Below are 72,089 nucleotides of genomic sequence, written 5' to 3'. Positions count from 1 at the left end.
TTTGTCTTAAACTTTTCAAATGATTAGAGGTCATCAAAGTGCAATTCTATATCATACATATGCTATACAAATTTAAGAGGTGATCTGGGTTTATGTGGTTTGCAAAGAGAAAAGAAATACTACTTATTAACCTTTTAATACCTCAACCAAAATGCAATTCATATCTAGTCTAAATTTTATCATGTAATTGTCATATCATTTTCTTTATTGTCCAAGAAGGGCAATGAGTATTTGAACAAGCTTTCTCTATTTGCTAGCCTCTGAGTTCAACCAGGTAAATCAGATAGAAATAACTGACTATCCACAAGAGCAGGATATATCACAAAAGCCAGAACAATACTCTCACCGAGGATGAGTGGTGGATTTTAAGGTGTATTAATTGTGTGTTGAGTCGTGGTCTCGTGGTGGTCTTGGCCTCCATCAAACAATGAAAAATCACTGACCCATTGAAGAGAGTAAAAATAGTCCAATGAATTTTAAGGCTGTCTTATATATACATTTTCACAACATGTAGTGCAAAATTTCAATGTAAGAAATGAAAACATGCCTCAAATTACACTAAAAAAACTACTTGCTTGATATAGCTCCTCTGAAAGAAAAGATATAATGCTCTGAACATATAAAATCAACAGATATGTAATACTTTTTTGAATAGATCTAAAAATTAATACTCAATGTGGGTAATATCTCTTTATCTTCAAACATTAATCTCAGAACCTTAATTCTTAGGCTATGCTAGTGTTCACAGTGCTAGGGCTGTGGCAGCGCCAATGGGCTACAGGGGGCACCCCTAACTGTACCTCAACTTTATTTTTAACAAACTTAGAAAAATAATTATTTAAAAGTTTTTTCCCCAAAAATGTGTATCAAATGTACCAAATCAATTCAGTTTTTCAGAGATTTTCTTGAAAGAACCCTCTCCGATGCTCCAGGAGAAGCTTGCAACTATGGCAACCTCCACAGAGTTTAAACATTTTGAATTCAGCCTCAACAGTTGTCTCCCCATTTTGTCACTCTACTCCCTATTGAGATGAGAGGCTGGCTCCACCACTGTGCTAGAGCATACCTTTTTCCTATTCCAAGTTTGTCAACAAGACCAATGAGATAAAAAAAATAATATTCAAGTTTGAGGCACAGAAGAAGAAATTATGTGATTTTTAACAGTTCAAATACTTCTGAAACTCTCCAAAATGCTGATTATTGCCGTTTTAGCTTTATATTTTTCGAGAGTTTGTATCAAAATTTTCATGTTGATTTCAATTTGACACTTAATGTACACTGACTGTTAATGGGTGTTTTTAGTCATAAAGGTTATTGATATATAGGAATTTCGAACACTCGTATCTTCTATATAATAACACTAAGTACTATGATAATAATACAGTCGAGTAACCTAATTTCGTGGAAACCTATTTTTCGTGGATTTTCGGAAATGATTAATAATTTACATGAGCGACCTCGCGTGACCTCCGCATTAGTTTGTTTTAATAAACATGGGTTTTCTCTACAATATCAGTTAATAGAATGAATTCAGTAATTTCAAGCAAGGTAAAATGTATTAATGTATACTTTGACAAATACAAAATGGCGGATTTCACTTATTACCAAACGTCACCATTTTTTATCGGCCGAATTTCATTATAATCCCAAGCGGTAATCGGAATTCCAAGTGTCGTCTGCTAGAATATAATCCAACGAATGAAGTCACGTGATCAACTAGCGGATTCCGTGTCAGCAGAAAATTTCTATGGAACACAAAGTGGACCATATTCTTATGTTGTTTCAATGACTTTTAGCAATAAATCACGCTACGTGTCTTATTTTGTCAGTCACTATTTTATTTTAAATCGTGGTTCTTTCAAGGAATTGTCACTAATTATAATGAATTGATATTAAAGATAAATACTGAGAGAAGTTAATTATACCACCCGGTATCCATATAACGTGTTTTTCTGGACTCATTTATAGATCAAATATTGTACACGAAAATAGGTGACGCATTCTGCCGCCATTCCCGAGTTGGTTGCTCATGAAATATGGGTCAAAGTGAAGGATTCATTAAGAAAATCGAAATAAACCAATTTCTATTATTTTGTAGAATATCTGAGGACACATCTAAGACATAAAATAATTTCTTTTTTTTTAACTTTGACGAAATTCGGTGTTAAATCCTTATATCCAGGTTACACCACTGTACTGGTAAATCAAGATATACATAATTGCATATACACTCAAAAAAAAAACATCGGAACTGTCACTGTCATCTTCTGAAAACCAATATACCTACTGTCCTCATTGACAATATATAATATCCATGAGAACATACAACTCTTTTTAATTATAATAACCAAAATAAAAATTCATGCTACGAAGATTTTATAAATTTTTATTTTTATATGAGTACATCACCAGAGTGACATTATTGAGAGAATTGCCGGCAAAATAAAAATGTGAAATCAAGAAAAATGCGTAGATGATGCAATTGTAAAGAATAAGATTTATTTTTGAATTTAACTCTCCCTATCACCATTTTTTTCACTGCAGTTTATGATAATTGAGGTTTAATAAGCCACATTCCTTTGTCGTGTTTGAAGGATGTGATGCGTTCCATTTTGGGCAGACCACACACATTTCCCATTGAAATAACTTGATTCTAGGTCACCTTTCAAAATGGCGGACAACTTTACCACTTCAAACGAACAAGAGCTTTTCGGAACACGAATAATTTGGTTTTTAAACTCCAAGGGAATAAATCATTATGAAAAAGGAGTATTCTTACCTTGTACCCATAATTCCTCTACATTTGTTTCGATAGTTCCTGTTTTTAATCCAACACAACACAAAGATAACAACAAAATTCCAACGAATACAACTTTACCACAATGTAATTGAATAAAACAGCCAGTACTATATAAGTATTTTTGTAAATGTAATCTTAACCACAATGCACACGTGTTTCCTTGGGCTTTACCCTGAAAGGTAGAATGATAAAATATATTCATAAGATATTATTAATTGAAAAGTTGCAACCAGTTTACATTTGATGAATGAAATAAAATTGCCTCAGGTTATGGCGTCACGCACGCTGATCCACGTTCTAAACAAAAGCACGTGTCTTCATTAAATTTGATCAAAAGTTGTAAATATGTTACATGAATGTGATTGTTCATTGATTAATTTGTCTTTATATTGATTAAGTCAAGTCCTACTCAAAAGTTTCTTCAAAGGGTAAGAGTTTACGGCCAATGGTAGCCTTGTGTGTTCGGATATGTAGGACTATTATTGTCACTGAAAAGATGAAGGGATTTGAAATACTAAAGGACAATTGGGTAGAGAATGTTATAGTATTATTCCCTTGTGATAAATAATTTGAACAGTATATCCATAGTTCCAAAATTGAAAAGATTTAGGATGGGAACTGTTCTATCAAGCATTGATAAGTCTCACTGTTTCAATATGTTTATCTCTTTCTAGATGATCTACTCTTTTCACTTCCAAGAGATCCTTACTAAGTCTACATTTATCTAGTAGACTAAACTAAATGGCAGAGAACTTTCATTTATGAAATGTAAACATCAGAAAGCATGGTATATCAACTGTATACCATGCGTTAAATGATAGAGTTCGGCGTGTAATGTTTTGTCAGAGTTCATATAAGTAATATAATATTTTCCTACCTTCTTGATTTGACTGTAGGCTAGTTCAGCATTGACCCAGCTTGTCCTTGTGTACAGTTCGGGTTCCCCCGTTTGATCATCGGTGCCCTGTCCCGGTACCGTGTTCATGGCCAGACCCTACAAGAGTAGTACGATAAAACACATCATTTAAAGTTAACATTGAGAAAATCCATAGTGTGCCCCAGATACAGAATCTTCGTTAAAAGTCACTTTCATTGAATACTAAGTTCCAAAAAGTTCAGATTCTCACCTCCGAAGGCCTATGTGCTGGATGAGACCAGCGTTCCATTGCCTAGTCCACATAAAACTTGTAGTTTGTAAGGAAAATCCACGACAATACTCAGTTATTACATTCATCTAACAGTATAATTCGGAAACTGTTCTCATTTACATTCAAGCTCCACCCTAATGCGCGCCGTATGGTGATTGATGTGAAGCAGCTAAAGATGTTGATTGGTTAGTTTCTGTGGGATTGCTCTTATTACGCCGGCCCCACATTAGTTGCCTAGCAACAGGTCACCCAGGTAGTAGACCACCCAGGATTGAGAGAACCCACGTTCGAACAAACAATAATGTTCAAAAGACTCGATGCTAAAAGAAACCTTCAACCAGATGTGAATCAGAAAGGCCGAAACGTAATACCACATAGCTCTGAAATATATTCTGCTCTATATATATTATACTTAGCTATAAATTCAGTTTTCTGATTGAAATTTGATTTGAATGATTTTGTCACTGTTTCATTTATTTTGAGAAGTGAGGATGGTCACATGGCAAGCTTAAAGATTCAACGAAGTAAATAAAACTTAAAGTAGTCAAAACTCAATAGAAAAAGGTAATAATCAGTCTCGAGTAGCCCTATATTATGTAGCCTATATACTGTCATCGCCAAGAAGCATTATCACGTGGAAAATAAAAAGACAAATTTTGTTCTGAAAGCATATGCTTACTAGGTGAACGGACTTCTTGGGGGGTAAACAAGGACAGAACATTGAGTTTATTTAATTAAACGTGTACTTTCGAACACGGGTAAGCCTATACATGTATAACAGTTAAAATCATTTTATTTACGATTGGTTGTTTCGTTTATCGATATATTCGGACAGTTAGGCCTACAATTATAGCTATATCTCTTAAAGTATCTGCATTTAATCTGCAATAAGGTTTTGAAACGAATAAATTGTGATGGTGTAGTATAAAAATAGAAAAGAACCATCGTTTGTCCCATCTTTTCATTTCAATAGCCTGTTTCTTCACACTCATTACAGCATTGGCAGCTTTTGATTTGAGTCTTAGGCTAAACTAGGCTACGACGGCTTGAGAAATATTTTTGGCCTTGGATATTCCGCTCCATAACGTGGTGCCTCCATAATCTTTCCCTCTGAACAACGGAGGTTTTTTTATAAACCTTTCATATCACTTAAAAGGGGAAACTGATGTAAACGATTGGGAGAGACTACTCAGATCTTACATTCATCGTTTAAAATAACCGAAGGGCTACCCTTGTGCAACATAGCAACGTGTAGCCTACGTGGCTTGATGTACTGTAGGCTTCTTTTTATCGACCTTTTAACCCGTTTTCTTATTAGGCTACGCAGTTCAGAGTGTGAAAACGTACCATGTTCCAGATTCTGTTTTGAAACTCCTTTACATTTCTGATAGTGTTGGGTGTTATAGAAGATACTCTCCTATAGATCGAAGCACTGGTCAAGGTCACAAGAAGAGAACATACATCAATTATTTATCAATTTGGGTAAAGATTTAATTGAAATGGTAGGCTACTATAAAATTTAATGTTCTGCGCTGTGTGCAAAGAGAAATTACAACAATGTAAAGACTGAAATAATACCATGCTTACAAATAATCCAAAAAGTGTATAAAACACATAATGCAATTGTTTCAATGAGTCAATGGAATGGGGTCCAATTCGCCATGGACAAGTATTAGATTTTTTTTCTCTTAATAAAGCAGCTGCAGTAGACTAACCAAGCGTTTAGTGAAAATATTCGGAAATTGATATTGAAGTAACTTATAATATTTTTTTTTCAGTGTACTTATAGGTTATAGGGTATGATTTGATTGTCATGGTGGATATTTAACCACTTAATACAGGTTTGCAATTGATCGATTCAGAAACTCTCTCCCTGTAGGCCTAATCGCTTAGTCTTGGGTTTAGCCTAACAGTAGGCAATAAGGGAACTTTTTCATTGGGTATTACTATAATATCTTCAATGTGATGACTTCGCGATTGGTCTTATGAAGTATATCGAAACGATGGCCGCTAAAGCATGTTTTTTAAAGGACGTCAGAAAAGGTTACTAGTAAATCGGGAGTTATGTCCCTTATAATTCGGCAAGAACCATAGATATCCTATCTCAGTGGGCAAGAACACCCTGGAATGTTAGTGAGATGGTGCAAAACACTAGATTCTAGTATACAGTTCTATGGTTCTACCAGGCTTTTTTCTTCGATTACGATCTATACAGTGGATAGTTTTTAGTGTAATTATTTGTGTGGATAGTTTTTTAGTTTTCAGTTGTAAGAGTGCTGTAAGCTGATTTTGTGTTGATGAAGCATCATCATCAAGTTGAGTTCATTCAAGAATTCATGCGACAGTGACGACAGCAATGTGCGGTCTCAGAAAAAGAGACTTGATAAGACTCACACTTGTACAATGTACTATGTGCGGCTGCAGTTGTGCGAAGTTAGTTTGTCTTCGTTCTTGTCATTACAATCCTTGTTAGGGTTCAAATATTTGTTTACTTTATTTGGAATTAGCTGACATGTGGTATGTAAATCCACTTTAGACCATAACAAAGTGAACACTACTTACTTGATTTGTATATTCAATTATATTAAAATCTGGTATTTATTACACGTTGTTTATTTTTAGTGAAAATTATATCATCTTTAAAAATATTATATGTTATATTAAAATGTGATCATAATTTTTTTGATCATTACAATTATTCATAAAAAATCAACTTCTATTTGTCTGTTATAGAATTTGATAAAATGAAATCCGATTTATTTCTGATTACCTCCCATTAAGGAACATATTTATTTTTATGTACATATGAGGCAGAGCACATGCAAGCACTCATAAACAATAACAAACGATTATCTAAGCATTTTAATTTCATTTATTGGTTTATTGATGATGTCCACTCCTATCCTTAAATAATCCTAAATTTAGTGAACAGTATATCCCGATGAATTAGAAATTAAAAACACAACCGGTGACAATAAGTACGCACACTATGTCTACGGGGAAAAACAGTGTAAAATGACAAGCGTGATGATTTTAAATTTTATATGTCAATTCCCCTTTTTGGTGTAACTATATTCCGCACTTACCATCGTCGGCCGACATTTCAAAGCACGCTTGAGCGTAATATGTATCAGCGATGTATTGAATTAATTATTACTCCATATAGGAGTTCAAATATTCTTTCATTTCTGAACTGCTGCGTGGGCGTATATCCACAGTAAATGGAAGTATATTGCCGTAACTCAGCGTTGAATTATATTTATATATAAATTTATATTATATTATCAATAAATGGTTTCGAACAAAACTATTTATTTTTCTGGTCAAAATAGAATGTCCATTAACCCCTTGCATACTAGTAAAATATAACCGTGTTAATATATACGAACAATAACAGAAATAATTTGAAATTCTGATAATTAATTTATTTCGATCAGAATGAAATATATAATAATAGTATTTGCTACTGATTACCTCCCTTAAATAGCTTACTCTTGTTTAATATGACTGCATCTGCTTGAGTAGATCAATATATTCTTATATAGTATTGCTTTAACCCTGTGCCAGTGCATTCTGTTGGATAGTAACTTGTAATCTCTTATATAACTGAATAGGTTCACTGTCATTAAAGATGGGTTCCCTTATTTTCATTTATAAAAATGAAAATGCTTATACTTATATGCATAGAAAGTATAGGTGTTCTAATGACTAAGAACAAAATAAATCCATAATTAGCTAAATTAGAGGAGAATTCCAATAAGTGGCCGATCAAAAAAGGTCAAATAGTCTTTTTTTGTTTATCCAGACTGTACTTCCATGAACATTTATGATTGATTAAATACTATATGCAATAAGAACATAATGACATGATGAAGAATACATGATAATTCATCAGAAACGCCAATAAATCAAATAGTTTGCTTAATTTGACATTAAAAATTTCCAAAACTAGGTCAAACTGCTTAATTACTCCCCGTTTTTAATGAACCCTTTTAAAACAAATTCAGTTTGATCAAGAAGATACATAGACATAAATAATAAATAGAAATATTTTAAGGTTTAATTTACGATATTTTTGAAAATGGAAACTTTTTACAAAAAACGTAATACCCCTTTAACTGTTGAAGTCTGTGTTTTTTGACACAAATCTTTTTTATGTCGGACTTTGAAGAATTAAAGTGATACTACGTCTTAGAATGAACATAAAATTTTATTCTCAAGAATTGTCAATATGAGTATATATTCACCAGTGAACTTACCTGGTGTCATAAAGTTACAACAGAATCCCTGTAAAATCTAGAAAATTGAAAAATTCATAAAACTAAGTAATTATTGAAAAAAGCTTAATTATAATATTAAGCGTTTTTCAATAGTTAATTGCATTTTTATTAAGTTTTTTTAAGGATTATAGCCTATGAGGATCCTGTTATGTTATTTATAACACAAGGTATATTTACTGATTAATATATGCTCTTATTGGCTAAGTTTAAAATTTTTTAATTTTATGTTTATTCTAAGACGTATAGAATCCCTTTAAAAGGGAGGTTTTGCGTATATCGAATGTTCAGATGATCTTGAAGAGTCAGTATTAACGGATAATTATCATTACTTTATTCTTTATATGCCTATCTAACTGAGCTAATTCTTACAGAACATAAAATTTATAGTTTAACTACGGTCCATTACGTTTCTCATCCGCATCGTGGCTGCCGTGGCAAATTACGGTCTGTCACGTTTGTCTACCCCGCCCCGCGTTGTCTCACGTTCATCCGGCCCTGAAGCGTGATTGCCTTGGCATGAGCGTTTATTCTTATGATTGCCATTGCTTGAGGAGTTTTCTTTTATATACCGTGGTGACAGACGTGCTCCAAGCCACTCGGCTTCCGTATGATCCGTAGGAGGCCTCGACAGACGCACCAAACCTGGAAGAAGATGTGAACAAAGCGAGGGTCGCTTCGAACCCGGAAACAACATACAAACATCCCTGGTAGACCGAGCCCCGAACCTTTGAGCATCTTGGAGGAGCCGCTTCATCGCCCAACGGCCTGTCACAGATAATTGGATAAACCGTTAGGAAACATAGGCACAACCTATCAAAACTTGCATATAGATCGACAAAAACGGCAAAAATCCCATGGTGCAATACGTTTCGGGCAAACAGTGCTGCCGTTGTCACCAGGAACGTAGTGTAAACCTATCATTAAAGGGATTGTAAAGAGGTTTTTCTGAAATTTTTAGAAATTGGTTGTCCAAGTAGTACTCAACACAATGCAGTCGTCTGTATCTATTATTCTTCCTAAAATTCCTATTATTTATATTTACAATTTTCTTTGAAAAGTGATGTTGTGTAAAGCATAAATGAGTTTGACCATCCTCGCCATCAATGATTTGCATATTTATTTTTTAGAAAAAGGATACGTTTATTTCCCCTTTTTTCCTGTTTTTTACGATTTGTCAGAGGCGGATTAACCTATAGGCAAACTAGGCAGCTGCCTTTCGGCCCATGGAAAATTCGGCTCATGAAAGATTTTGTAGCTGTAAAAATTATCAAACAGTTCACAAATTTCCACGGGACCATCGAAAATTCGGCCCAGCCGATGAGAAATATGTGCCATTTCTTGTCAGCATAGTGCTTTATCGCCCGGTTTTGTTTTTTTTTTCGCTTGATAAAGGGATTAGTCCCGAAACGTAGGTCTTTCGACTTTTTACCTACCAACCTACCGTTTTCACGTTATCGTATGATTTATTTTTTATTGTTTGCTAGTCGACTTTTTATTAAAATACCGTTCGATATTCATATTCCCTAGATTAAAACTCCCTAGAATGAGAAATTAGGCTCTCTACAGCTCGTTTGCCAACGGTCCAACAAGTCCAAAATTCGCCACTGTGATTTGTGTAGTTGCATCAAATGATTTCACCTCTATCTAAATACTCTTAAATTAACTGCTTTTCATAGATATAAAATTAAGTCTCGAACTTGGTCAACAAGTGTATAATATTAGTTGAACATACCAGGTGCTATGACTAAAGAATCTATATATGATTATATATCTATTAAACTTAGTAATTATTGAGCATGTTTTAAAAGTACTATAGTTAATGAATTATTACTCAGTTTCATGGATTTATTTGATGATAGAGGGGTTCTTGTGTATCAGGTAAATCCACTGATGAACTCATTTTAACCAAGTTTAAAAATTTCTAATTGTTTGGTCACCCTGAGAGGTAGTATCCCTTTAAAGGCCCAAACAATCGATTGGTTTCTAATTCAAAAGGGAGATAATCGATAAGATGAAACAAATCTGTATTTTCTCCAATCTAGCCATACATGAAAAGTTAAGAAGTAAAAAAATATAACATTATTATTCATAACTTAATTTTTGTTAAAAAATAACCTTAAGTTTACTCAAGTAAATCTCACTATCAATACTGGAGAAAATACTATTTTACAAATACCATATATTTAAACTACCATATTATCCTATGAACAAATTACACCATCTCATCCATTACGACAATACACTTCATTAATGTAAAAGGCTATATGCCCGCAGCAGCAAATTTCAAAAATTTGAATATTTGGACTCTTAACGGAGCATTTATCCATACGTCAATAGGTTCATTATGGTATTAATGGATAATTTGTGGTTTCGTTTTGCCGCATCGTGCCCAACTGCACAAAGACATGTAAAATGAAACTAGGTTTCTGATAAACTCCGGAATGGCCATTTGGTTCACATGAAACGAACTATTTCGATCTGTTGTCCCGCATCGATTTTCTTTTTAATTATTTTATTCCAGATTTTACAATTTTTCAACTATAGTTTCGATTTCCCTAACAGGTCCAAATTATAAATAAAACAGATTAAAATATTCCGTTTCATGTGAAACAACTGGTCATTCCGGATTTTATCAGAAACCTTTAGTTTCATTTTACAAGTCGTTTTTGTGCAGTTGGGCACGATGCGGCATGTTGGGCAATGCGGCAAAACGAACCCACCGGGCCCTGTACATAAATGAATAGTCTTCAGTGCTATACGAAAAACGCATGATTTCAACTGATAAACCTCAAACAAAGAGTTTCACAATTTATTTATTTCGTTCACATGCTTACCTTATATTGTACTGTGCATAGAACTGTTTCGTTACTTTCCATGAGTTGAACATTGACTCGACCATAAAAGGCTGGCATATGCCTATTGCCAAGTAAATTGGTAAGAATTCTTTCTGAAGATTGATTTTGATAGGCTAGAATTCATTATATAATTGAAAATTCGCAAAACGAAATAGTTTTCAGTTTAGAAATATTATTCTCCTCAAATAACAACTTTTCATGAGTATTAATAAGTTATTTTGTTTTGGTATAATTATGTAAAATATAAATTATATAATAACGATTTAATAAATATAGATTTACAAACATTCACATAGACATTGCCATTCGGCAATTCATGGCAGTTTCCGTTAGCTGAATCTGACTCACTAGTGAATGGTGTCTTCTTGGACGAGACTTTTTACTTCCAGTATAGCAGTGCTTTGTATATTAATAGTAATATTGCGACCTACATATAATCCTTAAATTCAGATACTTGGGGAATAATTCTGACACACACACATTTAATGCTATATTGTGACTATTGGTCATCCAATGATACATTTAATTATCAGTTTGAATACACGTTTTGTTTTCATTGACTTTGATTACAAACGCTTGTAGTCGCGAACAAGAAACGCGTGATCATGTGACAATATTGACATAGTTCCGGTGAAAAAAATGGCCATTCATTACCATGATACGTTGCGGAGCGCAGGAGTAACTTGTTTCACAGAGGCCGTTTGAGACATTGCGTCATGTGAACGGAAACAACCGAACTATTTTATTTTCAATTCGATACTACTAACCGAAATGAAGTCTTTGAAAAAACGAGCAGGCCTGTACGTGGAGGCAAGTGGGGTTGAAAAACGGATAGCCTGTCCAAAAAATTCTGACAGCCCACCAATTATATACTTACTCTAGTCCTCGATGTCCACATTTTCAGTCACGTTTGGTGTTGGCTTCTCCATCATGTTTGGTGTGGCTTTGTGGTTGACTAGTATCTTTTGGTGATTCAAGTTTTTGCACAGCCGGTTTTTGATGAATATAGCGATGGAGCTTCAACCACAGTGTCCGGAAGACTGTTCAATCGGTTGACAATGTGGCAAGGGAATGCAAACTGGTGCATTCTTTTTCCCGTAGTAACTTAGTACAGTTTGTATTTATGGCCTTTTCTTGACCTCGAGCCACTTTGTGAGGCGGGGATTTGGGTGCCACTTGTTGTCATATATTATGGACGATCTTATGTCTCTTATCATGTCACAGTGTCGGGAGGTTGGGTTTCCTCAATCTATCTTCATAATTCAGATCTTTGAAGACGACAGGTATTTTGTTGCCCTTCTTTGGACTTCTAAATTGCTACAATCTCTTTCGCTCTGTATTGATTCCAGATACTAGCAGCGTAGTTGACATCTGGCGAGGGTTATGAATTCTGAACGAATTCAGATTGTGAAATACCAACCAAAATCCGAAAAATTGAGCAACAGAAGTGAATCCAAAGGACTCAAGGTACAAAATCAGAAAAGCAGAATATGCACTCCAGGGGTAAACATGCACCACAATTAAGAACCAAGACAATACAGGAAAAAGAATTCCAGTATACAGATCAAAGCACTGGAAAGAGAAGAGCAGGAAACCGAAATCACCTGGCGTTCCAGAAACATCAAATCCAGACACACACTCTTAGTGGAATGTGTGTTCAGGACTGACAATAAAGAAACACAGAAAAGCTTTGCAAAATTCTACTGAATATGAACGAGAAGAAGTATACACACTACTAATGAGACTTAAACTATACCAACATTAACGGGGACACATGGATGAACAAAATATGGGAAACCCGTTCCTTGAGTGTATCAACTCATGAAAAACTACCATGGGTCGGGGATCCGATAACCCACATACCCTGGATCTCTTCCTTTCGCTTTCCAATTCTCTCTTTCAGTGTTCCGTCCACTGCTATGGTATCTGGTGTACTTTTGCTTGTCGGAACTTTTGCTTGTGTTTTCAATGTTGAGTTTTTTTTTCGTTTCTTCGTTGTTGTAACTGGCGAGTCGTGAATTTTTGTTTTTTATTCTCCCTTCGAAGGCATAATCTATATTTTTGATGCAGGTAGAGACTGCCTCTATCAATAGCCTCTTAAACATGACTGATTACACTAATTAATTATAGCAAAATAACTAATTACATTATAAACTTACGTACGCCTAAGCATTTGCAGGTTTTCAAAAACATAGGTTATCTCTACAATGTCAACATGCAGAAATTTTACTATCGTTTCAAAGCAATGTTAAATATATTATATTTCTATACAAAATGGTGGATTTCAGTTGTTACTAAATTTCACAATTTTTTATCGGCCAAATTTCCTAATAATCCCAAGCTGTAATCGGAATTTAAAGCGTTGACTGCTAGAATTTTCCAGTGAAGTGAGTCGTGAGAAATTAGCGGATTCCATGTCAGCAAAAAATTCTATGGACCACAATGTAGTAGGCCATATTCTTATATGTTGATTCAATGAATTTTAGCATTAAGTCACTCCTACGTTTTACTTATTTTATTTTGTCAGTCACTATTCTTTTTATTTAACAATCAGCTCAATTTCATCTGGGGGTCTCTGGCAGCCCTTCAAGGGGCGAAAACTCCCATATTTGGCTCGATCCTCAGGCATTTTCCATATAGGCCACTGTTCACATTTCTAGTACAAAAGTAAGAAAGAAACGGAAACTTGTGCCAAGTTATCAAAGAGTGTTTATATTTTTCATTTGATGAAATGTCGACTTGGTTTACAAGAATATGTTGTTTGTTCTCTGAACACCCTTAGATGATAATCTCTTGTATAAAGAGAAAGGTAGACCTGGGTGTGTGGTCCATTTGATTTAAAGGTTCCATTCAAATATTCTTTGTTTTAACTATAAATAAATGGTGCCTTTAATTATTCCTACAAGACCCAACAAAAAGGTATATGAAATTCCTACCAAGCACTGCTATTGTCACAACACGTTCGATTCTCAGAGATACCACTTTCTAGTTCTTAAATGCAACATTTGTACCATTTCTGTCAAAGTGAATGGATTGGCTTAAAGTTGAAGTCCGACCTGGACTTTGAGTCTGGGGATCAATCACAGTTAAAGGGCAGGTCAAGCAAATTGACACGGACATAAGGAGGCCACTTACTACAGACTAAAAACCTTGAATCAAAACCTTATAATATTTTGCATTACCATAGGGCTTGGATCATACAATTTTCAATACAGTACATCAGTAATTTGGAATAAATTACCGAAATCAATTCGTCAATGTCAATCTGTGTCTGCATTTAAATCAAAAGTGAAAACTTGGTTGTTTGGTTACTATCATTAACTCACCAATTGAGATCACTGGAGTGCGCCTTGAGAAATTCCACGAGGATTTAATTGTTGCGCAATATAAATATCATTATTATTATTATTATACAGCAAATTAAAGAATGAATGTGGATCTTGGGGAAATAAAAGCTGCTTTATCCAGCTTTCAGACAGACCCAGACAAAATAGCCGCGAACTGCAGTTTTTATCTCTTCCATCAGCTAGCTTAGTTTGTGATAAATTGTAGACATGATTATTGTCATTCTGGATAATGCTACACGAAGCAGTTGCTATATTCTAGCAATTTATAAAGCAAATATTACAACTTTATCTTTCAAAGAATTTGTAAAATCAATCATTAAAATAGGACATCCTGTCAATCATCAAATAGTATCAAAAAAATTCATGTATATATATTTTAATTGTTCAAAGAATACAAGTATATGTTTCACCGATTCCTTTACAAGAGGTTTAACCAAACATAAAAGACTAAAAATATTCAATTTTAGAATAAGACACATGTCTCTAATTCTATTGATAAACCTTTTTAATGAAAAATGTGAAAGTCATTCAGACAAGTTTACATCACAAATAATTAATGCAAGTTTTAAAATTATATTTATTCAGCAACACAAAAGCTGACAGCTGGAGGGAGACACATCAGTTAGTGAATTATAAATATTTCAAATTTAGATTTTTACTGAAATATGTAGAATAAAAATTTACAACTTAATGACGATTACAAACTAAGACAAATTGGTAGGTGTCTATTGTACACAAAAAACAAAAAAAAGGACTTCTCTTGTACTTGTTAAATAATAAATAAATATAACAATGTTGAATGATAACATTTTCTAACAATTTTGAAATTTGAAATTCAAGAGAATATTTGTCCACACAAAGGTTCTACCAAATTTATTTTTGAAATGAATGATTTTAAAATGAATTATAGAATTAATTATTTGTTTTCAGATTGAATTTTTTCAAAAGTCCAGATACATTTAACTGTACAAATCATCATCACCATCATTATCAAAATTTCCTGCATCTGCCCCACCTTGACTTGGTGCCTGACTTGGACCACCTTGTCCTGGGAATCTGAAATTAGAAAACAATGTATTGTATAATATCTGTTTTAAATCTCATGAATATAAAATAAATTAATACCAGGAAACAAAGATACACCCAAATTATCATTCAGTTGGCAAACTTTTATTCAATGATAGTACAATATTATGTAAATGCAATGAGTAACTGAATTGGATACTTTTGAATGCAATTGTTACATTGTTAAAACAAGAATAATGGAAATATAACTGTTACTAATATTAATTAACAGGAAATAAAGGTCCTATAAGGTCTATGTTTCAAATGATTATCATTACAACTTCTGATTTGTTATGTAACATATCTAATTTCTTTCCACAAAGATGTGCATGAGAATAGCTATACAAAGTCAAAATATTCCAGGAATACATAATAATTAAATACATTATTATAAACAATTGACCATTTCATAAACAAAAGCTCTTGTAAAAGAGAGGGAGGAAACTGATCACAATATCAATAATTGTTATATTATGATGTTGCAAACACCAGAATCCATGTAATTAAGATAGCTTGCCAGGCAAGGTAACATACGCCCACTGGCAGCTGTCAGAAATGATTAAACAGTTTTTAGTGACTACAGGGTTGCACAATATAGCTAATAGAGTGAAACGTCAAGTCAGACACGATATTTCGGTGAAATATTATCCGATCATTGCGAAAATCAATAGGGATCATCTTCATAATGACATTGACATACAAAATAAAAATCAAAAGAATCTGTAAACAATTGTAGCCTGTAAAGTGAGCACGAATTGCACAATATAGCTATTAGAGTAAAACGTCAGGGCAGACACGATATTTCGGTGAAAAATTATCCGATCATCACGAAAATCAATAGGGATCATCTTCATAATGACATTGACACACAAAATAAAAATCAAAAGAATCTGTAAAGAATTGTAGCCTGAAGAGTGAGCACGAGTTGCACAATATAGCTAATAGAGTAAAACGTCAAGTCAGACACGATATTTCGGTGAAATATTATCCGATCATCGCGAAAATCGATAGGGATCATCTTCATAATGACATTGACATACAAAATAAAAATCAAAAGAATCTGTAAACAATTGTAGCCTGTAGAGTGAGCACGAGTTGCACAATATAGCTAATAGAGTAAAACGTCAGGTCAGACACGATATTTCAGTGAAAAATTATCCGATCATCACGAAAATCAATAGGGATCATCTTCATAATGACATTGACATACAAAATAAAAATCAAAAGAATCTGTAAAAAATTTGTAGCCTGTAGAGTGAGCACGAGTTGCACAATATAGCTAATAGAGAAAAACGTCAAGTCAGACACAATATTTCGGTGAAAAATTATCCGATCATCATGAAAATCAATAGGGATCATCTTCATAACAACATTGACATACAAAATAAAAATCAGAAGAATCCATAAAGAACTGTAGCCTGTAGAGTGAGCACGAGCCAAATGTGAGCCAAATGTGAGCCAAATGTGAACGGACGGACGGACCGACGGGGTGATTACAATATACGCCCATCTTAAATGTGGGCGTATAAAAAAAGTGGCATCAAGTGATCAGAGGAGTAATCCTAGCCTTCAACAAAGAATTAAAGAACCCCTTGAATATTTTTTGTACAAAATACTTACAAAATACATTAAAGTCTAATGAGTTAATATAACTCCCGAAATGATCTTAATAACATAACAACATGGCATAGAAGGAAGACAAACTGGCGGATCCTCAACATCGAATCGTGGTATTTGCGAAGGGGAGAAAAACTCAAAATTTATTTCACTGTGTATAGTGCGCACCCCTTCTGTAAGGGGCCTATTTTTGGGTAAAAAACGGTGCATTATATTCAGAAATATACAGTATTCTATTCTTTGTAGAAAATCTCTATAAAACCATTCTTCCTGGTTTCACAATTTTTATACAAAAGACATTTCAAGACTTTCCTTCATTTCAGAAAAAATCTTATAATCAAATGAGTTTTTCAATTGTCAATGTACAATTTTATTAAGATTCAAACCGGGCTCAAATATATCCTCAATGGAACTAGAGAGTTTCAAGTTGCAATAGTTTCAAATTATTGGCTTACAGATGACACTTTGATCATAAAAAGACCTTTAGTACCATAAATAAGGGTGTTATGTATGGAAAAAATAAAGTAAAAATTAAGAAATCTTCAGTATCAAGAGGAACCAATCGAATTTTTCAGTCAGACGTATAAGTATTTGATGACGTCACTAATTGCAAAATATGCTTTATTACAAAAGGCCTGTCGTAATTTGTGATCAGACACCTAGTTTTAGTGGAATTGATTGAAAATTTAAATGGTCCAAATTGATACTATCGGGGTCCCCAATACTTTTGATAATAAAAATAATAAAAATTTGAAATGGGAGAATTACTACCCCTATAACAAGTTTATTGAATTAATTATCTGCAGTATAACTTTATAAATGAAAAATAAAAAAATAGAGAGAAAGCCTAAAGCAAAGGTTCTGTATAGATATCAATGCCAAAGTTTTAGCCTATTCTCCACATTTTATGTCACTAGATGTAACATGTTACAAACAGTTCTGTTTATACTGTATAATTAAATAATACCCTATTGTACATGTTAAATGCTATGTTACAGCTGGGCTAAGTGCTTATCAAAGAGGGGTTGATAGCGTACAGATAACATCCAAATGTGCGGTAATGTAAACAATATCAGGTGTGTCTATTAAAAGACAATGCCACTTAGGAAAACGATTTATCTGTTCCTTAGATAACTCCTGAGAAAAAAAAATGTGTAAACTATTGTACGAATGTGATAGGGTATCAATAGGAATTATTAATACAGGCTCCACATGAATATTGTTAAATATAGAAATAGTAAAAAAAATAGAAGTGCACATTATATTGATTTGATATATCTGTATCTTTTATAACTAAAAGCTGGTGTGAGAATATAAATAGGTAGAAACACATTAAATGACCTTCTTCCTTTAACTTATTCTGTCTGTACAACACTTGAAAACTGGCAAAGAATCTATATACAATCTGTGGTAGGTTTGGCCACAAGATATACTATAGGACTTAAAAAACGAATTCCATTCACGCTGATTTATTTACCTTACAAAGTTTTTTCTCTTCATTATTGTCCACAGAGACTTTCTTTCATTTGATATATTGACTGATTCAAATAGTGATTAAAGGAATAGGTTCCATTTTTTTTTATCTAAGTCTCAGAAATGGGTATTTTTTTTTTAGTTAAGGTAATAGTGTACCCAGCTCAACATCAAAATTTGAGCCTTAAAATCAATGTGTGTCTAGAATTATCTGCCTTTGAAAGTTGAAATAAAATTTAAAAAGATGAGTCGACTTTTCTTGAGACTTAGCCATATAGGAAAGATATATTTAGAAATAGAAAGTGAAAATCCTAGTTATTAGGTATTATTGAAACTCTACCTTCAAGTGATTTAAACAGTGATTAATATGGAAACTGAGGGCGAAATGTAAAAATAAAACACATTCATCAATCATATTCACGGCTAAACATTGAGTCAATTAAAATGAAATATATTTTGTACTGGTAGGAAAAAGTCAAGACCAAAAGGGCTTAATTAAATGACTGTTAAGAGTCCCTTATTTCACAGGGTCAAAACTGCGTTCATTTCAAGGTGGTAAGATATTTTGTTTGGCAAAGTTCTTCAATTCTGTTAACATGATGTCAAAATATGATAGTCTCTCTAATACTGTAGCTGTTGGAATTAATATACAACATCATATTCATATAAAATTTACTTCTTGGATTTCTGAGGTGTTAAATTGTAAGTTCATCATCATGTGAGATCAAAATGTATCGGGTATTCAAAATTTAACAGAAGTCAATGCCATTGGCCCATATTAATTATTCAGTATATTACAGAACTAACTTGTTATATTCAATTTTTGCCGATAAATCTTATCACAAAGACAATCCAGATAGAAAAGTTTTAGATGCGCCACAATGTGTAATCAAAACTGACAAAATTTTTATTTTAGTCGTGACTTCGGTTCAAATAAATTGTTCGTTTCTCTGTTTGAAGCAGACTTGAACATAACATTATAGATGATTTGGGTACATTCTTACTCAGAAAAGGTATACAATAATATATTGGTCACACCTATTTGACCAGTAGAACAGAATGCTGGTGCTATTTTAATTACTTTTTAATATTCTTATAAGATCCAAATTTAAGTACATATATGAATTATTTTAAAGTTTATCATAATATCAACTTGAATTTTAAGACATTTACATTCTATTTCTAAACAATAATCTAGTGTCAAGAAAATATTTTAAGTAATAATGAGTAAGGTCTGCAAGTCATCAGCTATAACTTGACTAAAATATAATACTTTTTTTATTACAATTTTTACTATTTTAGAGTAAGGGACACAATCCAATTTATAGTACAATCAACAGATCACTGTTAAAACATCTCCTGTAGCACAATATTGCCCTTCCAGGTGCAGGGTTCAATCCCGGCATAGGTTGAGATAATACCTTTGGATTTTTCAACCCGGTTTCCCCCTGTCAGCAATGTAGGTAAGAGGGAATGACATGGAAAAAGTTGTCTAGTCGTTTGAATGGGACAGTCCACCGAGACCCCGTGTGCTACAGGCAGTGCACATTAAAGATAACTCAACAGTTAGAAATCAAAAAGAGCCGGCTAATGCAGCTGTCCTGGCAAAATTTCCCTCATGCTTTCACGCATAAAAGGATATCACTGGAAATGTGTCAACACACTAAAGAAGGAGAAAAGATTGTATACACTGTAATGATACCATAAAGGGACTTCTCCAGCTGTCCACACATGCAATAAAGCACACACTTATCCACCTATTACGCCTCAGTACGTGTGTTTAAGGACATATTTAAGCAGAATATTGGATTTAAATAGGAGTTTAATATATTCTTTATTCAGATTTAGTTGTCCTTTTTGTATTCAAAAAATATAAATCTTTAAAGAATACATGTTTTATGAAATAGTTATATGACATTAACTTGATTCAGCTGATTACATTTTATGACTATTTCAATATTATGTTACATTTATATATTGATGATATCTCTAGGTTTGATATTTGAACGATTTGAGTTTGGTCTTTATCTTGGCCAAAAGTTGAATGTGATGTTTTTTCACCCTGACTGGCTAACTATCTTAATATAACTAATTAAATCTATTAAATTTTTACCTGAAATTTCCACCAAAACCTCTGCTCTGTTGTAAAGTCTGGGCAAACATCTCATATTTTCTGATATCATTATCACTAACTGATCTTCTAGCAAACTTCATAGATTCCTCAAAATGAGCTCTAGAGATTTCTGGGACTGGGTCACTCTCTTCATAATCCTAAATAAAGATTTCAATAAGTAAGAACAATTCCGACATTTTGTACTCAGTATCATCTTTGCCAGTCACTATTTAAAGGGACATTCCGCATTAAGTTTTCAAAATCGTAGTAAATTACACCTGAAAATATTTCTAAAGTATGCTACAGTATGCTATATCTATGTATCTTCTGGATCAAACTGAATTTGTTTTTTTTAAAATTAAATTAAAAACAGACAGCACTAATTGCCAATTAAGGAGTTCGACCTAGTTTTGGTTATTAGTTGAAACCTTTCGAATACGTCAGACGTATGTCTCTACAATTAGGTGCTTATTTTACAGTAGTTTTCTTTAGAGCTTACAAAAAGTATAACAAACTTTCAATGTTCGCGTAATCTTACTTAAACTTTTTAAGCAGTTTTGGTGTTAAATTAATGGCTGGAATTTTTTTCTAAAAGTTAAAACTTTCAGTTACATTGAAGGACACATATCTCTAGATTTTGGTATAGTTTTCACAAATTTGAATAAAATAAAGTTTTGACCTACAAAAAAAGCGGAATGCCCCTGTTGAATTGCTAGACAAAAACAGGAAAAAAGAAAATTATAAGGAAATTAGACACAATTTCAGATGACAAACGCGTATATTTATATAAAACATACAGACCAGGTTATCTTTATGTTCAATATATGGAAGTAATGAAAGGAAATCTACATCTTAAGATCTAATGACAATGAAATTCTCATCTATAACTACTAACCATGTTAGAATCGGGATCTTGAGCTCTTTGTTTCTCAAAACGAATTTCAGCTTCAATAGACTGTCTGATAGCTAGTTTACAGGCTCGTTGACAGATTTCAGTTAAATCAGCTCCACTGAAACCATGAGTTACTTTGGCTAAGTAATCCACATCAACATCTTTAGCTACTGGTGATTTACGAAGATTAGCTTTCAAAATAGCAATACGTGATTTATCATCTGGTAGAGGAATGTAGATCAATTGATCCAGACGCCCAGGTCTCAAAATAGCAGGATCAATAATGTCAGGTCTGAAATATATCAAAATAGAATCTTATTAGTATGTAAATACATATTATAAGATATACGATTTATGCAAAAGAGGTGCATTCGATTAGAGAGTTCTGAATAGGTTATGTCCGTTTTAAGTCTGCCCTCAATAGTAAGGAAGGGGAATATGTCACTTGCAAAATTTTTCCATCTATTTCCTCCCCGCCATTTTGAATTCTGTCTACACCTGCTTTTTTTTCAGCACACGTGAAATGCGTTCTGAACTCTAATGCAATTCCGACATGTTTTATTGAATGAATTGAATTGAATCTTAAACATGCAGATCTCGCCAATCACACCACCCCAAGATGACTTAAATGATTTATTCCAATTCAAAGCTGATAATGATCTGAAAACCTGTCAATTGATATTAGGTTCTATATGCCTCTTCAACCAACCTGTGACACTTCAGATTCATATTGTCATCACTTAATTGATCTAAAAGGACTTGTAAATATACCACAAGCAATGTTTGAATAAACTGTTGTACACAAACCTGTTAGTTGCACCAATAATAAAAACATTTTTCTTAGCACTCATACCATCCATCTCTGTTAATAACTGATTAATAACTCGATCAGCTGCTCCTCCTGATAAAATACAATATCAATTTAATAAGTTACTTTAATTTATTCTCTCTCAAAACAAAACAATTTTTTTTTTATGATTTTGAAAACTATGTTAAAATCTAAAAAAGTGTCTGATAATTGTTGAATTTAAACTTCTCATAGTGGTCGTTGATCACCTATGACCTGTTCAGCTTGTGTAAAGCTGCACAAGAAAGAGGTATGGAGTAAGTAGGGAAGACATGGGAGATGATGTTTATCACAACAGTCAACCAATGCCACTATCTCTGCATAAACTGCAGCCAGCTTTTGAGTAAAAACAGAGACTGTGTTTGTTGTTAAATCCAGTCTATGCCAAGACAAGTCTGTGCTATGTTACAGGCTATTGGTTGGACTAAGTTACAAAAGGTAGAATATTCAACAGAGTGCAAGTTTTTTTAGAATGGGAATATCTACTGGTAGTCAGGGTTTAACAAGGAATCATCAATTCCACTGATGTTTTTATTAATACAAATCTACATACCTCCATCTCCAGCATTGCCACCTCTAGATTTAGCTATAGAATCTAATTCATCAAAAAATAACACACAGGGTGCTGCTGATCTTGCCTAAATAATAACAAAAAAATGTTATACAAAAAGATTTAATAGATTACATCTAGTTACCTTCTATATTGCCATATATACTAATTATAGCTTATTTGTAAATCTTACTATTTGAAATGAACCTTCAAATAAATTCATTTTTTATTGACACACTTCTCAGTTTCAAAATAACTGGATACTACTAATTATTTGAAAATATAAGCAGAGATAAATTCAGAATTGATGAAAATCAAAACAAACCTTATCAAAGATTTCTCTGACATTAGCTTCAGATTCTCCAAACCACATAGTGAGCAACTCAGGACCTTTTATGGAGATAAAGTTAGCTTGACATTCATTAGCTATAGCTTTAGCTAGTAAAGTTTTACCACATCCAGGTGGACCATAGAATAAAACACCTTTTGATGGTGTCATACCAAACTTCAAGAATTTCTCAGGATGTTCAACAGGGTACTGAAATAGAAATACAAAAATTCATTCAACTTTTTTCTGTATTTTTCTTGGGTGATGACGATGAGCAGTATCATGTAGTGTGGAATTAGAGAATCTTGCCGAAATGGAAGTACGCTTTTTAAATTTACATTTTCATCACAATAGAGCAATTGGTGCTAAAAATTTTATTGATATTTGACTTTGGGTTACTATAATGGTGAGAATATTTAAGTCATTTCAAAATATGAAATTCTGTAAAAAGAAATTAAGTTAAATATATCCATTTATATGCAAAGGAATACATACCTGGACTAATTCTTGTAGTTCTTTCTTGACATTTTCTAAACCACCAATATCTTCCCAGGATACATTAGGTACTTCAACTGATGTTTCACGTAAAGCACTAGGATTACTCTTACTCAAAGCCCACTGAAATGAATAAATGTGATTTTTAATTATCAAAAACTTTGTTAATAATACCTTAAAATATTTTTTAAATATGCTATTAACATCCATATAGCTACTGGATCAAACTGAATTTGATTTAAAAGGGTTAATTAGGAATGGAATGCACTAATTGTTAAGTATGCAGCTTAAACACATTTTGCCTCATAAGACTTGATATTCTTAAATGAAACCTTTAGAATACAACAAACGGAATAGAATAAAAGTGAACATTTCTCTAAATTTTGGTGCATAGTTTCCATTCATTTCAGCAAAATATTTTTTTTGACCTACGAAGAAAACAGAATAGTCCTTTAATAGACATCTATTAAGAATATTCTAATTTCTAGCCATGTCATTTCACATGATATAACTTTTCTTACTAATATACCAATTGAGTGCCAACTTCACAGAGCACAAATATTCACTAAACAATGGCATTTAAATCTCTCACTATAATCTTTTCTTAGTATAAATCATCATAATCACAATCATGTCAATACAATTAACTCCAGAAATAAAACTTACTCTGAAATTGTCCATAGTAACAGCTAAAGAATCTAACACTTCAGCATCAATATGTTCATCTTCTAAATCAATCAAGTCCATTTTCTCTCTAATCTGTTGAAGAGCAGCTTCTGAACAGAGAGCAGCCAGATCAGCTCCTACATGACCATGAGTTTCTTGACCAATCTAAAAATACAAAAATATTGTGAAAGTCAAACTTACAGGCAGTTGATGGAAATTTTCCCTCATGACTCTTTTCGGTTTCTAGGAATATCAGGTAGGTTTTCAGTTTTCTAAAATTTCGCGCACCACCATTTCTTTATTTCCACATTTTTCTTTACCAAATAACTTATACTGTCTTTTATGTTCCAATCAAAGTGAGATACTTTTGGTAATATTTTTACTCACCTGTTCCAAATCTACTCCTTCAGATAATTTCATGTTCTTGGTATGAATTCTCAGAATTTCTAATCTTCCAGTAGCATCAGGAATACCAATATCAACTTCACGATCAAATCGTCCTATAGACAAAGCAATAAACAAAATCAATGTATAACTGTATGATTTGTATCTGAATTCATACCATCAATATACTTGACTCTGAACTTGCAAGTTATCTGATAAGCCATTTCTTGGTAACAGTTCATAGTACATGGTGTTTTGTTCTTGATGAAAGTTGCTGCCAGGGGATGCTCAGGTGGGTCAACTCTAATCACATACCAGAGGTTGTTTCAATAGATCTGAATATACTGTTATTGTTTTTTCTTATTATTTTGCTTGTTAAATCAATTTCATTTTTCAAGAGGAAAATTTAAAAAAAATTCAAAAACATACCAAATCTTCTGAGAGCAGCATCAATGCTGTTGGGTCTGTTAGTGGCGGCCATTACAATAACATGAGCTCTTTGTTTCAAACCATCCATCAATGTTAATAATTGAGAAACAATTCTACGTTCAACTTCACCATGTGTCTGTATTAAAAGTTGTAATATAATAAGTAAGATTGTATACTGTAGAGTGGAGTATCAAAATAACAATAATCATAATAAAAACTGTATCGTATTAAAATTATTCTTGGTTTTTTCAGTACAGGGGGGAGTAATACTTGTTCATCAACTTCACATGCTTCAAGCTTTTGAAAAAGAGTCTGAATTTAGAAGGATTTTCAGCTTAACACTTAGTTTTATATCAATTTTTAGATATTGCGATAAAGATTATTTCTCAAAAATCAATAATTTTGATCTGTTCAAGGTAAACAAATTTATTCATCTAATTCAATATAAATGGCAATAGTCAGTGGCAATTTTTGACTTGGTCAAAGGTGTATAATTAAATTATTTATTTCAATTAATATCAATCCGAATTTTTCATAAACTGTAATTGAACTCTAGAGTATTCTTCAAAACATTCTTATGAGAAACCAGACAAAAAAAAAACATAGATTTGTTAAAAACCTTTTCTCTTTTTGGTGCAATAGCATCTAGTTCGTCAATAAATATAATAGCGGGAGAATTCTTTTCTGCTTCTTCAAAAGCTTTTCTTAAATTACTTTCTGATTCACCAGCAAGTTTACTCATAATTTCAGGACCTGGAAAGAATTACAATATTTGTTTTTAATATTAAGATATAAAGATAGCCCACCTGGCAGCTTTGATTTTGATTAAATAGTTAGCAGTACAGTAACAATCACCAGTATGAAATATTCAACCTTCAGTCATACACTTCTTTTGAACTCTTTGGGGCGATACTGAATAATATTGAGTATGAGTTATTGCCCATGTTCTTGAAAATGTGTTCAATTTTTAGCTCGTGAAAACTTTAGAAGGCAAATATTCAATCTTCAGCGCCTTACTGAATAATATAACCAAGTTTTGTCAAAATCCAGCAAGAATCATGCCTTTTAGTGTTTAAGAGCTAAATTTGAAAGCGTTTTCAAGAACAAGGGCAGTAACTTATACTAAATCCTTGGGTGATTACGAACATTCACACCAAGTTTCATCAAAATCCATGAAGAATTGTGCCTTCTAGAGTGATAACGAGCTAAAAATTGAACGTGTTTTCAAGAGCAAGGGCAATAACTCATACTAAATATTTTTGATTTCTCTGATTTTCAATAGGCTTTATCCTTGGGTGATAACAAACACTCATACCAAGTTTCGTCAAAATACGTCAAAAATTGTCGCTTCTAGAGTGTTTACAAACTAAAAATTGAACGCGCTTTCAAGAACAATGGCAATAACTCTTACTAAATATTTTTTGATTTTTCTGATTTTCAATAGGGTTCAACCTTGGTTGATAACAAACACTCATGCCAAGTTTCGTCAAAATCCATCAAGAATTGTGCCTTCTGAAGTGTTTACGAGCTAAAAATTGAACGCTTTTTCAAGAACAAGGGCAATAACTCATACTAAATATTTTCGATTCTTCTGATTTTCAATAGGATTCATCCTTGGGTGATTACGAACACTCATACCAAGTTTTGTCAAAATCCGTCAAGATACTTATATATACTTACCGTTAATCAGGAAAAAGAAGGCTCCAGTTTCATTAGCAACAGCTCTAGCAATCAGTGTTTTACCAGTACCAGGTGGTCCATACAATAATATTCCTCTAGGTGGCTATTATAAAAATATACAAATTGACAATAGAAGTGATATGATTTCAATCATATAATCCAAGTTAATCTTTATCTAACTTGAATACATCCCTACTCCCTGTACTTAATGATACCACCTGTGACTGGATCTTATTTTGATGAGTTTCTATGCAATCATACTCCTTGGTATTCCATGAGATAGATTGTCTTTTCACAAGGTTAACCAATCTTATGAACCTTCTTGACTGATGAAGGAATCAATCAGTTGGCATCCTAATTCTTCATACAATAACTATATGATTGGAAAATTCCCAGAGTATAAATCTAAAGAATAGACAGCAGTTTTATATTTACATGCTAACCTTAACACCAATAGCTTTAAATAATTGAGGATGTCTGAGGGGAAGCTCTACCATTTCTTTAATTTGAGCCAACTGTTTTCTACAGCCACCAATATCATCATAGCCAACTTCATTTAGAGCTTCTTCTTCTTCCTAAAATAATATCCCTTTCATTTCAATATTTCTTAATAGCTAATTTCAATTCAATTATTCTATGCTTAAATTATGACATTGCATTCTTCCAACTGATAATCAAGACCATGTCATAGAAATACCACAAAGGTTATATATAATATATATATATTATGTTTTTATAAACAGTCATGACTAATATAATCTTAAATAACTTAAATCATCATTTGAAACAAACCTAAAATATCGGTTCTCGCCAGCATCATATTTTTATTCAATTATTACTGATCAAATAGACTATTAAAAATAACCTGTGTTATATCCTTCCTTAATTCCTAACCTTAGGATGTTACAACAATTAATCTTCAAATCATGACCGCAATCAACATCCCAAATCAGTAATTATTAAGAAAATCTATGCATAATGTAATTTTTTACTTATTACCCATATTAAATGTGCCTGAGTAATGAATGTGCATATGGATATTACATAAATATATAATTGTTTTATATGACGTTGAGGACTCTCCTGCTTCACTGTTATGAATAAAGGCTTAAAGAAGTGTTGTATAATGCAAATATCTATCAAGAGTTTAGTAAATGTTACCAACCTCACGTTTGACAGGTTCACCTTCACAATGAATAACTGTATCAGGTGCTACAATACAGTAGGGTGCTGGGTCAGTTTCAATAACTTTAAATTCTACAGCTCTCATTCCACCTCTTATCAAAAAAATATCTCCTTTTCTTACTGGTCTGTAAGCTTCCAGAAAATAAGGTTTCAGATACACCTCAAATAAATTACTGAAAATAAAAACATCATATATAAATGAAATGCAGATTTGACAAGACTCGACTCTAAACAAGTTACCTTTATTCTTTTTTTTTTCTTCCTCCAAAATATCTATGATTTAAATTTTAAAATACTACATTAAATCACATATTTGAATGTGTAAAACACTTTGGAAATTTATAAAAAAAAAAACACCTGCTTTTTCAAAAGCCTCAAGTAAGAATTTTTCTTAATTCACAAAAGTTTTCACCCCTTCCCTTGTCAAAAACTACACCTGTGTAGTTTCATCTCTAGATTAAAATGTTCAAGAACCTTTACAAATTTTCATCAGAAATGGCAAATCAAAACGTGTCAAGACATTTTTGTTTGAATGCAATTCATTATCAATTTCTACACAAGTAGTTATGAACTTAAAACAAATAGTAAAAGAATCATTGCAATATATCACCACTATTATTATAGCTATTTATAAGAGAGGCAAACTAGGATTTAAATATTAAATTTCTTACCCAGTCAGTCCCTCAACAGTATCATCAATAGGTAAAACATGAACTCTCTTTCCATACTTAACATCTGGGCAGGCTTGAATACTGAAATTAATTCAAGAAAACTCAATAAATAAAAGGTTGAACCCTTACGAAATTCTTTGACAAATTTTTATTTCAAAGCAAATTAACTAACTGGCAACTGGTAATTAAATTGAAATCCAGCTGAGCTATAATCTGTAAGCTATGTGTCAATTTAGACTCAAATTCAAGAAAAAATTTGTAATACGTAACGTGGGGTTACTTACCTTACGACATCACCAAGTCTAACTCTTAAGTTATTTCTCACACATCTATTGACACGAATTTTATCATCTGTAACAGTGTCATCTGATAGAACGATACAAACAGTTTCTCTTCTTCTTTTACCTTTTAACAGAACTGTATCTCCTCGAAATAACTGCAGTTCGTCCATTTTTTTCTACACAAAAAAGAGAACAACACAGGTAAGACATTCTTTCACTGGAAATTTAAATTTCAAAACCATCCATTATTAATTATAAATATAAAATATAAAAATACAACTAAATTAGCTTTGCTAACATTATTTATTTCTAATTGATTTAGGAAATATGTTGTTACTCAAGAGTTTCATGCTATGCGATCTTCAGACAACTGACCTATTTTTAGCCCGTGTCTCTATTAAATTTGGACAAGTACAACTTATTCTCATGTCTACACTTTAAGAAGAGTTTGCATGTTCAAAGAAGTTCAATAATTATACATTGTTACTGTAATGTTAATTCTGATGTAATCTCACCTGTGATAGTGATACAACTGAATTGTCATCATTGATGGCTTCTTCAACAAGGAGTCTGTTTGGTTTCTCCTTGCGTCGTAAAATAGCTGTGGCCAAATCGTCACTGAAAAATAAAACAGGAACAACTTTAAGCTTAAAATCTTGTAAATTTTGCAGTTACAAGTTGTAATCAAAATACAATGTTTAAGACCACTTAACCCTTATTTGCGCATTTATGTTTATGTTATGAATTCAAAGGAATTGGAAAGAGGTTTTCCAATATGTGTAGGCCTATATCATACTTCTATGAAACATTTGAGTTAGCTCATATTCCATTATATTGTTCTTCAATTACAGGAACAATGAAATGGGACTGTTGATCCAAATGGAGCAAATACAAATTAAATAAGTGCTCTTGCTGTCTTGGTACACAAACACAATACAGGGAACTATAAGATTTTAATAGAAAATTAAATTCAATTTCATTATCATAAATCAATAAAGCTAAAAAACATATTGAAACTTTACATACTTTTCCATGATAAAACAACAACTGCGTCACAATGTTCCACATGCAAATGTGGTCAAAAGAAGAAACAATTAAGTCTAAGTATAGTGTTTGTAAATAGACTGCTTGTTGATAATATGATACTCCTTTTAATATTATATGGTATCTAGGCCTAATTCTAAGAAATCTCTCAAATATCCAATAATATTGTCATCCTTTAATACCTTGTTAACGGAACCACAAATGAAATATTACTAAAAGATTCTAATACATCATTTCAAATATATTTAAGATCACAAAATAAGGATCTATATTTAGCATATAACAAAGACCATGGCTCTGATGTAGCAAAATTGAAAATTATAGACCAGTGTGTAAATGACACGTTTGTTTTGAAATGAACGTCATCAGCAATATCAAAATGTAATGAATGAAGATATTGTACAAACAAGAATTCAATTTGGACCAACATATATTCTGTTTACCTATGATGATAGAGAAAAGGGCATTTTGCGTAGTGAATATATCCTTTTTGAAACTGAAACAACGAAGTCTGAGTGAGCACAAAAAAAAAAGACGATGACGAAGGCGATTCGATGGAAATTACATAAAGCAAATTTACATTCCCCTTTTTGTAGAAAATATATAAATTCTAAATATGAATATTTCATAAATTTGTGATACCTTCCAGACTCAGCCATTGTGTCTTCTTATTTACTGTGATCGTTAGTGAGAAAATGCGAACACGAGAAACGCAGCAGTCAATGTGTATCTCAAGATGGATGGTTTTGCGTATCACGTGACTCGAACGCTTTTATGGACAACAAACTTGGCCAAAAAATACATAACGGTATCGGGAATCTACTAGGAAAAATGTATTTGAGGACCTTAGTTTCATAGCTGTGAATTTTCTGATCTAACTTCTGATAAAGTTATATTTTATTCTAGCCTCTGTCTCTAGCCAGTCCATAGCAAAGAGCTATATGATAAATAGGCCTAGTCTACTTTTAACACTCTACAAGTCACTATTAGACTATTTACGGATTTACGCGTTTGATATTTATCTCGTAAACACTCTTCAAGTCACAATTCTTTACGGATTTTGACGAAACGTGGTGTGAGTGTTCGTAATCACCCAAGGATGAACCCTATTGAAAATCAGAAATAAATATTGAATATGAGTTATTGCCCTTGTTCTTGAAAACGCGTTCAATTTTTAGCTCGTAAACACTCTAGAAGGTACAATTCTTGACGGATTTTGACAAAACTTGGCACGCGTGTTTGTTATCACCCAAGGATAAACCCTATTGAAAATCAGAAAAATCGAAAAATATTTGGTATCAGTTATTGCCCTTGTTCTTAAAACGAGTGATCGGTAGATCTTGGCTTATACCAAAATCCAGAAAATATGTCCCTGGGCTTAATTGAAAGTTTTAACTAAAAAAAAAGTGCCGTTGTTTTTAACGCCAAAATTTACGTAAACTTTTTAAGTTCATTTTGCTTTTTCGGAAAGTGTTGGAAAACTTCTGTGCGGATTTAAGCAAATCAAACGCCTAATTATAGATAAATATGAATGTCTCCTATGTTTAGTAAAGGTTTCAACTACAAATATTGAGTCTTTATGAGACCCAAAACGAACACCTAACAAGCTGTAGGCCACACTACATTTTTAATTAACTCTTTTAAAACTAATTCAGTTTGATCAAGTAGTTACATAGATGTAAATAGCATATCTTAAAATATTTTGAGGTATAATGATAAAATTTTTGACAATGAAATTTTTGCACAATCCTCGCTTTACAAGTGCCCTAAGCTCCCCACCTTTCCACAGGCAGAGACAAATTGTGCTGTTTGTCTTCTCTGAATCTTTACGGAATCTATGTATGTTATCAGATTTCGGACTACCCCTAGCGAGAGTTACAGATATTTTGGAGAAATGTTGGGTTGTTCGGACTGTCAATAAAAACGGAAGATTTATTTATAGAAGTACACACAAAATGGTGACGTCATTGACTCGTGAGGTTTCGTTCACTTCAAAATGGCTGGTATCAGAGGTAAATATCCAAAGATCTTCATAATTTATATCAGTATATCTGATAATTTTACTTTATTAAGTCCAAATCCTTCATATTTTTTTCACGTTTCAAAATATAATTGTCTCATCATAAGATCTAATATCAATATTCGCTTGAATTTTGTGGATGGTGAAATGACAGATCTTGCCTACTACTGACACTCACGACACGTTATTGGCACTACCTTTTTTAGGCTACACTGTTTCTACTCTATTGTCACTTTCTTCACTGTTTGAGTGTTTCAGTGTCATTGTCACTACTCAGTACTTTACTCTACTGGCAACTCTTATTGTCAGTGTCACGTTAGAAAGATAAGAATAAGAATAATATTTTCATAAAAGGCTTAGAAGTTCACAACGTAATTGACTTCAGACATTCATTGATAATTCAGATTTTATAGATTACCTTGCTTACTTATCAGTAGGCCTACTTTTAAGAATGAAATGAAAAAAAATAGTGGATATTTAACCTTTTGCCAAAAACAAATTTTTCGGTTATAATTTGATGAAAAGTGTGTTTTTATCAAGTAACTTTGTTGGAACCTAAGCTATTTAATGCATTTTCAATGCAAAATCATGCACAATGTAACTATTACTGACAAATAACGTAAATGTCATTAATTATTATGTTAATGGTCCTTACAAACTCATTTACTTTATGAATTTTCAACAACTCATTAATTCAATTTTTTCTCTTTCATATTATTTTCCTGAACCTTTTGCTGAACTTTACAGCGTAAGTAAAAAAAAATTATATTCAGTATGTCATAATTAGTTCATTAGTTAATTAAGGATAAGAAATAGTTGTGAATGAAGATTTCCAAACTGAAAACTGCATGCTGATGTGAAGTTACTAAGCTTAATCAAAGGAAAAGGACAAGTTTTCTTATGCATTTTGATTTGATTATAACTATAAGATTATAAGAAATAGGTCCATGTACTTTTATATCATTTCAATGTGAAAAATACTGATGCTTATACCAAATGGTATCCTTTCGGCAATGGTTGTTCTGTACAAAGTTCTTTTTTTTATATGAACTAATTTAAAAGTATTGCTTATTCTTTTTGTAGATTGATAGCTCTAGCATTTGCAGCAGCTATTGGTATAACATTTCTTGTTCTGGGATGTGCTTTACCACAGTTTAAGTAAGTTGGTGAAAATGTTACAAATAAGTTTTGATATTTTTCATGAAACTTTCTTTTAACTGTGCTAGTTTTCAAGGTAAAATCGAGGTTTAGTACAATGATATATCAATTTTAATATACTTTTACAGCATCAAGTTTGACTGAAAGGTGACTTTAGATCACAATGCATTTGTCAATCATGACCTATAGAAGTTCTCAGGTGTTTTGCTATTATATTTCAAGCATTTTGAATTACATTGTATGTAATGTCAATCAAGGATGCTCCATTTTGAATTTCATATAATTTTAGAACAGTTAGAGATTTTCAACTTTAAGGATTACCTTTGTCTTTCAGTGTATATTTTCAAGAGCTTTCAAAAGAAAAAAAAATTCCTTTCTTCCTCGATCTTAATACAAACTATTTATTAAAAACATTTCCTTTCTGTCCATCTGGCCAAGGATTACTGTCGGTCTATCTGCATTTTTTGTAGATATGATAGAGATGGCAGTTTTTGTGCAAGTTCATTGCTCTTGTTGACTAAAGCCCATTGAGAGCCCGGTGTACAACCATTAATTTTGGGGTGTTTTCTCACTTTGCAAGATATACATATTATGACTCATTTGATATAGATTCTCGACTTATTTAAGTCAGTTTGGAGTTACATGCCAGTGTGGGGCGACACTAAGCTACATTGTTATCAAAATATCATTACATCATGAATCATTGAATAATATATATTTGTATATTGTAGTAATTGGTGGCCTTTGTTTGTGTTATTTTTCTATTTTCTGGCACCCATCCCCACGGTGGTGTCAAGAAGACTATCTTCATTTGATAGTGCCAGCAGTGCTTTAGTTGAATTGTGTATATTTATTACCACAGGAATAGTTATCTCGTCAATAGGCTTACCTATAGTTTTAGCTCATGTTGGCACAGTAAGTATTTTGCCTTTTTTAATGATTTTCACTTTGCCACGTATAGAATGATGTCATAAGTGAGGTGCATGGAAGAATGGAGATAATTACCTGGAAATTGTAGATGATGTTACATTTCAAAGTATGCTTTATATGGTTAGCATTGAGCTTAATCAGCTGTTAAAGCAAATGGTCTACAATATCCCTGTAATATACATTTTATATGATATACACTCATAGTATGACACAGAAAATTTATATTTCTAGCAGACTGACTTAAAGATGTGTCCATATTCAAAGAACATATGTGTACTATTAACTAAGTCTTCTAGCATACAGATACTCAACTCAAAGACTGGGAATGAACCAAAAAAGCTAATATTTTTGCTGAAATTGTTTTCATCTGTTTATATGAAATATTGAAAATGAATGAATTTTAGTATTATGATATTGATTGTTATTTTCAGATACAATGGGGTGCTTGTGGGTTAGTGTTAGCAGGAAATGTTGTAGTGTTTGTAACAATCATGGGATATTTTGCTGTGTTTGCTAATGATGACTTTGATTATAACAACTGGTGAGAAAAGGCTAGCAAACTTTAATTTGCTTTTGATATATTTCAATCGAAAAAAATGAACAAAACTTCCGTCATCTTCAATCATCCAACAGAGTCATAGGATTAGTTAAGATACTTTTGACTGCAGCCGAATTACAGAATAAATCTGAGAAATTAACAAGTGTCTAATGTGTAGATATAAAATGAAGGGCTGGCCATTTCTACATTTATGTACATAACAATGAAACACATTGGAGTCAAACTCAAGTTTTAATCAGGAAGACTTCTTTATGCCCTCATGAAATGTTGAGCATATTTTGTCATCATTTTCATCTGTCTATACTCTTGTGAACATTCTGTGGAAGATACAGTTCTGGATGGAATATGAGAAAGTTTGTAAAAATTACTCAGAACAGTCAAAAGACTTTTGATGTCAATTGTATATGACTCACCAAAAATTTTAAAAATGCTTTTATTTGGAAGAAGGGTTTTTTTTTTTTGGTCCGCTAAGCTGATTTATTATTGCAAAACTGTATAAAGATGCTTTTATATAGTCTTAGTTCTATAATCAATACTAAGATTACACTGCATCTGGATGATATTTTTACTTTTATTTTTCACACAAAAAGTACTTAAATGGACAGATTCACCATTAATTTGACCAATCATACCTTAGTTTTAGAAACAGAATTTTTTTAGCTAAGCTCATCAGTAATAGTGTTCTTAACTCAATGTCGAAATTTGAGCCTTCAAATCAATGTGTGTCCAGAATCATCCCTGTTCGAAAGATTAAAAGACGACTCGTCATTTCATGAGGATCTGAAGACTATTGACATTATATTCAAGACTCCAATCAACCCCGAAAATGATGAATCTGTCCCTTTAAACATCTCACTATGAAAATAGTTCTTCACATGAACACTGTTTTTATCCCCTGCCTTATTTTCATTCTTTTCAAATCATATGCCATCTTCTAGTAAAGTCTATTTATATTACAAACCTTGTTTTTGACAATGAATATAATTTTGTTTTGTGTGTACATGTAAATGGTTTTAGTAATCAAAGTTTATATCAAAAAGAGAAAAGGTAGAGCTAGAACAATTTATTTAGTACTGGTAGTTGTTTATTATTATTATCATCAACCTTAGATATTTCAGTTGAAAAATTAATGGTTTTGTGGTAGTTGACATTAATCTGTATCATATTATAAAACAAATGATTGAATAAGGTCTTGACTTCTTTTGTCCAACGAAGGAGTATACACAGTAGTATGTAATAACCATGCATAACGACATAATCCAGCCAATGACTGTTGGGGAAATACCTTTTCTGGGAATACCCTGACGTTACAGTACAGCATCCGTTAGCGCAGAAAATTGCTCAATTTTCAATCAGTCTGCGGTTACGTGGAAACTTTTGGGTATATGCAATAGGTTTTGCCGATAAATTGAGTTGTTATAACTAAAAAGAGAAGGAGCAGTTTTTTCATGCTGACGGATACGCACTATGCTTGCACGCCTACAAACAAAAGGAATCTGGGCTTAACTCTGGTAGTCAAAGCGTGGTATCAAATTTAATAATTATTGTGACAGATTTGTTGTATTTTTTTAGATATTCTCTTAAGATTTTATACTGTGAGATAAATGTATTTTAAAATACAATTGTGTATAATTCAAATTTCAGACAAGATAAAGAAAATCTTGCTTTAGTTTCTTGAAATATTCAACATCAATTTTATAATATTGTCTATCTACCCTTTTACCTAAAATTAAGTTATTTAGATTACAAATACTTGTATTTATATTGTTGTGTATATATATAAATATTGTTTATTTATAATCTTGTACTATGCTTCTGTAATTGCTTGTTGTATTATAGTTTTCAATAAATAAACTGATAACAATTTCCTTTGATCTTTTCTTTGTATTAATAATATTATAACTTGGCTTAAATCCTGGTTTTTGCATGATTAACATAGTTTACTCTGTAAATGTATTGGGAGAGGGTAGTAGGGACTGATAATTTCTGACATATAAGACTGACCTTTAGCCTCAACAACAAATCTAAATTTTATTCATGATTGTATTTAATAATATCTGCAATGTGTTTGTGTTCAATCATTTTGGGACATTGTATTTTAAGACAATCTATAGGCATAACTGTATCTTAGATGAAGCATGTTATCCACGTTCAAGGATAACACATAATAACCATTCCTCAAGCAGTCAAACCTGTCATTCATGTTTTAAGTAAAATTTATAAAACGTTTTCACTGTTATCAGATTTAAATAGCATAGCCCTTCAGGTTTAGTGATTAAATCGATACTGCAATTCTTAAAGCTTAAAGTAGCTTAGAGGTACATGAAAACATTTCTGATATGGATTCTAAAATGTAAGATAAGTATAGGCCTATAATATTCCTGTAAAAATAATATTCCATTCTGAAAGAATCAAATTTTACAAGTATCCTGGTCTAAATCTAGTATCCAAAGAGCAGTTTTAACCAATGAAATTGCAATAACTGAAATATCTTGATGGGAGAAGTAAGACTTCCACTGTTATTTGAATTTTGATGAACTTGTTATCAGCATTTAATTTTGAGAATTGATACAGAATGCTGTTATTCAAACATATGTTAAATGATTATATTCTAGGCCTACCTATCTTCCACACCAAGTCAAATATTATTTCTAAGCAGTAAGTAACATAGTCTTGATTGGGAATGTCTTGGGAATTTCAAAACTGTAGCCTAATTAATTTCAATCAAACATTTATACGGTTCTAAAATAATGTTTGAAACATTGGAAATTTTGTATTGGTCTTAGTCAATAATTACTTCCCTTGAAATAACATTTTTTTTATTTTGTAAACATTTAGATTTTTTTTCCAGTCCATTTGTTCAATGTTAATGCTATTTGAAGACTTGATATCCAAGTCTTATTAGGCGTCTTTAGCAACCAACATGGAAGACATGAAACAGCTGAGTGAAGTTGAGGTAAAAAATATTGCACAAAATGAGGTAAATTGAAAATAGAAAACAAGGTTTCAAACATATCTTAGATCTATATTTCATTATTTGTACATTTAGACGTCATTCATTACCGTGGTAGGCCTATAGGTTTTACTCCACACTCTTTTTCTCTCATTTCTTATAGGCCCATACACTATGCCATTTGTCTTCAAGTCTATAGAAATATAAAGATCAGTGATTTTCAATCGAAACATTTCCCTCTTAGGAAATTCATGTAATAATGACCTACTTTTTACACTGAAACTTTCCCTCTGTCTGTAGTCATGTTTTCCGTCCGTACTGCTTTTTTGAGAATCTATTAGGTTTATCCTGGAATTAGACGAATTTTTAGGCCTGGTGTAGTTCTATTGTGGTTGTCCCCTACTTACTGCAATACTGACCCTATTTTTGAATTAATGAGAAAAGTCAAAATTTTACTGAATTCTTAGCCCTGTAGATTAGGGTTAGTTCAATATCAAATCTACATCACAAAGCAAAGTTTTTGCCACTCAATAACAAAAATCACCATTGTTTGGGATTGTGGGATTCTTTGTACAATTGTTTGATTTTTAATTTTTCAGAAATCTAAAGGGTGTTTGATATTAGGAAGATTATTAGGTGTCTTACCTTATGATAGAGAGTTGGATATGACAACAGATATCTATATTGAATATATCTATGATCATATAAGTTATTGTGTTGAGAAGGGGTTTCCATGGAAATATATTTCTTATACTGTTCAGTTTGCAGATGAATTGTTAAAAACATCAAAAGGTGATATGTTTTTTACTTCTTATTGTTAATTATCAACCAAGGATATATCTTAGCAATATTAAAAAAAAAGATTATTTTTAACCTATTTTGTAAGTTATTGTTTTTGTGTGTTTGAATTGTGGTTGTTTAACACCTGTGATGGTTCCATTTTCCACAAATTTTGAGGCAACCTTGTGGAACCTATCCAAAAATTTAAATATAGAGCATTATGTTCTGCAGTATTGCACTCATGAAGCCAAAGGAAGAGCTAACGACTAAATAAGCTTATTTAAAAAAAAAAGAAAAATAATAATTTCTGCTCCTGTGAGCATAAGAATGGTTCCTTATCCACTATAAGCTATTGGAACATTTCAGATCTAGTCAGAGAAATGGGTCTCTAGCTGCACTACTGGGTAAAATAAAATGATGGAAATAACCAATTATTGTCGTTACAAATTTATAATTTCGATTATCGATTATCAAATTTCATAAACGATTATTGATCGATAGCCTGCTATTGATAATCGTTACTCAGCCCAAAACTAGTTTAAGCTGCTAAATAAACAATTAGTACACTCCTTTTTAATTAACCCTTTAAAAACTAAATGAGTTTGATCAAGTAGATACATAATAATATATGTAAATAAAGCTTTTATTTTAAAAACATAATGATAATGAAAATGTTGCATTGCGCCCCTTTAAGCTATTGGAAACATTTCAAGTTATTTCAAATTGTATGTTTAGATTTAATTTCTGATGTAATATTTTTAAAGGTAAATCTCTAGCAGAAACAATATCATGGTACAGGCAGAAATCAGCAGAGGTGGTTCATATACTGGGAGAGGAATTCTTTAAAAAATATACTGATTTTGTGTTCACAACTTTCATGCCTCATTATAAATTATATCAATATGTATTCCTAAATGAAAGAGAAAAAATGATACCACATGTAGATGTTGAAATCAACCCACCCGTCTCTCCATTATCACTGAAAGAATCTAAAGAGAAAGATATATTTGAATATGAACAGAGAATAGCAGAGTTAGAAAAACATGAATTAGAAAAGGAAAAGGAAATTTTATTAGAAAAAGAACAAATTCATGAAAGAACAGAAGAGAAGACCAATGAATTGTTGGAAAAAATCAAGTTGAATGAAGAATCTTTAACCAAAGAGGTAGATTTTTCTTGTTTCATTGAATAAAATAGCTGTCACATGCACATCTGTAGGATCCATTTTTTGAAAATGATTTCTAAATTAGCTTATCAATAAGTTCAACAGTGTTATTTCTCTACAACTTATCCCAGTGAGGTAACAAAGTTAAGATGCCAACAGGTGTAGGTATACACAACAACTTTCCAATATCTCCATGTGTAAGGGCAATGTTAGCTATCTAGCCAGGGGTTAGGTTATTTGATACCAAACAAGCATATATCAAATCACTACAAACTTTTGAAGAAAGTAATTTTATTAAAAATTTCTTCTTATACAAAATCACTGGGTTAGGTTAAATTAAATGCCTTTTTTTTTCAGAGTTTGAGTGAAATGATAAAAAATGTGATACAAACTCATACTTCATGTTTAGCAGAGGATCTCAAATTATCTATCATGAAAACACAGGAAAGTTTAGAATATAAGTTAGAAAAAACTAGTCTACCACGACCTCAAGCATTAGGTAAGCATTTAATTCAAATCTATTATTAACACAAAAAATGGTTCTATGAATGTTAAGTCAAGTGCTGACATTAGCCTATTAGGAGGCATCATGTTGGAATAAGAGTATGGTCAATCATGCCATGATATGATACATATCGTGATACAGTGGTGGGAGACATTGGTTCAAATTGATATCACAATTGATTTATCACGATATGGGTATATATATTTCTAAGTATGGCTTTTACTGGTTTTTGATACAAAATGCTCTTTTTTATTCTATCTAAAAACTTAAATGGAAGAAAAAAGCAAAAATTATCTCTTAAAAACACCCCATTCTTGAATATCATAAAAAAATATGTGTTTCATATAATAAGTTACTTGTTAAAATTGTGTAGATGATCTTATCTGGACAAAAATTTGATGATATATCATGATAACTATCATAAGCTTATATCACAATATGGCAATATTATGAACAATACAAATTCCTATATATTATGTAGTATTTATCTTGATACCAGTATATAACCCAGCCCTATCATGACACAAGGTTTACGATGCGTATCTCGATATGAGGTAATGGGATCAAAATTAACATTCTATTTTCAAAGTTTCAATTCATATTAATTTATAACTTTATAACTTTATAACTGTGATATTTGGAAATTTAGTTGATATGTAACATCCACTGTCTTATATAGTTTTCAACAATTTCAATCAAGTCTGTGAAAAAAATTGGTGATTCTTTTTACTAATTTTTAAAACTCTCCTTTTTTTTTTATTGAATGAGAGGTATCGTCAAGTATCGATTTATTAGAGCTAGAGTCAACTATATGTTTCAGGTCCACCACCAAGATATAAACCCAAAACACCAGTGAATCAAAAAGGTAGAAAGTCTCCAGAAACTAAACCCAAGTCAGCATCGAAAATAAGCTCAAAATCGAAATAATTTTAAAATCATTGTCCTTTGTTATTTTATTTATTAAATTTTATTCTAATCCGTCTGAATTGATAATGATTTTTTTTTATGAAAGGGTTAATTCACTTTCAATCCATTTTTTATCAGCTTTTTTTTTTAATTTGGCCACTTCAGTCAGGGCATTCTTGAACATTCATTTGTTTAATTATATTGCCAGCCAATCAAACTTCTGTCCTCTCCGAAGCTAGGATTTTGTGACACAAACAAAAAGTCTAGGCTATTCCCAAAATCATAAGACACTCAATGCACCTTTTGTTCGCATCATAAAATCCTGGCGTTGGATTGGGAATGTTGGTTTGGAGTGTTTCAAAGACATTGTCATTATTGGCAATAAAACTTGATCCATATGATCCACATTATAGTTTGTAATACACAAAATGTAGTAGTTTTTTAAAACTGACATTAGAAAGAAATTAATCGAGACCAAAAAAGATGTCGGATTGTAAGAATGTAAGAATACTTTGATTGCAGATTTCATAGAGGACTCTGTAGCTCTGTTTAATATATGTATTGTATTGAATTATTGCAGTATAACAAATCAACATGTTCGTGACTGTTGTTTTATATATAGCAGCTAGGCACAACATGCCTTCAATGAACTTTGATCCCTGATTAATCTTTCTTTCAAATTGATCACCTTTTTCAACTCCAATATAATTATGAATATATTAACAAAGACTTTTATTTATCATAACTTTGATTGTACTGGAACAATTCAATCACAGAAGTAATTTTTACAAAATATTTAATGAAGTTAAAATACATGTAGTTACAAAAGATAATATATATTAACATAAAGGAAATTCATCACAATAAAAGATATAAAAATAACATATATTCTTATTTTTAATCCTCAAAGGTAATAATTACATTCAATACACATGGAAACAATGTCACAGATGCCATCTGTTTTTGAGAATTTGAGCAATATTGTTTCAATGAATCTGATTGGCATGGAATAGATCTTATTCAAACATCAGCCATATTGAATATTGAAAGAGGCTCATAACGCAAAAATAAAAAAGGTTGCATCGCTTGAGTGCAGTGAAATCGCCAACATCATGTCTTTATCCCCTCCTTTTCCATAGTTTAGTGATGTCATATTATAGACTATTCTTTCATATGATGTCACTATCTTATCAATAGATGACGTCATTTGCGTTATGAGCCTAATATTCGATGGTTTCAAAACAAGACATGAATAAGGTCTATTAAATACTATATATATATATAGAATATTAATGTTCAGATTATGTGACTGTTATCTCAAACCTAGATGTTGAATGTAAATGCCTAGCCTTTGAGAGCTAAAATATGTGTGAATCAACAACATGCTAAACATATTTATAGATTTATTTAAGTAAACCATACAATCAGATCTTTTTAATCAACAAAACATATAAAAAAAATTAGAGTTAAGACCTTCAACAATATAGCTTTTGTAAAATAAATATCTAAAAGTGAGTGCTCTGTATTAATAATGATATGGCTATAGTAATAATAAAACATCTAAATCTAAAAATATAATATGTTACAAAATATAAACTTGCTTTACCCCTCCAAATATTCACAATATTGTCAAATTGTTTTCATAGTAAATGTATTTTGTAGCATTCTTAAGACCTGAATATTGAATGCATAACTATATTGAATACAAAAAATAAGAGTAATTTGCTATATGCATTACAGACTTGTTGGTATTTTATCCATGTCATGATATTCCCCACAGAAAAAAGATTGGAAGTCGCATTTAAATTTCGAGGTAGAACTGCATTAATAAGGCATTCATTCTTAGTAGATCAAGACCCTAATGACCAACACTCCATCAGAAAATTTTTTATAATTTTAAGACATAAATAAAACATATAAATATCAGAATGATAACAAGTGGTTGCCTAGCAAGATACGCCCACTTTCCTGATATATTTTCAAATCATACCAAAAATCTAATTTGTGAAAGATATTGTTCATTTAATCAAACACACAAAATTCAATAAAATTCTGACAAACTGTCATCTCTATCGCATCTACAAGCCAACAAATTTTGATGCATTTTACTAAGTCAAAGGCAATAACTCAAATTCCGTCAAATTCAAACTTGACTAAGATCTCATCATTATTAATGATCATACCAAATTTCATTTAATTCAAATGAAAACTGTTGTCTCTATTATGTTCACAAACAAATTTTGACACATTTTTGCTAAGTCATAGACATTAACTCCAAAACCGTTCATCCAATGATCATCAGATTTGAACTTGTCCAAGATCTCATCAATGTAAGTGATCACATTAAATTTCATTAAAATCAGTTAAAAACAGTAGTCTTTATTGCGTTCACAAGCCAATAGACGATGACAATATACGCCCACATATAAGAATAACATAATGGCTTATAAATATCCAATTGCATAGAGATAGTATTCTAATATATAGCAAAATAACCTTGGTCGCTGAACCTTAATCAGTTCATAAAGCGTGCAACCTTGTCAATTGAGAGTCAATGTTTAAATACAGTTCGCCAGGCAAGGTAATATACGCCCACTGGCAGCTTTGATTTTGAATAAAAATATTTGGCAGTACAGTGACAATTACCAGTATGAAATATTCAACCTTCAGTCATACACTTCTTTTGAACCTTTTGAGGCGATACTGAATAATATTACTAAACCAAGTTTCATCAAAATAAAAATCATACAAATATAGATATTGATTAATTCAAAAATTTGCATTTTAACCTTCAACTAGGTATTAATATATAGTATCTGTTGATAATGAATATTAACATAATAATGTATTTTATACCTTAATAGAAAAAAATAAACTATTACTATAATGTATAAATATGTAAACTATATAAAAAAGGATTTCAACAAAATCAATAGATCAACTCTAACAAAAAATCAGATATCAAACTCTTAAGAGATGGTTTTCCTTATTTTCATTTATATATATATATATATCAATAGAAAGTAGAGGTATTCTAATGAATAGGAAAAATACCAGTTTGTCTCAAAAGCCTGTAATTAGCTAATTATGACGAGGATTTCCATAGCATGACCATGACTTTTTTTCGAATAACCCATGTATACAGTCAGGGACATCCGTGATTGGTTAAAAATTAGTTAAATATGCCAGCATGTGCACTCCTCGCATTCCTTTCTTTTCTCACAACAACAATACGACGGCTTGAAGAATGCACAGTTTACAATTTAAAAAAGGCTTCAGATTCAGAAAATAAAGGGAACAAAGAAGAAATGGGATCAAGATTACACATTACACATACAGTATTCTAACAAATGAATATTTTTATAATTCATTAAAAACACTGATTAATCAATTAGTAAGCATGATTTGAACAAGAAAAATGAGCAAAGGCTTCTTTAATATATCTATACCATGAAATCAAAGGGATTGTAAAAAGTTTTTCATCAAGTCATTATACACACAAAATGCTTGTATTACATAAGACCCTTTGTGATTAGTGACATCATCAACAACTTCAATTTATTGGAATTACAGGAACCACAAACATTTGATTGAAAATTAGAATGGTGCAAATTGATGCCAATAGTGTTCTCCCTAACAAATTTAGAAAACCTCTGTACAATCCCTTTAAAGCAGATAGTAACATTGTATTATAAATGATGTAACCATAACACTTTATAAGATTTGAACGACATATAGAAGCGAGGAGCACATATAACAAAAACACAAGACAATATTATGGAATATAACACACTTCTTTAATAAGGAAGTGTGTTATATTCCATAATATTGTCTTGTGTTTTTGTTATATCCTAACACTTTAACTAACACTTAACATTGATGTCAAAGATGTTGGTATACTTTGCAATTTTTCCTCTAGAACCGATTTCTGCAAGCAATTGAGTAAATTGACTAGCTTTTAGAAGATTGCCAACAACATTGTTATGCTTATTCTGATACATGGTTTAGTGTCTTCTAATTTTTTTACAATATTTTCACTAATGGACAAAAAAGTCTTATAAGCCATTAAAAATGGACCAGATCTTTCAATTGGGAACCTTGTCCATTTTATTTCATTTTATTTATATCACTGAATTTAGTGGCCCCATTGGCTCAATGAAATGATGAATCCTGCTAATAAATTTCATACATAAAATATAGGATTATTTGTTACAGGATTGTACAGGCAAACACATTCAAAATAACAAAGGGGAAAAAATAGGACCAACTCCCTACCATATATATATACATTATTATACATTTTATACTTAATATTGTTTTCAATTATTGGCTACAATGGTAGTTTGATTATAAGATATTAACACCGCTATATAGTGATGTTTTCATAGCACCTAGAATTTATCTTAGCTCACATCAGTTTTTCTCAAAGAAATACTACCTCTTAGAACCAACATTCAATTTAGACTTTCAAACTTGGCCAATAAGTGTAATGTGGCATAGCCAGGATTTCATTGACAGGGATTTTTAAGGATACTAGTCAATTATATGTTCATTCTAAAAGATACTTTTAATTCAAAGGTTAACTCTCCAGTATCTACTGTATTACAAATGACAAAAGCTCAAAATTTAAAATTAAAATAAAAACGAAAGGAAATATCACATTAAAAACTATTATTCATTTCATTCCAACAGAAGTCTATATTCATGTATAGTTATATAAAAACTGTCAACTAATACAGTATTAAATCTGAGATATCTAATACAGGAGATTTTGACATTTTGCTCCACAATTGAGATAAATAAATTATGAGATCAATTTACAGAGCTTAAAACAATGGTTGTTTTGTATCATCAAAATCTGACAAAATCTAACAATCAGATCAGCTGTTTCTTATAGTGTAATAAATACTTCATGAAAAGCAAAACGTTTCTTGAATTACTTCCATTTATTTTCATGAGAATTGGAATAGTAGCCTTAAAATAGTACTGTTAGTCTCAAAATGTCTTTGTGTTGATAAAAATATGAACATAAGCACACATTATTTCTTCAAAATTTTTTTTTACAGAGGACAATTTTCAGCTAAAATTTGAGATTTTCTTGGTTGAAATGTGTTTCTCCTTAATTTAAACTTACAAAAAATTATATTTTTAACAACACAAAGACATTTTAAGACTAACAGTATTATTTTAAGGCTGTTATTCCACTTCTCATAAAAATAAATGGAAGAGGTTCAAAAAACTCTTTGCTTTGCCCAGACAAAAATAACCCAATATTAGTAGCTTTAGAGTACATGTCAATGGTCAACCTACTATTCATCAGAGCAGTCGCTAGCTGAATTTATTCACGTCTTTTAAGTAAATATTTTAATTCATAGTACATGCAATAGTGCAGCAACCGTTTAGTTGATTCTTAAGTATAACATTAAAAGTATACCTAAGCTAATCCAATGTACACTAGCAAACCGATGGTGAAAGCCAATACTACCACAATGTGAATGATCAATATAGCTTGTTTTAATGTACCATTCTGAAAAATAAAATAAAAAACAATGTCCAGTTATTGAGTACCATACGAAATGTTCAAAATAAAATATATTATCCTATCATTACTACTTTTTAAGTAGAACCTAATAGTCTATCTGTTTCTGTAATCTATAGTGTTTATTTGGAGTTGGTGATTGTATTATTACTTTTCAGTACAGTATATTACTATTGCAAATAAAAAATATGATCAATAACGACTTACAGCAGGTTTGGATTGTGTATCAGGAATTTTTTCAGATTGTCCACCTTGTAATTCATAACTATCAGTTTCTGAAATACAGCAGAAAGAGTATTCTTTAAATTAATTACAATTGAAAAATAAATATATCAACAAGAACATTTTGCAATTTATAGGACACGATTTCAAATAGTTTTTGTTGTTGATCTTTGCCATCAATAATCAAATTTTAATGCTTTTAATAATTAACAGAATTAAATACCATTTCAAAAATAGTGCAAACTAAGACAAATTTGATTGCCTCCATCTATTTATAAAATTCGCTTTGTCAATCTTAATACAGTTACTGTCAACAGTAATCTTTATTCTGCCCCAGTCAACAAAAACTATTGTGTCAATCTGTATTCTGCCAGTCAACAAAAACTATTGTGTCAATCTGTATTCTGCCACAGTCAACAAAAACTATTGTGTCAATCTGTATTCTGCCACAGTCAACAGAAACTATTGTGTCAATCTCTATTCTGCCACAGTCAACAGAAACTATTGTGTCAATCTTTATTCTGCCACAGTCAACAAAAAAATTTTGTCAATCTCTATTCTGCCAGTCAACAAAAACTATTGTGTCAATCTTTATACTGCCATAAACAACAAAATTCCATTTATTCAACAAAACACTATTGTGTAAATCTTTATACTGCCACAGTCAACAAAATACTATTGAGTCAATAAAGTATATACTATTGTGTCAATCTTTATACAGCTACTGTCAACAACATACTATTGTCAATCTCTGAAAAACGTCTGTCAACAAAATACTAATGTGCCAGTCTCAATACAATTATTGTCAACAAAATTCTATTGTCAATCACTATACAGTTACTGTCAACAAAATACTGTAGCCTCCCCACCCTCTCACTTCCCAAACGATGTAAGCTCGTACATTTCCATTTACTGTTCGGTATTGGACGGTACCCTCACCGCCCTGCACGTCACTACACTTTTACGTCAAAATCGGGCATCCCACATCCAAGTTACCTTTACTCTTATTTCTCCCAGCTTCTCTTAACCCAGACAGCCTGGTGAAGTCTTAAACCCTCCTACCTTGGAACAAACCAATCCCAGTACAGATCAACCCCGGTAAAAATCCACCCCGGTAACCCCGATACTTACAAACCCCGGCAACCCTGGTAAAACCCAAACCCCGGTAACCTTCCACCGCAGTCCATGAACACTATAAATAGAACCCTGCAAAGTAAATCTAATCAGTCTGAAGAGTTCAAACATGAACGGAACTAGTCACTGATAATTAGGGATAACTGGTCGCACAGCCAACCTTTATCTCTTATATTATGTAATTCTGTCAACAACAACTTTTGTGTAAATTTCTATACTAAGTTATTCTGTCAACAGAATTCTATTGTGTCATTTTCTGTACAACTATGTAATTCTGTCAACAAAATACTATTGTGTAAATTTCTATATGCAGTAATTCTGTCAACAAAATACTATCGTGTCATTATCTATACTGCTATTGGGAAGATTTCTAATATTTATAGATTCTAAGCATGTCATAAATAATCAATAAATCATCAATACTCAGTTTGATCAGAAAAAGATATTTGTTTAAAAAACATGAAAAATATAAAAGAAAGTAGATGATGAAAAAAGAAAAAAGAAAAAAAAAACTAGAAAAGATACACATGCTAATTAAAATAAATCTTGAAGATTTATCAAAAGTTGCACACAGAATCTACAGAGTACAAACATGCTCACCTCTGTTAAATACTTTTTCCACTAGAGAATAAGAGTAATTAAATAAAAAAAGTTCATAAATTCAAGCTTCAAAGAAATATAATAGTTGACATAGCAGAATTTCAAAAACTGAAATATTTTCATTATTGCATATTGATAATACGAAATAGATTATATGTCACCAATTTACACAAGAATACAGTGATTTTGACACAATTTTTACACAGCATGAAACAGTTCACCAGATGTATTTTACTCTTTTTTGAGATCTACCGGTAGCTATTCTATGTTTCAATATCAAATTTTATAAAATCAGATGAGAACTGACAATCATTTTTTTTTTTAAAACCTTTACAAAAATTGTTAACTTTAACTTTGATGGAAATTTAAAAAATGCACACATAATATAACAAGTATCAGATCATCCAATTCAGATTATTGTTTGTAAAGTCAAGAACAATAACTCATAGCAGTTCATTGCGACACAGTTAATTGTAAACTCCTTTTCATACCTAATTCTAATTTCTATCATGCTGATATAAAATGTTGACAGATTGCTCGACAGCAGCAATATTCATTTACATTTTCAAAAGCCGTATGCAAAAACAAATCACTTAAAAAGCCAAAGCCAAATTTTTCTATTTAAACTGCGACATAGCGATTAATGAAGTCTCTATTTTATATGGATAAATTATTTAGGCTCTTATTCATCCAATGGGCAAAAGCATAATAACAAAACATAACTATAACATGACTATCATAATTATTGATGATGCATAAAGGCAAAATATTTTGAAGCATTTCAGTAAAATCTTAAACCTAATTTTACAATACATAACATTCATTATCCGTCTACACTGCTAATATAAATTTTGTTTTGAGTAGGTAGTAACTTACTTTGTTTGTTGCCAATGAGTTGTACCAATTCTAAACATAATACAACTAGTAACTGCCATACTGTAAAACCTACTACAATCCATACAGCATTTTCAGATAAATTAGCTTTACCCATTCTGGTACCAATAGCTACTGTTATTACTGAATATAAAAGATAGACCAAGGTGGCAAATTCTGGACAATGTTACATGTGATGCTATTCAGTCTATGAAAACATTTATTATATGTTGTGATAAATGCTTGCAACCAAATTCAGTGATGCATTAAGGAAGGGCTGACATGCAAAATCACATCTGGAACACATCAATAGACTGAGCTCCCATACATAGTTAATGCTTTCTGTACTGTTAAAATTTCCCAAATCGTACAACATTGCTAATTGACAGGTACAGAAAAATACGATGTAAAATTCCCAGGCATATGATCATATAGACTTCCAAGATTGTCACTGTTGCAAGGTCCGCTCAATTTCAGCTTTCAGACATTCTGTAACCATCTCTTAAACAGATCATTATGACATCATCAGCAATGTGTGCATTGATATTAAAAATAGCAACCTGAGAACTTGAATAGAATTGAACTTAATGAATATTCATTTTCTCTGCTACATTTTATTCGACAGCAAATAAATGTTCTTTATGCTATAGATGGTGAAAATGGAAACCAATCAGATGGTAATCTAATATATAAACAACTCTCTCTCCTCCTCTCACTAAACTACTTCACTCAATATTAAGATATTTTGACTTACCTCCTAAAATATAAGCTACCGTACCCACACCCCAATGTGCCCAGTTAAATATATATCTATTATCAGTATTAGGATGAGGTCTAAACAGTGCCATTATTGGCTGAAATCAAAGACAAAGGCCAACTTAGTGACTGCATGTAAAGTAAGCTCTATCAACAACTTGTCTTGTCTCATCCTTGACAGACGGACAATTATGCCCATTTCATATAATACATCAATAACAGGGTGTACGAAGCAATACATTTTATATTTTTATGTGGTTCTGTAGAACAGTCACTTAGAGCATTCGTTCGGATGTCATTTGCCTGGTTACATTACAAATGGTGGTTATGGGTTCTAATCTCAGTCAGCATGTGAAAGTACAATGACCTTGAATAATTAATCTTCACTCATAATTCCAGATGACCCAGCTGTATATGGGTACAGATGATCAATGCCAAGAGATTCAGCCAAGGACAAACTTGTAGATAAGATCCTATTAGAACATATATTGTTATCATTGTAAAATACAGTTGTTTCTTTCTTAATAAGAACTGAAGTTTTAATATTCCTTTGATACTTACATTCACAATAGTTAGAAAAGTTACAATAACTCCCAAATATGGATGAGCCTGTTCAACTGATATATTAGACTGAAAAAAATAACCAAATTCATCATTTCATTCAAGCTCTCTTGACAAACTTTCCCTCATAGCTCACTGCATTACATTTCTGATCTTCATTTGCCCAAAAATGTGAAAATATCAATGATCCTTAAAACCTGACTCTCACAACAGACTTTAGTCATGATACAATGTTTCGCAACAAAAGTCGTTTGTATTATCTAAAAAAATTTTCGTTTACTTGAAACTAGTTTCTATCTGAACAAATGTTTCGTGTCTGTTGTGTGCGTTAAGTAAATGCATTTTAGAATTTTCCGTCTTCGACCAATCAAAATATAATATCTTATCACATGAAATAACATTGTATTTGAACCTTGTGGTCATGTGAGATTAAAGTCAAGTGACAAAGCGGCATACACATTTCTTTTGAACGTTGTCCATTGTGTGCGGCTACAGAATACTTGAAAACGTAACAATGTTTTTTGGTTTTCAACAACAAAAATCTGTCTGGGTGGGTGGAATTGATGTAGAATTGATTAGGTCAGTTTCAAAAGTATATGACCTGGATTCTAAGAGTCTGCCCAATAATAAATAATCGTTTTAGCTGTTATTATTTCTTTACATATTGGGGGGAACACCTCCATTTTTGTTCAATTCTGAAGTCTTTATCCTGGCCTGAAGAAGCATTGCAAATGCGAAAATTTGACTCATTAAAAAGTGAAGGAAGAGAGAAACCATAGTGTTAATATTATAGAAAAAGTATAATTGAATAAACATGTCCTACCATTGTCCAGCCATCAACTTCAACAAATATAATAATAAACGCTATACAGGTAGATAACAATGTTAAAATCATACATGTTCTGTGAATCTAGGAAAAACAAACAACATATTCATTTATATTGCTATATTTTGGTACAAAAACTGAATGTTATGACATGCGTTGACACTTTAATTAAAATTTACTTATTTTTTAGTATCAAATTAAGGAAACTATTTGATTAATTGGTGCTTCTCATGAATTATAATGTATTCTTAATCATATCATTATTTTCTTATATTGTATGTAATTAAGAGTTTTGACCATAAATGTCCATGTATGTCATTAAAACACCTCTACTTTCTATTCATATACGTATTAGCATTTTTATTTTAATAAATGAATCTTTAATAACCCCCTTCAATAAAGTGACTTTATATAATTCTAGGTAAAAGAAATAGTCCCTCAAATGAGGATTATTGAGATAATGGATTTTGATATATTCTACATCAGAAAAACCTTTTGCAACTTACCTGAAACCAAATTTTTTGACCTATAAAAGTGGAGTTTGGCCAGATTGGTTTAAAATATCTAGCAACAACTAAACCTATACTAGCTGCTGTTATCCAGGCTATCACCATTAAGGCACCTATAAAATCAAAACAGTTCTAACAGATATTGTCTTTAACAAAATAATAATCAAAAACTTTTTATTTATTTTGCAAAGGTCAGAAGGTTGCAGTGGCTCAGTTACACTTATCTGATTGTGGCAATGGTTCAAATAATACTTGCAGGGTTTTCCACCTATTTATACAATAGGAGTGATTCATTTTAGAGAGGCTGACATGGAAAATGTGTCTTGTCATTCAGACTGGACAATAAAACCTTGAAAAATTTCCCTCATCACACATTTCATGGCATAGATATCTTCAGTAACCCACCTACTTGAGGAAAAGTAAGACATAAAACACCCTTTTATTTGACAGAATTGGGTCCATTACACCAAAATGACATGATACTGTCAAAGATTCAATCCTACGTGAGATAAAATCATGAAAATAGACAACATACGTCTTGAGAATAACGATTTAACTTACCATGAGCCAATACTTTTGATTTATCATAAGGTACAGCAGAGAAATTCTCTGTCAGTTTAAAATCTATAGCCTGAGGTGATACTGTTGGTATTAATCCATGTTGATTTATTTCTAGAAAAAACATTACATTTTCCAAATAATTTTAATAATAAGGTTTTCATAACTGTTGATGAGCACAGGTTTATTTAATATATTTAGTTAAACTAGGCTTGATGTAACCAAAAGTGTCTAAGCATAAGCTGAATATTGACTTATTTTTGTTTTTGCCAGCAGACTACACAGGAGAAGTTTAACTTTGGACTAAAAATATCAGAAATAGAAATTTGTGCCAAACATTTCAGCTTTCAAAGTACTAAAACATATTTTTCCCACTGTTTATAGAGAACTTAGGCATAAATTTACCCCAAATTAGAAGTTTCCATCAGAATTTTCATTTTTTGTCTACTGTCAGATAAAAACATATAAAGACATAAAATGATAATGTGACATTTACTTATTCAGATTTAAAGGGATAGGTTCACTATTTGACTAAGCTAATCATTAACAGCTCAATAATGAAATTTGAGCCTTCAAATTCGAGTTCATGTATATTCAGAGTTGTTTTTTCTTGGGAGTGTGTCATTTAAAGAAATAGAAAGTGCAACTTCTAGTTTAAGGTATTTGTAAAGGAATTATGCGATTTTCGTTCATTTCTAGTACATCTGTAGACTATTTACATATATTCAAGACCCTAATCAACCCCTGAAAATGGTGCTTCTCTCCCTTTAAACAAAATGTCAGACATAGTATAACTTTTCTTATCAATAATCTAATCAAAACGCGTGCTATAACTAACTAACAATATATAAACTTACTGGCTCCTGTTGCTTCAGCTGTTCCTTGAGCAAAGAACATATAATGTGGAGTATTCAAGTCAACTAATTTCACATCTCCTGATCCTGTAATCTCTCTTGTAAACACACATTCCAGAATTTTATTTTCATAACTAGCAGAAGTCAATGTTATACCAAGTTGCTGAAAGATGCAAGAACGTATAGTTTACAACAAGCAGGTCTATCTTACTTTGCATGAGAGTCTTAAGGATATACCACCTTTTAGGATGACCAAGAATATTGAAAATTTTAACCTTGGCCAAATTGAATCTTTGTTCTTTATTGGACTAACCTTGTGCCAAAATTATATAAAAGAAAAATCAATAAAACTAAGTAATCATTCAGTAAACTCAGAATTTTTGAAACATATTTAGAAACATGTTTCAATAATCATTTAGTTATATCACAAATTCCCATAAAACGGGAAAACAATCAAAAGTATACACTGTTGTCCTGTTGGTGAACGTTTAGGCTAATTGCCTTCTTCAGAAACACTTCAGTAGCTTATGATCACATTTTTTCGTCTTTCCTTTACCTACATAAAGTTTAAAAGAAAGATTATATAAAAATTGTGATTATAAGCTACTGAAGTGTTTCTGAAGAAGTCTATTAGCTGAAACGTTCACTAACAGGACAATAATAATCATTTAGTATAATGAATATCTTCTGATATAGAGATTCTATTCTTCAGTGAGACTTTATATTTTATGTCCATTATAAGAGGTAGTATCCATTTAAGTACATTTACAATTTTGATGGTTGATCACATTTCAGAGGATTTTAAAATCTCACATTAAATTATAAAATACATAATACACTACAAAGTAAATTTAACCACATAGTTTTAAAATAACTTACATCAGCATTTCTGGTATTACTCCTGCCATTATTAAATGATGTTGCAACCCTCAAGTCAGTTGTTTTCATACATTCAATAACACTATCATCTCCCTAAACAAACAAAGTTAGTCAAAATGTAGATCAGATTATCAATAATCATATGAAGTTTTTAAAACAATAATTATTCCCTCTCCTGACATGTAAATCCAAAACTGATTTGACAAAAACCCCTATATTGTTGAACACTGGGAGAGAAGTCCTGTTTTAATAAAGCTGTATATATTTAATAAATCATAAGGCAAATTACATGAGGTATCTAAATAGGTTTAAAAACCCTGTATCTGCGGAGATGCGGAATGTCCCCATTTAACAGGGCTTATTATTTCTGTCTCTACACCAGCTGACATCTGTCCAAAGAGCTATCAGAGGCTGGAATAGAGACAGATGTTTCGGTCTAAGTTTCAGCTATCCACAAAACTTTTCCAATGAAATTATGATGTCCATTCGAAACTCCCTTCTACTAGAAGATTGTTGTTACTGGCTTAACTCTGACATTTCACTTTCACTGGTATGTGTTTATTAAATTTCAAATTTTCATTCTGAAAAAAAATGTACCATGCATAGCTAAAAGTGAAGTCTAAATATGGCAAATAGGCTGAAAGTTTTACCATTTTTGTATCTGTAGAAAATCCAATAGCAGCATAAACATTGGTATCAGAATCAGGTATAGCTTTTATTGTAAAATTAATGTTTGTTGAATCTAATACCCATGTTGCCAGGTATGTACACTGTCCAGTAGAATCACAATCAGAATAACAACCAACAGTGTCACCACATCTTGTATCTGCTGCAAACTTGTTCTCCTGTAAAAACATTAGATGGTGATGTGCACCAGTGGCCATAAAAATTTAAAAATATATTCTTCTTTCACTTTCAAAGCACATTAGGTGTATTCTCTGCCTTCTTGCATTAGAAAATTGTTCAGTGGGAGTGAGATTACAAAGGCAGGGGCTGAAGAGAAATAACTCTTGAAAACTCTAATATCAACTATGTGGTTCAACAAGTCAATCAAACCAAATTAAGTTTTCAGAGAGGCCACAACTAAATTAGCCTCACCATATCATTCAATAAGACAAAACTTACAACTTGGGTAGTACATCCTATTTGAGTTTGATTAGAATCAGATGCTAAATTTAATGGACCAGAGCTATCCTTAACAGCTTCTGATGTTACTGCTTGCCAATATCGACTGTTTGGTTTTTCGACAGTGGTTACTCTAAAACAAACAAACAAACAAGCATTTACATATCTGACAGTTCTAGGAGAAAAACATTTCAACAATATATCTTCATCAATTTCAGAATATGAAAATGTATTTTCAGTATGCTGCAGACTCTATGACATGAAGACAAATAGCAGAATAATGTAGAGCAACCAGAATTTACTTAACTAACATGGGTAACAGTAAATATAACAAACCATAAAGGCCTGAACATACAGAGCATATTCAGATATGAGATATTGTATGTTGATTGGTCAAGGATGGAAAATGTTTTAAAAAAATGTTTTAGGCCATACAAAATAAATAGTCTGTTTTAAAGGCCCTAAAATGCCTGATTATTGACATAATATTAAATGTACATTAAATTTGTAGTAATAAATAATAAATGCTTTTGCTCGCTCCGATTTATTCCAGTTGAAAATCTAAAAAAGCACTTATAAATAATAAATTTGCCCTCTTGCCCCGATTTTTGACAAAAAAGGCCTGTCATTTTGTATGACTGAATACCACATACAATATTTTCACTGATAATAACCTGTCATTTGCATCAGGTTTATTACCATGTACAAATACATTTCAATTTCCAATTCACTGATGCAGAGATAAATTGATTTCTATATAGCCTATACAGAAGGTTATACTATCTTTATAGATAAAGTATCTGGCTTACTTACTTGAATACTATATGACCTTGTATTGTAGCAGGGGCTGTCCATGTTAAAGTCAATGAAGACCTTGCTACTGATCTTGAATGAACAAGCTATAAAAAAATAAATCATAACATAAAACAATGTGTAATTTGATCAACAAAATAAAACCCAAGGTTATATCAATATGTCAAATTTTAATTTTGAAAAGTTATATGGCTAGTTTGAAATGAGCTCTTTCAAAGCATCAATCTACAGTTATGTAGATGCAACCAGTTATCCCTGATTATCAGAGACTAGTTCCGTTCATGTTTGAACTCTTCAGACTGAATACACTCACCATTACAGATTTCTATTCATACTGTTCAGGGACCCTAGTGCAAGATTACCAGGAGAGTGGGTTTTACCGGAGATGACGTGGTTTGTATGTATCAGGGTTACTGGGGTGGCATTTTACCGAGGTTGATCAGTACCGGGGTTGGTTTGTTCTGGGGTAAGAAAGTTAAAGACATTCACCAGATTGTCTGGGTTAGGAGAAGCCGGGAGAAATAAGAGTAATGGTAACTTTGACGTTGCGTACCCGATTTTGATGTAAAGGGGTACTGACATGCGCAGGGTGGTGAGGGTACCGTCCAGCACTGATTAAAAGGAGATGTAGGAGGTGATAGGGTGAGGAGGCTAAAGGGGAAATCTAAAGTTGGGGCTCTTAGAGAGAAGTGTTGGTGTCCAGGTTTAGATTTTGTAATTGATTCCATGTGGTTGGTGCCTATTTATAATAAATCTTACCCCTCTATTACTGCCACTTCCACATAGTGGTTTTGTATCTGTAACAGCAGTAAAAGACCCTATTGGCGTTGTTCTATCAGCTGCAGCTGTATCTGCTCGTCGAGCTTGTATCATAAAACCACGAAACTCATTACCACAATTAGACACTATGGTCACTGAAAATCAACCAAATCCATTACAGAAGTATCACTTCACTTTTTTGACTGAATAAAACATTAATACCATATATTTCGTATCAACATTTTCATATTAAGAAGAGTTACACATTTTTGGGTTATGAATTTGGGGTATAATACAGGTCAAACATATCCCGAATACGGGTTCTGACATTGTCTTATTAACCCATATTAAGCTAAGCCCACTACACTTCGTTTTAGGGGCATGGAAGTGAGATTGGTGTTATCAGCTCCGTAGAACAGAAATGAGGTCATGTAAACAAATCACAACATGGCTTTGACGCCGCCAATTTGAAGAGTAAAGAACACATTCTTTCAAGTAAGATTTGATTTTCTCTCGGCTTCAATTCTTTACCAAATATCTTACTCAATTCTGCCCTGTCCATATTAATCAAAACATTTAATGGCACACCACTTTCATTTTACATTTACAAACAAAGTGTCAAAACTGAAATTATACTAGCAAGACAGCAGGGCCAATTTTGATTGGAAAATATTCAGCTATGAATATATTGGGGCATGGTTTGGACACAATGGATACGGTATGTAACCAATCATACAGTTATCATTGAAGAATTTCAGGAGTAACCTACAGCATGCAACGTGGTGATCGCAACATTATGCTTCAAAATACATGATCATTGTGTCTGATAACAAAATTTACAATAGAATAAAGTAATGTTAACTAATGTTAATACATGTATTAGTAAAATTATAATAGATAAATAACACCCTAATTACAGACAATACAAACAACAAAAACAAAATATTACTTTAAACTTATGATTTAGATCTAAAGACCAAAAGATGATGATGGCAGGAAGATTGTCATAATATATACCTTGAACTGTTGAACCAGCAGTATAACTAGTAGTTGATAATTTAATCTCATAAGGTGATGGTGGTGTTTGAGGAGTAGCACCATGTAAAGGATTCATATCAGTACAGGATTGACCAACATTACCAGAAGGGTATGAGAGGATATCAGGTATATTAACACTGATTACCAGTATCATACTGAACACTGTATAGAGATTCATCATTCCAACTTTAACAGCTCTAAAACAAAACAAAACAAAAAGTTATTTCCTAATCTTTCAATTATATTCCCTGTTTTGGTTTTGACAACAAATTTAAGATACATTCATTTGAATAATGTGCTGCCCAGCTTTCAAGGTTAGTCGGTTTGTGTGTTTTTAGATTCAATTCCATATTGTTCCCGGTAAATTGGAGAAAATTGAAACCACTGTCTTTGAATCTGGGAATATTATTGGTTACTTTTTTGTGAATTGGGAATATAATTGGTTACTTTTTTGTGAATTGGAATATCAGCTTCAAAAAGACACAGTATCAGAATGACACAAATACATACAGTCAAAATTTGAGACATTTATGGTTTAAATTTCTTAAAGGGACAGATGCACCATTTTTTTGACCGGTCATGCCTTAGTCTCAAAATGGGGAATTTTTGAGCTTAGCCAATCAGTGTCATCTGTTCTTGAGACACTGCCATATATGAAAAAGTCATTTATAGAAATAGAATAAGAAATTCCTAGCTTTAGGTATTTTTGAGGGAATTATGCGATTTTTGTACATCTCAAATACTTTTAATAACTATTTACATGGACACAAATCAACCCCCCAAAAATCGTGCATCTTTCTCTTTAAATTATATATTATATCAAATAAAGTTTAAATAAAACTGTTTTAATGCAATGTTTAATAATCAGATAAAAAAAAAAAGTCAAGAATCAATATGTAAATGTCTTTTCGATATAAAAAAAAACAATATCTCTTCCCAATCCCATGATTTGCATTGTTTTAGAAAGGAAATAAGAATGAATTTAATCAATGTACAGAGAAACTAGAAAAAATAACACAAGGGGAATACAAAATAGAATTCTTTAATATTAACGATAAAATATATGAAGTCTCTAGGCTGATTACCTTTGGTACTTGAGAAGAAGTATAGTGTAACTGAGATGACTTGAATCAACTTGAAATGAAATGGATGTTTACATCTCACTTTTTAGTACCTGATTGGACTAATGGAGAAGTTTAAATAACTTGAAGAATGAGGGGTAACTAACTAAGTGACATAAGTAGCTCTTGTGTAATACAGAATGACTAGACAATTTTTCAATAATAGGCTACATTCAGGTTACAATTTGAGATAAAATGTCATTAAACAGTCTTGCCACTGACATAACAAGGAATGGTTTTATTCATATCAGATATCAGCTATACAAAATCTACCTAGAGTTGCTGAATGGTAAAAACTGACCGAAGGGATTAAATTAGCAGGAATATATCATAGTATCATATCATGAATACAGGTTTTGACATTGCTTTTCTGGCGCCCATTTGAAGAAATAAGAACACATTCTTTCCAAGTTAATATTCCAAAGTAAGATTTGATTCTCTCTCGGCTTCAATTTTTTAACGAAAATCTTACTCAATTCTGTACTGTACATATTCATCAAATTATGTAATGGCACACTGCTTTCGTTTTGTTTACATTTACAAATAAAACATCATAACAATTGATTTGTTTTGATTGACTGAAATTTGCTACCAATACAGAAGGGCCAATTTTGATTGGACAATATTTGTCAATGAATATGTAATTTTTCTCACTTGTGTTACCACTGCCCAGAGGAATTATGACATAGGGGTATGGTTTGGACATGATATCATAGTTCTTATGTCTTAAAAATTAGTTTAAAATCTATTGAAATTATTCTTGTCTTGGTGATTGCAGTATGAGGTCATGCAGAAATCACATAAAATAAATTAGTTTTTGATTAGCTGATGAATTTAATGAAAGCATTGAACTGGCTAACAAGGGTAATGGAAAAACCTTTAATACATTATAATAGGGTTGTATGGGGAGAAAGGATAGGTGTTATCTATCCCAAATGTATGTTGTTTTTCATGGATTATACATGACATATAGAAGATAAACAAATAAAACTTAAAATCATGTGAAAAGTAAATCATAAGTATATATAGATTGTGACCATACCTTTTAAAGGTAGTCTAGTACAAATAATTATCTCTCTCATACCATCAATGTCATCTTTGTCAACTTAAATAAAATATTTTTAGTTTAGTAATAAAACAGAGTACATATAGAAAAATATTTCACATACATTTCCTGTCAAGAAAGTCAAATGCTAACAAAAAAATTATAACTTGTTAACTAAATTATTACTAATGTATCATTTTTGAATAACATTTGAAGCCGCAGTGACTCAGTGATTTACACGCTTTCTCAATGACCATGGTTCCATCTTGGCGTAGGTCAAGATCATACCTTGGGATGCAGGCTAGAGGGGCTGACATCGAAAAAATGGTCTAGTCATTCGGATGGGATTATAAACTGAGTGCTACAGGCTGTGCATATTAAAGATCCCTTGACAGTTGGAAATAAAAACAGAGCAGGCATATGCGGTTGTCCTAGCAAAATTTCCATTCTTCATTAACCCGTAAGTTTAACTCCATTGATCTAATTTCATTTGAAATTTGAATAACATTTAATGTTAACCAGATGAACTGTGATACTGCTTTGACCTTCAATTGAAATCCACCATGGAAATCATAAAATGAATATCAGACCAAAGGCAACTCAGACTTAATCATACTTCAGACCACTAGCAGACAATTCTTACGTCTGTTTATAAATCTCAGACCAATGTTAAAGACAACTCGACCAAAAAGTCAACTGAAAGTGATTTGATTTGTCCCAATTCCTATAAAATTGTCAACTGCAAATTCAACAACGATCTCAATGGTGGGTTGAATATAAATGAATGGATGAATGAAGTACTTTAGTGCAAACAGACAGAAACAAATCTACTGCACAAATACAAAAAAAAAAGGATTATTTTTCAGTTATATAGTCTTTGTCAATCATTTAAGAGAATTAAATAAACAGCTATAAAATATATAATGCTGTCTAAGCCTACGGTTGATGAAAATCCCAGAAAAAAGAACAAAATCTTTCATATTTTATTTCACTGAGAGAATTTTTAGTTAAAAACATGGTTCATTTTTTCATAATGGAGGATATTTTTATTTAAAATCTGAAATTATAATTTTTGCAATGGATCGGAAGATATTCCTAAACAAAAGCTGAGGAGGCCTCTATTCTGAAACACCACTGTCAGGGAGTAAATCAGGAAGTTCTAAAGAACTGATCATTGGAACATGTGCCACGTATAATGTATGATCTTAAAAACATAGTGCTGATAATGAGAATGTTAGCTTCTGTCTTTACAAGCTGGGTCTAGAAGAAGGTAAAACTGTATTGGAAAGCCAAAATTGAACTATTATATAAAAGTTCCACAGTTCAAAACAGACTGACAAAATATCTTATTATTAACACCATTTTACTTTAGCTGTGGTCCTTTACAAGCTTTTAATGAAGTTCATTATATTGGTATGTAATTGATCATGATGATGTAAGAAGACAATAAAATAGTCACTAATTAGAGGTTATTATTCTACGAAATAATACTGTTCATACTGTAGGTATTACACACCACTGACAAGAAGTTTTTCAGACAATTCACAGTAGACCTATTCTATATAGTCTGAAATAGAAATGTTCTTCCCATGATTTCTTTTATTAATTAACATGATGAACCCTTGACTTATTTTGTTGTCTGAGAAATTGTCAATAATATAATTTTTAATTTTTATACACATTCAGTAGAATCTGTATATTTGATCAATTTCTTTATATATAAAGATGTATGAATTAAAAGTCAAAATCTTTAAATTTTAAAGCTCATTAACACATTTAATTTATGTTGCAAATTATGTAATATATCTTAATCTATTAGTTTAAAAGCCTACTTATGTTATTGTGAAAAAATTAATAAATGAAGTTCATAAAAGGTACATTACCCACCCTATTGATATTAATTATGGTAAAATAAATGTATAAATCTACCTACATACAATATGAGAAGTAATTTGATCATAATTTTTCTTATGATTTTGAAGCTGTGCATCCTGTTACTTTAAAGAGATACTACCTCTTAGAATGAACATAAAATTTAGATCCTCAAACTTGGCCAATAAGTATATAATATATTAATCACTTTAAAACAGATTTCCTCTATAATTCCATAAATCCATAAAACTAAGTAATTATTCTCAAAATGATGTTGTTTTATGGATTTAGCGGATGTGGCCAGGTTTGAGAAGTCAAGTTTGATGTTCGTTCTAAGAGGTAGTCACACTTTAATATGTGAAATATTTTTTAAATCATACTTCTGTCTATCTGACATCAGTGTATTATTATTTCACTAAAAATGTCAAATGTTAAAAAACAACCTTAAACTTTATAGGATTAAAATTTTCATAACCTTCCTCCATTAAAATATGTCTCACAATGTGGTTTGGTCCATTTTGGTTTCATTGAGGGATAGAATTAACCAAATTGCTTTATAATTAATCCTTATTAAATTTTACTGTATACCGTGCTGACACTGTACCTCATCTATTCGCAGCTTTAAACAGTAAAATCATAATCACAAAATTGATAGCAGAGCTAAAGCACATTAAACCAAACGATGTAACCTGTGCTTAACTGAAAAGCTTTACATCATAAATGCCCCTTAGTACACATCTTTAAACAAACGTTCCTTAACGTTCTCGAAGTGTAGACATGAGAATAAGTTCTCCTTATCCAACTTCAGTAGGGACGCAGGCTGAAAGTAGGTCAGTTGTCTAAAGAAATCATAGCATGAAATTCTGAGTAACAACATGATTCAATTTGTTTTAATATTTCTATATCTCTCTACAATTGATGTATTGAGCACTATTTTAACATTGAAAATATTTTATTATTGTAATCTTCAAGACCTTCATTTTACACCATGATTAATCATTCAAAACAGGTTTATTATAGGCGATTTACCACTTAATCATATACAATTTATTGCAAAGTCATTGGGTGGATCCTGATAAGCGGTATATTCAAATAGTAAACATTCCAGAGTACTTAAATACAGAATAACAGAATAAAAAAAACATTCATTAGCCTTTATCAAACAAACTTAATCAAAATCTCACTTATGCTGAAAAACTACATATATGATATACTGAACGCAATCAGAAATAGACAAAATAAGAACTGCAGATATAGATGGGTGGGGCAATCATTGTAAACCATATATAACTCAATAACTAATTGCAAAAAACAAAATAGAAATTTTTTAATTACAAATAGGCTAATAAGTAACCTGGACAAAATTTTCATTCATGAATAAGAGTGTCAGTTTTATCATCTAAAGAATACAACACCTACTGAGCCGTGTCATAAAATTAGAAAAGAAAGTCAAACAAATTATTTATAGGCCAACCAGTCAATATCTTTCAACCCTTTAAACATTAGCTGTAGCTCTACTGTCCACAAAATAACATGAGCAGCCAGTGAAGCATTGTTTCCATGTGACATCACATACCATTAACATCATCTGCTTAAAGTCATATAACCAGAGTTCAGGGTATATAAAGTTTTATTTTCTTCAAGCTCTGTTATAAGGCATAAAAAAAACCCAAAAGAATTTTAGAATTTGATGTATTAAAGACATAACTCGTCAATATTGACATTTTATCATCAATACATAAATTACAGAATTATATGAGTTGAAATTCGCATTTTTCACTTTTTATTTATTTCGTCTCCAAATTTATCCTCTCTGTTAAATTGGGGTATCCAAAAATTGTACGTCTTGTCGTACGATAAATTTTGACCATCCTGTTGTTAAATGTTGTTGAAAATGGAGAGTCCAGAAAACAGTGAGTCGTCATTGTAGCTTTCAAAAGGACACACATGGCCCCAATGACTAAATTTTCAAGGTAAGCTGTAAACACTATTACTGTTTAGCTTAGCTGAACAATTCCTGTTTCTTAGACTTATGTACCTAATCTCCAAAAACAGTGAACAATTGACATAAAAGGACAGCATGTTCATCTAAATATTTACTTTAGAGCTATATAGACTTATAGATATCAAATTCAACTATTCTTGAAAAATTCTCTCAATGGACACTCCAAGGCATTGTACCCTTAAACTTGCACTTTGTCTTTATCAACACTTCAAAATATCATATATGTTTTGTGTAATACATTCTTACTTAAGGTAATTTATTTGACTTTATTAGTTGTATTTAAGATTTTGCATCGTAATGCAAAATATTTTTCATATTCTATTTCAGATCAATAATCTGAATATGGATGACCTTCATGATTATTCATTTGAGTTAATGTTATTCTATTATTAAGTAAAGATTATGAAAATTGTTTTCATTCTGACTAATATATGTTATGGATGATTTTAGTATCATAACAAAATATTGTTTAGTTTGATTATCAAACTTTGATAGTTGCTATTGTTGATTGGATTAAGTAATTATCAATTTCATCAATGATTTTTGTTTGACACAAGTAAGTTTGTATATAAATGACTTCTGTCATGCATGATCATTCAATTGTGAATATGGTTAACAATAAGTGTGTCAGTTGTCCAGTTTGTATGTGACTAGAGTTCTGCTCATATCCACTCGAGAGTTGGTGCATATCTGTACAAATAATGATGAGGGTTGGCATAACTATTTCAATTCTCGAGTGAATGGGCAACATGCCATTTCACTGATCATTTTTTTCAGAAGCAGGGAAATAACTTGGGCTATGCATGCAAACAACTAGGACAGACAAAACAAGACTGTTGCAAGAAGGGCAATTGTATGCACTATGGGATAGGTATATATCTAAAAAAACACGAAAATGCTTATAAGTAATAAACAAATAGTCATATTCCATTTTTTAAGAGTAGAAAGTCAATATTGACATAATTAAAGAGTCCCTCCTATCAATAAAAGTTAAATCCCACCACCCTGTTTTCATACTATCAACTAACAACAAATCACAGCACAAAAAAACATAACTACTCGTATACTCACTTGATATCTAGTCACCTTATAACAATAATCATCAACTTATCAATATAAACACATATTATCTGTATATCGACACTATTTAAAACTATATTCACATAGCATTACGGTTATTTAACAAGTTTAATCCGAGAGAAACTTGTGTCACGTGACATTTATAACGTCCAGTTATAACGGTATATTGTGACTCTTACAACCAGACGTTCGCTATATTATTGACAAATGGACCGGCGATAAAATTTAACAATTCATTTTCAAAAACATGTCTTTTGCTCTAACTTTCAAATATTATATCAGTTAACATAAGAAACGAATTGCTTGTTAGCCCCTCTTGACAATTCTGTGGAGCCTACTCGCTCCCTCACCTAATGGCCTCTGATCATGGTCTTTTGTATTTTCTTCGGCAAACTTGGATGATCTTGACCAGCTGAACCCTGTGTAGTTTTGCCCAGCTTGGGTGCCTATGATATAAGAATATAATGTAGGCTGACATATTGTCTGAAATTCGATGATGATATGTGATATGCCTTGTTAATTTTCTGTTAAATATTGTTAGTTCAAAAAGCCATTGGAGTTCAAGTAAAAATACTGTGTCATTCAGGTAAAAAGAGTTCCAAATGAGTAGTTCTATTATTTCATTGAGCTTTATATATCACTGGATGTTTTCTCAGCCATAAAATATAAGTTTGCTGTGTCATTGTTGATTGGTAGGTATGGTGATGAAAAAAACATGTTTTAATATTACATGTTTCTATAAACTTTCTTTATATTGTGTATCAAGTTATTGTGTTGAAATAAATCATAAACTATAAACTGTTTGTATCAAGTTATCTCTGTATGACTGATGTCTGTAATAAATCATAAACTATAAACTGTTTGTATCAAGTTATCTCTGTATGACTGATGTTTGAAATAAATTATAAACTATAAACAGTTTGTATCAATTTATCTCTGTATATCTGATGTTTGAAATAAATCATAAACTATAAACTGTTTGTATCCAAGTTATCTCTGTATGACTGATGTCTGCAATAAATCATAAACTATAAACTGTTTGTATCAAGTTATCTCAGTATGACTGATCTCTGCAATAAATCATAAACTATAAACTGTTTGTATCAAGTTATCTGTATGACTGATGTTTGAAATAAATCATAAACTATAAACAGTTTGTATCAAGTTACCTCTGTATGACTGATGTCTTTCATAAATCATAAACTATAAACAGTTTGTATGAAGTTATCTCTGTATGACTGATGTTTGAAATAAATCATAAACTATAAACAGTCTGTATCAATTTATCTCTGTATTTCTGATGTCTGAAATAAATCATAAACTATAAACTGTTTGTATCAAGTTATCTATGTATGACTGATGTCTATGAAAAATCATAAACTATAAACCTTTTGTATCAAGTTATCTCTGTATGACTGATGTCTGCAATAAATCATAAACTATAAACAGTTTGTATCAAGTTATCTCTGTATGACTGATGTCTGTAATAAATCATAAACTATAAACAGTTTGTATCAAGTTATCTCTATATGACTGATGTCTGCAATAAATTATAAACTATAAACTGTTTGTATCAAGTTATCTATGTATGACTGATGTCTGTAATAAATCATAAACTATAAACTGTTTGTATCAAGTTATCTATGTATGACTGATGTCTGCAATAAATCATAAACTATAAACTGTTTGTATCAAGTTATCTCAATTTATCTCTGTATGACTGATGTCTGCAATAAATCATAAACTATAAACTCTTTGTATCAAGTTATCTATGTATGACTGATGTCTATGAAAAATCATAAACTATAAACTGTTGTTACAAGTTATCTCTGTATGACTGATGTTCATAATAAATCATAAACTATAAACTGTTTGTATCGAGTTATCTCTGTATGACTGATGTTTGTAGTAAATCATAAACTATAACCTGTTTGTATCAAGTAATCTCTGTATAACTGATGTTTGTAGTAAATCATAAACTATAGTTTGTATTCAGATACATGTACCACTTGGGTGTGATGTGAAATAAGATATAAATAATAAATAAGAAGGAACAAAAACACTATATTTTAGTAGGATAACAATTTGGTTTCACAAAGAATCCTTTCTACCAGCTGGTTCTTGGTCAAACCTTATGCCATCTTAATTTCCCAGATTATCCATACCCATTTACATCTGGTTCATCTGGAATTATCAAGGTCATAGGCCTTTCAAACACCAACCAAGATTAGAACCCACAACCACCATTTGTTCGACATAACCCAGCAAAGGATGTCATGCAAAGAACCAATGCTCTAAGTGACTAAGAGATAACAAACACAAGGTAATAATAAATCAATATCTATAAAGATAGAGTATTATATTGAAATATCATCAACACATTTCACAGAAATATCACAGATATATATAAATATTATCATTAACCTAAAATTCATTGTATCCATTAACAATATTGTACATTTGTTCAGAGAAATGTCAGAGATACATAAAGTAACATAAATACATTTGACAAAATAAGAAATATCACAGATCAGCTCTTGTCATATTGAAATATAAAAATGAGGATACTTGCTTACAGGAAAAATTGGCTCGAATTAAGAAATAACATTACATGAACACAGAAAATGAATTCTGTTAAGCCTTTGCAATGTATTGTAAATAGATTGTACAAACAACTATAATGGCTTATATAAAATAGAACTGTAAATACATAAATATAAAATAAATAAATGAATCAATTTACAAGAATAATTTCCAAGTAATTTCGGATGAAGAAATAACATTAAACAGAAAATATATTCTGTTATCAGCATTTATAACGTAAATAGACAGTACAAACAATTATAATGGCAAATATGAATTAGAACTGTAAATACATTAATATAAAATAAATAAATGAATCAATTAACATTAGTGAGGATAAAAATAAATGATCTAGTAGCTTTTATAAGGCTATATAAATATTAACTTAATAAAAAATCATAGATGATATCAGGTTCACATTCAAACAATGAAGATTATCTGTAAAGCAGATTTACGAAATATTAAAACAGAACCTGAAACACATTGTTACTCATGTTTCAGGTTCTGTTTTAATATTTCTAAATCACAATTGAGTACTATTTTCATTCAGTATATTTTGTTATTGAATAATAACAAATAATATAATTTTGAAAAAGGAATAATGCTGTGTGCTGAAATGTTGCAAAATCTGGATTTCCTTCAAGTAGGACAGATTATGTACAGAAAATAAAGGAGTAATGTTTTCATCACAATGTTAGAAACTATCATAGCTATTTAGCCTGTCTCTTAGTAATAAACCAACAGTTATGCATTATCAAGATCAAATTTAACAACTGAAAGAATACAACATAACTCTATTTATTCCATCAATATCATTATAATTATAATGGCTTCATTATTATTTTATATATATTGTCAAAACATGTACATATAATGTAGAAACAGACAGGACAAAACAATAATGGAAACAAGTCACTGACTGAGCAAAAAAGTTCCTTTTTTATTTCTTTTAGATTACCAATTAGTTTATATACATGATGAAAGGTCATAGAAGTTGTAAAGCTGAAATATTTTCTAATCCCTCAAGCTAAATTATCTCTTCTGTATATTCTTATAATCATGATGTATTGGGTCATTCAAATTAATATAATAAATTAGTACAGTGCTAAAATATAGGCAAGAACTTATATACTTATACAATATAGGCTACAAAGCAGATTATTCAGTTGAGAATTGTGAACGAACATGACAGTAAATGAAAGTCAGAAGTAAAAAATTTCAAAGCTAAATTCATAGCTTTGTCATAAACTTTTAGTTAACACTTCTGTTCATCTTACAGAAATCATAAAAATGTGCAGTAACCTAGGCAAATAATTAGAAATTAAGACCATTAGGTTTTTTGTCAGTTATAACCTTAGTAAGATTGAGTTCCACTTCAGTTTTCTTGTCTCCTTTATCTTCATCAAGCCACCTAAAACAATTATCAATTTTTTTTATCATCAAAAAAGAAAAGAACAATTAAAACTTCTCCACAACAATGGCATAGGAGCATTCAATCTTGGGCTTTATTGGGATTTCGTTTCATGTTTTTTTCGAGCAATTACTGTTTATTTGCTAAACAATGCTGGTGTTTTTATATTGTTGGACTATACCAGCAATATTCAACCCAGTTACACCTTGGCAATGATATAGGTTGGAGGGGCAGACATAGGAAAAAGTGTCTAGTCGTTTGGATGGGACAATAAACCGAGGCCCCGTGTGCTACAGGCTGTAATAATTTAAGATTCATTGACAGTTGGAATTCGAAAAAGAGTAGGTCTCTGTGCAGGCAAAATTTCCTCCATAGCACATGGGGTTGCCTGTGATCATTGGAATTGATAAGATCTCGGACAAGTTCTAACTTGACGCATTTTCGATGAACGTTTTTTTTTGAGTTATTGCCCTTGACTTTGTAAAAACACGTCAAAATTTGTTAAAAATAGTTTATGAGCAGGATTGAAGCTACAGTTTTCAACCTATTCTGATGAAACTTAGTGTGATCATTGGAATTGATAAGATCTCGGACAAGTTCTAACTTGATGCATTTTCGATGAACAGTTTTTGAGTTATTGCCCTTGACTTTGTTAAAACGTGTTGAAATTTATTAAAAATAGTTCGTGAGCAGGATTGAAGCTACAGTTTTCAACCGATTCTGATGAAACTTGGTGTGATCATTGGAATTGATAAGATCTCGGACAAGTTATAACTTGACGCATTTTCGATGAACAGTTTTTGAGTTATTGCCCTTGACTTTGTTAAAACGCGTAAAAATTTGTTAAAAATAGTTCGTGAGCACAATAGAAGCTACAGTTTTCAACCGATTCTGATGAAACTTGGTGTGATCATTGGAATTTATAAGATCTCGGACAAGTTCTAACAAGAGATATTTTTGATGAACATTTTTTGAGTTATTGCCCTTGACTTTGTAAACGTTGTTTTTTGCCCTTGATTAGAGCTGTGTGATTTAATTGTTTGTTGTATTTGGGTTATTGATATTGATTTTAAAAAATTTTGTGGAATTATTCAGCATAAATAATTTCTTCAATATGAGAAAATTCGTACTTTAGTCACTAAAGACTGTTTTATCATTTCTGACAGCTGCCAGTGGGCGTATGTTACCTTGCAACGCAAGCTATCTTTTTACTCACCTTCCACAAGAAAATAAACAAACTTCACTGGATGTTCTCGACTGCTTGACTTTGACTTCTTCTAGTTTCCAGCCTGCTCCCTCATCAAATCCATCATGACCTATAAAAACTTTCTGTACCTTACCAATATCCACTGCCTCCACTTCAAAACTATCAGTCTGAAATAATATAAACCTCATATCATTGTTATTTTGGTCCTTGGCACATTTCACTCAAATTCAGCTAACATAAAACCAGGCTCCAAGAAGTGTTTCTGCTTGAAAAGACAGCTCGACTCGAGATCTCATATATATATATACATGCATACCAAGTTTCATCAAGATTGTATAATAACTGTAGTCTCTATTTTTCTAGGAACATCAGAGCGTGTTAGTTACACAAACTAATTATAAGATGATGACACCCCTTTAACATAAAGTATATTGACCTGTTCTATATCCTCTAAAATATTTACCTGTCCTGTTTGGAATTTATTCTTGCCTGTAAGATTATGGAGTAAAAATCTTTTACCAGTATCACCCTGAGTACCAATTATATTAATATATACATTGGCATCAGTACCAGAATCTTTATCTTTACTAGTAGTAGTTTGTACAAAATACTTATACACTGAAAAATTTAACAAATGAGTTTTACTATATCTTCCACTCCTGATTGACATATTGTAAACAGACAATGCAATGTAGAGTGTAATAAGGTAATTTTTGCCAGGACAGAAAAATTAGCCCACTTTTTCATTTTTCACAACAAAAATAAAATGAAACAGAGTTTTACCTTTTACTTCACTGTACATTGGGCTAATGTTGAAAGACAACACCACATAGTGTCAAATGAAATTTGCCAGGACAAGAATGAGCCTCCTTTTTTTCGATTTGAGATTGGCAATATCAGTTATGGTGTTAGAACGGTAGGGGGCTGGAGGGATTTGCCCCACTAGAAACATAGGCTTGCAGCAAGTCTCGCAAGCGAATACGCCCACCAGCAGCTTGGTAAAGAGCTAAATGTGAACTGTAAAACAAACTCTATATTGTAGTCTGTAAAGTGAGCACGAGCCAAAAAAGTGAAAAAACATGATATCAGAGTTTTATGCGATATCTCTCAAGAAAATTATCAAATCCTCACCAAATTCAATAGTGCACATCTTTATAATGATATGGACACACACACAAAAGATTAAAAGAATCAATAGAGAATTGTAGCCTGTAGAGTGAACACGAGCCAAAAAAGTGAAGAAAAAAAAACGAACGCGATATCAGAGTTTTATGCGATATCTCTCAAGAAAATCATCAGATCATCACCAAATTCATTAGTGCACATCTTCATAATGATATTGACACACATACAAAAGATGAAAAGAATCTACAGAGAATTGTAGCCTGTAGAGTGAGCACGAGGTAAATGTGAACGGACGGACGGACCGATGAACAGATAGACCGACCGATGGACCGAAGGACCGACAAGGGCAACCACAATATACGCCCATACTTGATTGTGGGCATATAAAAATAGATCAATTGTATCCCATATTTTTTATTTTTCTCAAACTATGTGTCATTCACCAAACCATTTCAATTTTAAAAATAA

General features: G+C 31.6%; 5 protein-coding genes across 5 annotated transcripts in view; 2 read left to right on the top strand and 3 right to left on the bottom strand.

Moving 5' to 3' along the window:
* Positions 1-20,694: 20,694 nt before the first annotated feature.
* Positions 20,695-30,912, bottom strand: LOTGIDRAFT_216777 (hypothetical protein; the record flags this gene model as incomplete). The annotated part of the gene is made up of 17 exons (XM_009058651.1): positions 30,793-30,912; positions 29,622-29,724; positions 29,110-29,282; positions 28,826-28,906; positions 28,135-28,327; positions 27,413-27,544; positions 26,970-27,072; positions 25,909-26,042; positions 25,290-25,425; positions 24,864-24,976; positions 24,477-24,641; positions 23,811-23,933; positions 23,313-23,525; positions 22,991-23,075; positions 22,398-22,491; positions 21,594-21,882; positions 20,695-20,856 (listed from the first exon to the last, which is right to left on the bottom strand). Exons 1-17 carry the CDS (start codon positions 30,807-30,809, stop codon positions 20,695-20,697), a joined length of 2,316 nt encoding a protein of 771 aa, XP_009056899.1. The 5' UTR covers positions 30,810-30,912.
* Positions 30,913-33,260: 2,348 nt separating this feature from the next.
* On the top strand, positions 33,261-34,803 carry LOTGIDRAFT_120896 (hypothetical protein; the record flags this gene model as incomplete). Its single annotated transcript, XM_009058650.1, has 3 exons — positions 33,261-33,328; positions 34,060-34,243; positions 34,690-34,803. Coding segments are annotated over 3 exons (366 nt in total), but the record flags the coding sequence as incomplete, so codon positions are not given.
* Positions 34,804-37,735: 2,932 nt separating this feature from the next.
* On the top strand, positions 37,736-42,000 carry LOTGIDRAFT_233106 (hypothetical protein). The gene is made up of 5 exons (XM_009058649.1): positions 37,736-37,797; positions 38,370-38,562; positions 39,315-39,715; positions 40,073-40,214; positions 41,041-42,000. Exons 1-5 carry the CDS (start codon positions 37,741-37,743, stop codon positions 41,145-41,147), a joined length of 900 nt encoding a protein of 299 aa, XP_009056897.1. The 5' UTR covers positions 37,736-37,740; the 3' UTR covers positions 41,148-42,000.
* A 4,560-nt stretch (positions 42,001-46,560) lies between these two features.
* Positions 46,561-58,350, bottom strand: LOTGIDRAFT_162635 (hypothetical protein; the record flags this gene model as incomplete). The annotated part of the gene is made up of 15 exons (XM_009058648.1): positions 46,561-46,653; positions 46,873-46,940; positions 49,498-49,638; positions 50,249-50,348; positions 50,812-50,880; positions 51,635-51,721; positions 52,144-52,259; positions 52,708-52,818; positions 53,562-53,721; positions 54,438-54,530; positions 55,088-55,282; positions 55,563-55,695; positions 56,376-56,461; positions 57,135-57,289; positions 58,152-58,350. The coding sequence occupies 15 exons, from the start codon at positions 58,348-58,350 to the stop codon at positions 46,561-46,563; spliced, it is 1,806 nt and encodes a 601-aa protein (XP_009056896.1).
* Positions 58,351-69,192: 10,842 nt separating this feature from the next.
* LOTGIDRAFT_162634 (hypothetical protein) overlaps positions 69,193-72,089 on the bottom strand; it is a gene marked incomplete at both ends in the record, with an annotated part of 33,443 nt that continues 30,546 nt past the window's right edge. The window contains 3 exons of the mRNA XM_009058647.1: positions 69,193-69,289; positions 70,506-70,663; positions 70,960-71,114. Of these exons, the coding sequence (XP_009056895.1) occupies positions 69,193-69,289; positions 70,506-70,663; positions 70,960-71,114 (410 nt within the window). The remainder of the gene's footprint in view (positions 69,290-70,505; positions 70,664-70,959; positions 71,115-72,089) is intronic.

Source organism: Lottia gigantea, assembly GCF_000327385.1.
Source record: "Lottia gigantea unplaced genomic scaffold LOTGIsca_35, whole genome shotgun sequence".
NCBI classification, from domain to species: Eukaryota; Metazoa; Mollusca; class Gastropoda; family Lottiidae; genus Lottia; species Lottia gigantea.
Note: the sequence above shows the minus strand (reverse complement) of the source record. Positions and strands in the feature narration are given on the sequence as shown.

Coding starts and splice junctions, on each gene's coding strand:
- LOTGIDRAFT_233106 (XM_009058649.1), top strand. CDS start 37,741: ATGGAAGACATGAAACAGCTGAGTGAAGTTGAGGTAAAAAATATTGCA. Junction 37,798..38,369: donor AAAATATTGCACAAAATGAG/GTAAATTGAAAA, acceptor TTAATTTTTCAG/AAATCTAAAGGGTGTTTGAT. Junction 39,716..40,072: donor AAGAATCTTTAACCAAAGAG/GTAGATTTTTCT, acceptor TTTTTTTTTCAG/AGTTTGAGTGAAATGATAAA.